The 68,044-nt window shown below is 45.8% G+C and overlaps 2 protein-coding genes across 7 annotated transcripts; one reads left to right on the top strand and one right to left on the bottom strand.

Annotated features, from left to right (window-relative positions):
- Positions 1–17,784: 17,784 nt before the first annotated feature.
- Positions 17,785–29,305, bottom strand: THAP12 (THAP domain containing 12). Of its 2 annotated transcripts, XM_039362229.1 has the most exons (5): positions 29,094–29,305; positions 25,614–25,734; positions 23,610–23,717; positions 21,508–21,544; positions 17,785–19,823 (listed from the first exon to the last, which is right to left on the bottom strand). In XM_039362229.1, the coding sequence occupies exons 1-5, from the start codon at positions 29,180–29,182 to the stop codon at positions 17,881–17,883; spliced, it is 2,298 nt and encodes a 765-aa protein (XP_039218163.1). In that variant the 5' UTR covers positions 29,183–29,305; the 3' UTR covers positions 17,785–17,880. The 2 variants fall into 2 exon arrangements, with proteins under 2 accessions (XP_039218163.1, XP_039218164.1); XM_039362230.1 differs by lacking the exons at positions 23,610–23,717; positions 25,614–25,734; positions 29,094–29,305 and adding an exon at positions 20,693–20,781 and having other exon boundaries at positions 21,508–21,539.
- A 13,819-nt stretch (positions 29,306–43,124) lies between these two features.
- On the top strand, positions 43,125–66,505 carry LOC120316527 (BRCA2-interacting transcriptional repressor EMSY-like). 5 transcript variants are annotated; one of them, XM_039362232.1, is made up of 9 exons: positions 43,198–43,236; positions 49,016–49,101; positions 54,967–55,075; positions 56,734–56,833; positions 58,649–58,723; positions 59,674–59,855; positions 61,686–61,838; positions 63,263–63,525; positions 66,064–66,505. In XM_039362232.1, exons 3-9 carry the CDS (start codon positions 55,006–55,008, stop codon positions 66,403–66,405), a joined length of 1,185 nt encoding a protein of 394 aa, XP_039218166.1. In that variant the 5' UTR covers positions 43,198–43,236; positions 49,016–49,101; positions 54,967–55,005; the 3' UTR covers positions 66,406–66,505. The 5 variants fall into 5 exon arrangements, with proteins under 5 accessions (XP_039218169.1, XP_039218167.1, XP_039218165.1 ...); XM_039362235.1 differs by lacking the exon at positions 49,016–49,101 and having other exon boundaries at positions 43,125–43,236; positions 59,674–59,849; positions 61,689–61,838; XM_039362233.1 differs by lacking the exon at positions 49,016–49,101 and having other exon boundaries at positions 43,125–43,236; positions 61,689–61,838.
- Positions 66,506–68,044: the final 1,539 nt, after the last annotated feature.

Raw genomic sequence — 68,044 nt, 5'->3', positions numbered from 1 at the left:
ACTGGCAGATGTGATATCGGAGCCACTGAACTATATTTTTCAACGATCCTGGAACACAGGGGAACTACCAGAGGACTGGAAAAGAGCTGATGTAGTTCCCATCCTCAAAAAAGGAAAAAAAATGGATCCAGGAAATTACAGACCTATCAGCCTGACCTCAATACCTGGGAATATCCTGGAAAAGATAATCAAACAACGAATCAACGAACACCTAGAGGCAAACAAAGTCATTACTAAAAGCCAACATGGGTTTGTCAAAAATAGATCATGCCAGACAAATCTTATTGCATTCTTTGACCAAGTGACAAAATGAGTGGATCAGAGGAATGCTGTGGACATAATTTACTTGGACTTCAGTAAGGCATTTGATAAAGTAGATCACAACCTACTACTTTACAAGATAGAAAAATGTGGGGTAGACAGAACCACCACCAGATGGATCCGTAGCTGGCTGACCGGCCGTACTCAGCGAGTGGTCCTCAATGGAACTGCATCTATATGGAGGGAAGTGTGTAGTGGGGTGCCCCAGGGCTCTGTTCTGGGCCCAGTATTCTTCAACATCTTCATCAACGATTTGGGTGAAGGGATAGATGGGGAACTCATCAAATTTGCAGATGACACCAAGCTGGCAGGAATAGCCAACACTCCAGAAGACAGGCTTCAGATACAGAAGGATCTGGACAGACTTGAACACTGGGCACTAACTACCAAAATGAAATTCAATGGTGAAAAAAGCAAGGTTCTACATTTAGGCAAGAAAAACCAAATGCACAAGTACAGCATAGGTGGCACCATGCTCAATAGTAGTAACTGTGAGAGGGACCTCGGAGTCCTAGTAGACAATCACTTAAATATGAGCCAGCAGTGTGCTGCAGCTGCCAAAAAAGGCCAACACAGTGCTAGGCTGCATTAACAGAGGGATAGAATCAAGATCACGTGAAGTATTAATACCACTCTTTAATGCCTTGGTAAGGCCACACTTGGAATACTGCATCAAGTTTTGGTCACCACGATGTAAAAAAGATGTTGAGACTCTAGAAAGAGTACAGAGAAGAGCAACAAAGATGATTAGGGGACTGGAGGCTAAACATATAAGGAACGGTTGCTAGAATTGGGTATGTCTAGTTTAACGAAGAGAAGGACAAGGGGGGACATGATAGCAGTATTCCAATATCTCAGGGGCTGCCATAAAGAGGAGGGAATTAAGCTATTTTCCAAAGCACCTGAAGGCAGGACAAGAAGCAACGGGTGGAAACTAATCAAGGAGAGAAGCAACCTAGAACTAAGGAGAAACTTCCTGACAGTGAGAACATTAATCAGTTCGACGCTTGCCTCCAGAAGCCAGTAAATGGCTCCAACACTGGAAGTTTTTAAATAAAGACTGGACAGTCACTTTCCTCAAATGGTGTAAGGGTTTCCTGCCCGAGCAAGGGGGTTGGACTAGAGGACCTCCAAGGTCCCTTCCAACTTACTAATATTATATTATCTATCTATCTATCTATCTCTATCTCTCTATCTATCTATCTATCTTTCTTTCTTTCTTTCTTTCTTTCTATCTATCTTTCTATCTATCATCTGAAACAAGTAGCAAATTATCTGTGAACAGTAGCAATTAAAACATCAATAGAAGGAATTTTCATTCACGGAGTCTTGAATGAAATGGAAATGGAACATAAGCACAAACCGGCCAGTAGCCCGTCTAAGAACAAAGTTTGTTAGGAACTACATTAATTGATAGGTAAACTAAAGGACAAAGTTTATGTCACAAGGAGTTGCAAACGAGAACAGTAACAATATTCTCATTTTAAAAAAAATCCATAAAAGAGTACCCCCCTACTAATGTAGAGAGTAAATTTGCAATTGGCTCAGTGCCTCCAGCTACGGAGACGCCTAATGTCTTCCTGAAATCGGCCCCAGATAGCCTTCTGCCTTGTTCGCTGGCAAAGCATCAAAGGGAAGCCAAAAGTTAAGACCCACTGGGGGGGGGGGGGCTTCAAAGGAAATGACCTTGAGCAGGAGGTACAGTCATGTTCCTCCCCTGCCCTTTGAAAGTAGGCAGGTAATAAGCCCTGAGGTGGAGCAAGTGGCTTTTGATCCTTAGCATTATTTCGGGACCAAGAGGATGAAGCTAGCTGTGGAAGGAAAGTGGAGAAAGAGGAAGGAAAGGAAAGGAAAAGTACATAGAGGAAGGGAAAAGGGAAAATAGAAAGGGAGGAAGGGAGGGAGGGAGGGAGGGAGGAAGGAAGGAGATAGGAAAGAAGGGAGGGAGGGGGAAGGAGGGAGGGGGAGGAAGGAAGGGAGGGACGGAGGGAGGGTGGGTGGGTGGGTGGAAGGAAGGGAAACAAAGAAGGAAGGAAGGAAGAAGATAGGAAAGAAGGTAGGGAGGGTGGAAGGAAGGAAGGGAAACGAAGAAAGGAAGGAAGGAAGGAAGGAAGGAAGGAAGGAAGGAAGGAAGGAAGAAGATAGGAAAGAAAGAGAGGGAGGGAGCGAGGGGAAGGGGAGAAGGAAGGAAAGAAGGGAGGGAGGGTGCAAGGAAGGGAAACAAAGAAGGAAGGAAGAATATAGGAAAGAAGGGAGGAAGGGGGCGGGGGAGGAGGAAGGAAGGAAAGAAGGGAGGGAGGGTGGAAGGAAGGGAAACAAAGAAGGAAGGAAGGAAGAAGATAGGAAAGAAGATAGGGAGGGTGGAAGGAAGGAAGGGAAACGAAGAAAGGAAGGAAGGAAGGAAGAAGATAGGAAAGAAAGAGAGGGAGGGAGCGAGGGGAAGGGGAGAAGGAAGGAAAGAAGGGAGGGAGGGTGCAAGGAAGGGAAACAAAGAAGGAAGGAAGAATATAGGAAAGAAGGGAGGAAGGGGGCGGGGGAGGAGGAAGGAAGGAAAGAAGGGAGGGAGGGTAGAAGGAAGGAAGGGAAACAAGGAAGGAAGGAAGGAAGAAGATAGGAAATAAGGGAGGGGGAGGGAGGGGAGGAGGGAAGGAGAGGGGAGGGAAGGAAAGGAAAGGAAAGGAAGAATGACTGAAAGAAGGGAGAGAAGGAAAGGAAAGGAAGAATGACTGAAAGAAGGGAGAGAAGGAAAGGAAAGGAAAGGAAGAATGACTGAAAGAAGGGAGAGAAGGAAAGGAAAGGAAAGGAAAGGAAAGGAAAGGAAAGGAAAAGCAGTACGGATGTGACTGGTTTTTCCCCTCTTTCTTCATCCTCTAGAGGCAAACAGCAAAGGGCATTTTTCCGTTCTATTTGAGACTGGCATTTGAGGACCTCAAGAGAAGGATTAGCAGCAATCATACCAGCCCCAATCCTATCTAAAGATAAAACATTCTCTCCATTTCTAATTTTAAACTGCCTTTACTCAACCCTCAGAATAACTTTCAGAATGATTAGGATTATATTTGAGGTGTGTGTGTGTGGGGGGGGGAGGCGAGGGGCAGGCGGACAGCGGAGACCATTGTTCACATGTGCAGATGCCCAGACGACCCATCCCTTCTCCAGGGCTGCTCTCTGGATCCCTCCCCACCCTCCCTCGTGGACCCAGGCCGCCCTGGGACTTTTCCCTTTTCTCTCTTTCTCCTTTCCAAACCTTCCTCAAAATCTGTCACGTCCGCACAGGAAGCCTCTGAAGGGCCAGGGGCCTTGGGGGACAGCTTGCCAGTATTTTAATCCAAGCTTCTTTGGAGCATCAGTCTGAGACACGGTGGGTGATCTCCAACAGTAGGTGCGGACAGCTGGTTGTGTAAACAGAGGCATAGGATCAAAATCACCTGAGCTATTAGTAGCTGAGGGGTCCTTGGTGCTCTTGGAGCTTGTTGGTTTTCTGGCAGACGTTTCATCACCCAGCTAGGTAACATCATCAGTGCTAGAAGGAAGTGGGGTTGGAGGAGGAGGAGGACGACGACGACGACAATGATTGTGGGGTCCCTGGTGCTCTCGGAGCTTGCTTGTTTCCTTGCAGACGTTTCATTACCCAGCTAGATAACATCATCAGTGCTAGAAGGAAGTGGGGTTGGAGGAGGAGGAGGAGGAGGAGGAGGAGGAGGAGGAGGAGGAGGACAACGACTGTGGGGCCCCTGGTGCTCTCTGAGCTTGCTTGTTTCCTTGCAGACGTTTCATTACCCAGCTAGGTAACATCATCAGTGCTAGAAAGAAGTGGGATTGGAGGAGGAGGAGGAGGAGGAGGAGGAGGAGGAGGAGGAGGAGGAGGAGGAGGAGGACGACGACGACGACTGTGGGGTCCCTGGTGCTCTCTGAGCTTGCTTGTTTCCTTGCAGACGTTTCATTACCCAGCTAGGTAACATCATCAGTGCTAGAAGGGAATTAATTTTGCTCTTGTGGTTTTTTTTTTAAAATGAGATGTGTTGCAAGTCTTAGTTCTTAATGGCACCATGGCCCACTCGTACTGGCCCCCCAAGGATTTTATTTATTTAATCCATCGGCCTAGCTGCCCAGCCCACACACTTACAACTCTGAGCTTTTGATGTGGGATTAAAACCAACAAACATAAATTGGTCAGATTTAAAAACACCAAGAAAAACAGAGCATCCTTGAGGCCAGGCTCGACGTCCATCACTTCCCAACTGTTCCCAGAATTCATGATCCACCTCCAGTTTTTTTTTTGTTTTTTTTTTATATAAAAAAAGAAAAAACAGCTGGTCATAACCTGTGGCTTCTCCTGGTTTTAAAGATGAGCTGGATCATTTCTTGGAGTGAATGCTTCATTGAGTAAAGCACAGTTGCCTCACACACAGCCCTTTTTGTTTTGGAAGAAGTATGGCTAAGTTGGAGCGAATTTTACAATTCCATCGGCGTCGCAAAGGCCCCAAAACGTTGGCGCAAAGAAGAGATTGGAGCCTCATCAAAATGGACACTGAGAGTTTTGGGGCCTAATTCCCAGTTCAAAGGATCACAACATGAGATCCTCAAATTGGAAAGAAACTTGTGAATTTATCTCAGACAATAGGAAACGACCACTCCAATCAATGAATCTGCTGCTGGATGTAAGCTCCACTAATTCAGCATTTCTCGTGGCCATTTTAAACTGTGTGGACTTCAATTCCCAGAATTCCCCAGCCAGCAATGCTGAGGCATTCTTGGAGTCAAAGTCGACACATATGAAAGTTGCGCGTTTGAGGAACCTGAGGATTCTGGGAGTTGAAGTCCACACATTTTAAAGTTGCCAGGTTTGAGAAAGCCTGGAATTCTGGGAGTTGAAGTCCACACATTTTAAAGTTGCCAGGTTTGAGAAAGCCAGGAATTCTGGGAATTGAAGTCCACATATCTCTTCCAAAACACCTCCAGTGTTGGAGCATTCACAGCTTCTGGAGGCAGGTGGTTCCACTGGTTAATTGTTCTAACTGTCAGGAAGTTTCTCCTTAATTCTAGGTTGCTTCTCTCTTTAGTTAGTTTCCACCTGTTGCTTCTTGTCCTGCCTTCAGGCGCTTTGGAGAAGAGCTTGACTCCCTCTTCTTTGGGGCAGCCCCTGAGAGATTGGAAGGCTGCTATCATGTCCCCCCTCATCCTTCTCTTCATTAAACTAGACCTACCCAATTCCAGCAACTGTTCCTTGTATGTTTTAGCCTCCAGTCCCCTGATCATCTTTGTTGCTCTTCTCTGCAGCAGGGTTAGAGGTATCTTATCAACTGGGTTTTTAAAATTCAAATTCCACTAAGAATCTGGAAGAAATGTACGGGGAGATATATATAAGTTCAGCAGGACCACATAGTAGCATCTTGCCAGCTCACGAAAGGTCAGGATTAGGGAAAACTAACAGGCCCTTTTCACCTTCAAAATTACTGTCCTATTTTGAGAACACTCTGGGAGTTTTCATACCCACTTAGGAACCTCTTCGCCTGATAGATTTTCTGCCATCTTGGAGATAAACCCACATTTGCAATGACGTTTGGACAGTAGGTGACAGAAAAAGGAGGTCAAAGTTACTCTCCGCTCTTCCAACAGATAACAACAAGGCTGTGGCTGAGAAGGAAATCAAAATGTTGTGAAGTCCTTCGGATGTGTTGCTTCAAAGAGCCAGCAGATGGCAGCAAAATGTTAGCATTTGGCATGTCTACGGTGCCCCCTAATGGTCTTGTGGAATTCTGCAGTGCAGCTATTTTAGTTGGGGTTTTTTTCGGGATTCTTGTCCTCTGCCTGGTTTGGAAAAATGTCGCATTGGTTGTCAAGTCGATGGTGGGTCATGTCTATAGAGAAACAAGCAAGATCAATTTTAATTTAAAATTAATTTAAGATTGATTGAGTGCAATCTCCTAAGTGAGGAGGTCTGCTTCCCGTACGATGGGAAAGCTGTCGGCTTTTCCACACTTCTCTGGAAGCGAATTTAAAACAAATGTTTCGTAGCAGAAGTTCCTCTCCCAGGACTCAAATTACCAGCAAGTCCAATTCAGCAAATGTTTTCTGCAACATTAATTGTATTTTTTTTCCCCTGCAATGGTTCTGCTCCGTTTCCTTCTTTCAGATGAGTGCAGATGAGATTCCTTGTCCGATTAAAGACGCGTTGAATCGTCTCTTCGGTTACTCTAAATGTCCGATTTTGTTCCGTCCGCTGGTGGATGCAGCTTTTGACTATTAATATGCTCTCATTCCCTCACTCCTTTCTTCTTTTATTAGCTGGAATAATGTAACGGAGAGCCAGTTTGGTGCGGTGGCTATGGCACTAGGCTAGAAAGTGGGTGACTGTGAGTTCAAATCTTACCTTAAGCCATGAAAGCCAGCTGGATGTCTTTGAGCCAATCACCAGGAGACGGTGAGTTCCAGTTCCATCTCAGCCAGGAAAGCCAGCTGGGTGACTTTGGGCCAATCACCAAGAGACTGTGAGTTCTAGTCCCACCTTAGGCATGAAAGCCAGCTGGGTGACTTTGGGCCAATCACCAGGAGACAGTGAGTTCTAGTCCTGCCTTAGGCATGAAAGCCAGCTGGGTGAACTTCTGTCAATCACCAGGAGATGGTGAATTCTAGTCCCACCTTAGACGTGAAAGCTGGCTGACTATGAGTCAGTCCCTCCCTCTCAACTCAATCCACCTCACAGGGTTGTTGTGGGGAAAATAGAGGAAGAAGCATGATTAGGTATTACTCACCTCCTTGTGTAATTTGTAACACTAAGGCAGGAGATGATAGATAGATAGATAGATAGATAGATAGATAGATAGATAGATAGATAGATAGATAGATAGATAGATGTAGGTAGGTAGGTAGGTAGATGTACGTAGGTAGATAGATAGATAGATAGATAGATAGATGTAGGTAGGTAGATGTACGTAGATAGATAGATAGATAGATAGATAGATAGATAGATAGATAGATAGATAGATAGATAGATGTAGGTAGGTAGGTAGGTAGGTAGATGTACGTAGATAGATAGATAGATAGATAGATAGATAGATAGATAGATAGATAGATGTAGGTAGGTAGATAGATAGGTAGATAGATAGGTAGGTAGGTAGATAGATAGATAGATAGATAGATGGATAGATAGATAGATAGATAGATAGATAGATAGATAGATAGATAGATAGAGCTTCTTGAAGATGGACATTTACAGGTAGTCCTTGATTTACGACCACAGTTCAGTCCAACATTTCCATTGTTAAGGGAGACATTTGTTCCGTGAGTTTCGCCCCATTTTACGACCTTTCTTGCCACAGTTGTTAAGCGAATCACTGCAGTTTTTAAGTTAGTAACCTGGTTGTTAAGCGAATCGGGTTTCCCCCTTTCTTGGCTTGTCAGAAGGTCGCAAAAGAGGATCACGTGATCCCAGGATACTGCGACCGTCATAAATATGAGTCAGCGGTCCAGTGTCTGAATTTGGATCGTGCGACCGTGGGGATGCTGCAACGGTCGTCAGCGTGAACAATGGTCATAGGTCACCTTTTCCAGCGCTGTTGTCACTTCAAACGGTCACTAAATGAACGGTCATAAGTTCGAGGACGACTGGCACACAGAACCAGCCAGAAGACGTCCCTGAGTTGATCCTTTCCGTTTTTGCCAAATAATCCGACAGATGTTGACAGGCTCCAGTGTGGGAAGTCAACCCCCCCAACAAAGAAATATTTTTGAGAATATTAAAAGGCAGAATATTATATGTCCCCAAAGGAAAATATACTAACACACACAAACACACACACACACACACACATGTCTCTCCGCCCCAAACAGAAACCCGGTCTTCAGAAATGCAGATGTGATAATCTTGTCAGAAAGATTGGAGCCAGGAAGCTGATGGGATTAGAAAGACAAAGATCCCTAGAATCAACAATGCCCTCACACCAAAAAAATCCAACAGTCATCAGCCCCAGCCCCAGGGAAGCAGGATATGATCCTTGGGACATAATAGGATTAACCCACCACCATCAGAATACCAGAAAGGCACATTCAGACTCAGGTCAAAGTTCACGCCACAGGAACAACTCCAAACAAAAACCCAAGAAGGTATAAAAACCCACTCCCTACTCCCAGAGCCATCTTTCTGTCTGGCTCTCCTCTTCAATAAACTACATTCTAAAGCAGGGCTTTTCAACCAGTGGTACGGGTACCACCGGTGGTACATTGGCACCTAGCAGGTGGTACGTGACCATCCTAGAAAAGTGGTAGCGGGAGAGGGGAATGAGCTGAACCGGTGGCAGCAGCACACAAGCCTGAGCGAGAGACGGCTGGAGCTGCAGGGCTGGCAGGGCTCAGCGGGAGCGCCAGGATCAGTGCCGCTTTCCAGCTGATCAGCGCTTCTTCGGGGCTGTCAGGGCTCAGTGGAAGCACCAGGATCAGCTCCAGGCTCCAGCTGGGGCTCTGGGCTGATCCTGGCGCTTCTGCTGAGCCCAGAAGAAGCGCCGATCAGCTGGAATGTTGCAGCATCTCCAGGGTCTTGTGATGCTTGGCAACTGATTCATATTTATGACTGTCACAGTGTCCCAGGGTCATGTGAAGTGACCAAAAGCTGCTGCAACCACCCAGCAGACGGGGGGAATAAAAACCAAACACCCACCCACCCACTCCCACTGCCAATCCTCAACAGAAATGCTCACAACAATGAAAACCTCGGACAGGAGGAAGAGCGCCGCCGGGTGGGCAGGCAGGTGTCTTGCTCGGCTGTGGCTTGGGGGGCACTTTTTTCAGTGCCATTGTAACTTCGAACAGTCACTAAGCGAACTGTTGTAAGTCGAGGACTACCTGTACTTCATCACTTTTTTCCTTTTTTGGGGGGGTCATCAAGTTTTCGACACCTTGCTAGGCAACTGGTGATACTCAGATATTGCCATATCCTAAAAATGGTACAATGGGTGAAAAGGTTGAAAAGCCCTGTTCTAAAGCAGTCTCCATTTTGTTTATTCCCGGCTTGGACTGGACCCCGATGAAGATTTGTCTTTCAACACCAGGAGACCTGGGAATCCCAGAAGGGGTTCCTTTCAATTACCCCCACCTCTCCACCAGTCATGGGTCAGATCAGAACCGGCCAAAACCCCAGGGGGACCCCCCAACTCCCTCTCTGCAGGCACCAACTACAAACCCTTTCCTGTTTTGTTTGGACACCGGTTTTCCGGCCTGGGTAAAGCGCAAGAATGAAGCAGAAAGTCTGTGATCCTCATCAAGGTGGGCTTGTGATTATGGGCCCACTTTTTTTTTTCTCCTCTGGCCAAACAGTACGTGCGAAGGGAAAGGGGGAAACGACCCCTCTCCCGAGAAATGTGTGTGTGGGGGGGTGGGGGAAGGAAGTGAAAGGAACGTAGGACTGAGTTTTAATTTACCAAGGCTGGAAATATGCCGACTTCCTTGCAGGCAGACCTTGCCAAAAGTTGGCAAGGGTCCTCAAATGTGACAAGACATGGACCTGAGAATGGGTTTGGGGGAGGGGGAGTTGCCAGGTTGGAGAAACTCAGAAAATCTGGGAGTTGAAGTCCACACATCTTAAAGTTGCCACGTTTGAGAAACCCAGGAATTCTGAGAGTTGAAGTCTACATGTCTTAAAATGGCTAAATTTCCAAAACTCTGGCATTCTGGGAGCTGAAATCCACACATCTTTAAATCGGCAACTTTGAGAAACCCCGCACTAGAACATCCCTGCCCATGATCCCCAGCCTCCATTTAAAGACATCGTTCGCTGGACTCACCCCTTTGGGGCAGCTGATTCCATTGGCTCGTAGTTCATAGAGTCAAGATATTCGTCCTGTCATCTAGATCAGTGGTTCTCAACCTTCCTAATGCCGCAACCCCACAACCGGTTGTTAGTCGAGGACTACCTGTATTTCCCTGCCTGGGAGCACCACGCATGCGTGGTGCCACCCCCTGCGCCGGCCGAGGCGTAGCTGGCAAGTGGCAGAGACGGCGCAGGCCGACCACCGGCTGGGCCATCAGCTGGCCCAGCCCAAGGGAGGTAAGGCACCCGCCAGGCCCCACGCGTGCCAGCAACCCTCCCTGCGTCCGCTGGCCTCCCACCTCCCACCCCTGGCCCTCTTTTACTTACATTTTTAGTAGTTGCTCAGCAGGGAGGGGTGGAAACTTCCAGACAGCTCGCCTTCGCTGCAGACAACTTGCAGCACCGTTTGCAGAATGGGACTTTTGGCAGGCTCAGCAGGGCAGAGATAGCCTGGACAATTCCTATTTTTATTTATGAGACTTATATACCGCTTTCTATTTGGCTTTTGAAAGCCAATAGAATTAGACTTTATTCAAGAATTATCCAGCTTCCCTCCCTCTTTGCTTGTGGGAGTGGCCTGAGAAAGCTGTAAATGGAGATCACGTGAACCCTGAACCCTACAACGGTGGTTCCTACATGCTGGTTGCAAGCTTATCCAGGAGAGAAGCAACCTAGAACGAAGGGGAAATTTCCTGACAGTGAGAACAATTGATCAGTGGAACTACCTGCCTCCAGAAGTGGTGGGTGCTCCATCCCTGGAAGTTCTTAAGAAGAGATTTGTCCGGAATGGAACAGGTGACTTACAATGATTTGTTTAATGACCATGCAAAGTTACAACGGCCCTGAAAAATATAACATCTGGCCATTTTTCACACTTACAACTGTTGTAGCATCCCCAGGGTCACATGATCAAAATTCAGATGCTTGACAACTGGTTTCATATTTATGACGTTGCCGGGTCCCAGGGTCAGGTGATCCCCTTTTGTGACCTTCTGACAAGCAAGGTCAAAGGGGAAAGCCAAATTCATTTCACAGTTGTGGTACTAACAACTGCAGTGATTCCCTTAACAATTGTGGCAGGAAAGGTCGTAAAATGGGGCAAAACTCACTGAACAGGTGCCTTGCTTAGCCACAGAAACTTTGAGCTCTTGTAGTTGTAAGTTGAAGACTATCTGTATAGGGACTCCAGCTTGAGTAGGGGGTTGGACTAGAAGACCTCTAAGGTACCTTCTAACTCTCAGAATTGAGCTGGAAGAGATCATGGAGGTCTTCTAGTCCATCCTCCCTGCTCATGCAGGAGACCCTATGGAAGATCTCCAAGATCCCTTCCAACTCTGTTGTTTTGTCCAGGTAGTCCTAGACTTACAAGAGTTTATTTAGTGACCGTTCAAAGTTACAACGGTACTGAAAAAAGTGACTTACAACCATTTTTTCACACTTAGGACCGTTGCAGCATGCTGGCTGGGGAATTCTGGGAGTTGAAGTCCACACTTCTTAAACTTCTGGGAGTCAGTCCTCACATCTTCTGGGAGTTGAAGTCCACACAACTGGGTGGTCAAAGCCACACACATCCTAAGTCCACACATTTTTTTCAACCTGAAAAGGTTGAAAAACTCTGTGACTTTAAACACCAATGTCTAACATAAAGATGAATTTGATGGGGAAACCATTCGCCAAGGGAGGGAATGAGCCTTCCTTATTGGAGGTGCTCAAGCGGAGGCTAAACAGCCGTCTATCTGGGCTGGATTGGACTGGGATGTCTGCTCTGAGATGGGTTGGACTGGATGACCTCAAGGGTCGCTTCCTGTGTTTCTCGGCTCCTAGGGTTCTTTCTGAAAATCAAGCTTGGCGACCACAAAGGTACCTCTTTGGGCAGCCAAGAAGAGCCTTGACTGGATGGCTGAGGATCTTTTGACCTGCTGCTCGTTTGGAGAAAAAAGAAAGGGAGGTGGGTTGTCTCCCTTCACACAAGCACACATACACAACCATTTAGAGCCCAGCATTTGGAGATAACTCCCTCCATACGCAGATGGGTTTCACTGAGCACGCAACCCAGAAGTTTAACATTACCGACAACATTTATTAAACTGTCTGCCTGCAACATCCCAGCCCAGGGATGATTCGATCCATAAATTTTATCTCTGCCAATCTCAATTTCAGGCACTTTCTCTCTCTCTCTCTCTCTCTCTCTCTCTCTTCATCTTAAAAATAAAAATAAAAATACAGTCCAAACCCCTTCAAACTCCTCCACATCTGGGAGAAATCTAGGGCTGGGTTCACAGCTGCTTCAGAATGTGATCCAAAATGCTGATGAGAAAAGTGTGGCGTTGGGTGTGTGTGTGTGTGTGTGTGTGTGTGTGTGTGTGTATGTGGTGGTTGTGGAAGCCATACAACCCCGAGGACAAGAATTGGAGGGTCTTTAGAGGTCATCCAACCCAGACTCAGGACAGGATCCACTGAAGTATCTCTAACAGAGGAGCACTGCAGAGGTCAAAGAAATTGAGAGTAGCAATACAATTGAAGTTCTGCCTGTTTTTTCTTTTTAATGTGTGTTGCACATTATGCCACCTTAGTCATTAAAGCTGACTAGATGACCTTGGTCCAGTCGCTAGGAGACTGTGAGTTCTAGTCCCGCCTTAGGCATGAAAGTCAGCTGGATGACTTTGGGCCAATCACCAGGAGCCTGGGAGTTCTAGTCCCGCCTTAGGCATGAAAGCCAGCTGGGTGACTTTGGGCCAATCACCAGGAGCCTGGGAGTTCTAGTCCCGCCTTAGGCATGAAAGCCGGCTGGGTGACTTTGGGCCAATCACTAGAAGTCTGGGAGTTCTAGTCCCGTCTTAGGCGTGCAAGCTGGCTGGGTGACTTTGGGCCAATCACCAGGAGACGGTGAGTTCTAGTCCCGCCTTAGACGTGAAAGCCGGCTGGGTGACTTTGGACCAATCACCAGGAGACTGGGAATTCTAGTCCCGCCTTAGACATGGAAGCCAGCTGGAGGACTTTAGGCCAGTCACTCTCTCTCAGCCAAACCCACCTCACAGGTTTGTTGTTGTGGGGAAAGCAGGAGGAGGAAGGAGTATTAGGTCTATTCGCCACCTTGAATAAAATAGATAGATAAAAATAAAAATATCTTTTTGGTATTCTCTGCTGTGGGAAACATGTATTCATTTTCTCTTCCAAAGATTTATTCCTTCTTTGGATCACTGGAAGGGGTGCATCCTCAGAGCTGAATAACAGAATAACAGAGTTGGAAGAGATCTGGGAGGTCATCTAGTCCAACCCCCTGCTCAGGCAGGAGAACCTATCCCATTCCAGACAAATTGCTGTCCAGTCTCTTCTTAAAAGCTTCCAGTGTTGGAGCATTCACCACTTCTGGAGGCAGGTTGTTCCATTGGTTAATTGTTCTAACTGTCAGGAAATTCCTCCTTAGTTCTTGGTTGCTTCTAACCTTGATTAGTTTCCATCCGTTGCTTCTTGTCCTGCCTTCAGGCGCTTTGGAGAACAGCTTGACTCCCTCTTCTTTGGGGCAGCCCCTGAGATACTGGAAGACTGCTATCATGTCCCCCCTCAACCTTCTCTTCATTAAACTAGACATACCCAATCCCAGCAACCGTTCCTTGTATGTTTTAGCCTCCAGTCCCCTGATCATCTTTGTTGCTCTTCTCTGTCCTCTTTCCAAAGTCTCAACACTTTTTTTACATCGTGGGGACCAAAACTGGATGCAGTTTTGGTCCCCATGCTCATCACTAACCATTCCTAGCATCATTGACTTTTCCAATGAATTTGCAAGCGTGACATGGCCAAAGTCAATCAGACGTAGCCTTATGATGTACCGAGCAGATTAATCTTTTACAGCACACATTTTCAATATCCTTTTTTTTCCATCTAAGGCCTCCAGACCTTAAATATTCCAATTTTCCCATAGTCGCCCTCGGTCACCCTTGATATGTGTGTGATATTTGCCCCCCTGGATTGAAAGTCTCGCTTCCTCGCTCTCTGCTATTTGCAGATGTGGGGGGGGGGGCTGAATTTTTCCGGATTTTGAGGCTGGGGTTTCTATTGTGCAAAAGGCGGCTGAAAACGAATCCCCAGACTCCGTCCGCAATTGGCAGAGGCATTCTTTTATTATTATTACAGCAGGGCTACAATACAATGATTTGGCCAGCAGGACAGGCTCTGAAATGCCCTTTCAGTCCCCCTCCATCATCCGTGAACTTCCATGGATGTACTCCATAGAACATCATCCATCCATGGTTTCGTAACGCTTCACTCTTCTGGTTACGTCAATATCGGTCGGCAATATCATCCGCTCCCATCTGGATGGCCTCTGATAGTTCAGCATCCAAGGGCCCCAGTAGCTACAGACAAAAGTTGCTATCCACGAAGGAGAAATTTCCTGACAGAGAGGACAATTGACCGGTGGAACTCCTTGCCTCCAGATGTTGTGGGTACTCCAACACCGGAGGTTTTGAAGAAGAGACGGGACAGCCACTTGTCAGATATGGTCTAAGCCAGGGGTAGGCAACCTTGGCTCTTTTGTGACTCGTGGACTTCAACTCCCAGAATTCCTGAGCCAGCATGGGGGAACTATGGCCTCTTCATGACTTGTGGACTTCAACTCCCAGAATTCCTGAGCCAGCACGGCTCAGCTTGGAAACTCTCTTACCCCTCAGCATGGCTGGCTCAGGAATTCTGGGAGTTGAAGTCCACAACTCATGAAGGGGCCATAGTTCCCCCATACTGGCTCAGGAATTCTGGGAATTGAAGTCTGCAAGTCATGAAGGGGCCATAGTTCCCCCATACTGGCTCAGGAATTCTGGGAATTGAAGTCTGCAAGTCATGAAGGGGCCATAGTTCCCCCATGCTGGCTCAGGAATTCTGGGAGTTGACGTCCACGAGTCATGAAGGGGCCATAGTTCCCCCATGCTGGCTGAGGAATTCTGGGAATTGAAGTCCACAACTCATGAAGGGGCCATAGTTCCCCCATGCTGGCTGAGGAATTCTGGGAGTTGAAGTCCACAAGTCATGAAGGGGCCATAGTTCCCCCATGCTGGCTGAGGAATTCTGGGAGTTGAAGCCCGCAAGTTATGAAGAGGCCATCGTTCCCCCATGCTGGCTCAGGAATTCTGGGAGTTGAAGTCCACGAGTCATAAAAGAGCCACGGTTGCCTACCCCTGGACTAGATGACCTTTGTGCTTCCCTTCCAACTCCACCAATCTTTGATTCAATCCTAACACAAGAGCAAAGGGGAAGAAGCTGCGACAACTAATATAAGAGAGAAGGATTCTGGGCACGATTCATTCCTGGGGATAACAGAAGGCTGAGCATAAACTCCCTTGAAAGTTTTACACCACCGTGGAATTCTCAGAGAAAGTAGATCCATTTTAATTTCATTTGTTTGGGATTCCCTCCCCTTATTATGCAATGTCCCCAAATACGGGGGAACGTAGTGAGCAGAAACCTAGAGGAGGGGGAGGAGGTAGTATTTTAATTAAAAAAGGGACAAAAAAGGAACCAGATAAGGATTCACAAATTCCTGTTTGTGAATTGAGAAATAGGACTTTGGCACCATCTAGTGGTTCATTTGATAAAAATCAGAATAAAGGAGTTGGGAGGGATCCTGGAGGTTATCTAGTCCAACCCCCTGCTCCAGCAGAAGACCCTATAGTACCGTTTCAGACAAATGGCTGTCCAGTCTCTTCTTAAAAGCCTCCAATGATGGAGCATCCACAACTTCTGGAGGCCAGCTGTTCCACTGGTTAATTGTCCTCACTGTCAGGAAGTTTCTCCTTAGTTCTAGGTTGCCTCTGTTTTTCCACCTGTTACTTCTTGTCTTGCCTTCAAGTGCTTTGGAGAACAGGTTGATCCCCTCTCTGTGACAGCCCCTCGAATATTGGAAGCATGGCTGGCTGGGGAATTCTGGGAATTTACGTCCCCACCTCTTGAAATAGCTTAAGATTGAAAATGCAGGATACCCAGATTGAAGAAAAAGGTTTAATGATTATTACAAACAAATTCCTCTTGGGAGTTGAACGCAACTTCTAAGTGATTTTAGGACCACATCTTTTGTTATTTTCTGGGCAACGATACAGAGAGTCCTCAACTTACGACAGCTTGCTTAGCAACCGTTCAAACTTAAGACGTACCCAAAAAGAGATATTTACCATTTGAAGTCACAATGTTGAGCATCCCCCAGTCGAGTGACTACATTTTGGTCACCCGCCCATCGACCTGCATGACTTAGGATTGTCGTAATTCGAGGATTATCTGTAGTGAAAGTGATTTCACCGGTTAGGAAAGTTTACTTCGAGATAAACCATGGTCTCCCATCCTGGTGTGAAACAAGCCCACACCCTGGTTTAGCTTCCCAGCCCAATTAGAAAGACATTGATTCCTTTACTGCTACAAGCAACTGCTCAGGCCAAATAGCAAATTCACATTTTATTTTTGCATGGAAATAAACTATATCAAAAAAAATTCATTTCCCCCCCCTTTCTTTTAGTTTTGCCCAAAAAATACTTGCAGAAAAGTGTTGTCTACAATAAAAAATAATAATAATAATAATAACAACATCCCCGAACTTCACAGTCAAGTTCATTTGCCAAGTTATCGTGGAAGTCACTGGTAATTCATCAGAACATAAACAGTAAACCTAGCTGGCCAGCGATTTTAGCTGTTAGCAAAGTCCTGTTTTGATAAGATAATTAATTCATTTGTGGAAAAGGGGGGGAACCCTACACTGTCTTCTGTACGGGCTCGAATCGGATGGATAAGGGACTGAGAAGAATAACCAAACGCCAGTTAATAAAGTGGGCTGCACTTCTGAAAAGACAGTCCTGGATTCACGAAACCACTTTTTCTGAAATAACTTTAGAAGCCTTGTACAAATGATAACTTAGTTCAGCTAACTGGGTCAGTTTAAAAGGTTTGAAACCCTTGGTGTACAGCGATCACTTTTAAGACTTGTGGACTTCAATTCCCAGAATTCCTCAGCCACGGCTGGCTGGGGAATTCTGGGAGTTGAAGTCCGCAAAAAAGGGGCCAAGATTGGACACTTCTGGTCTAGATCTTTAGAAGATCAGACCTTTTTTTTTTTTCCCCTTAGCAAAGGGTTCAAAAGATGGAAAATACAGCACCACAGCATGACTAAGACCAGGGGTCTTCAAACTTGGCCCTTTTAGGACTTGTGGACTTCAACTCCCAGAATTCCTCAGCCAGGCATGCTGGCTGAGGAATTCTGGGAGTTGGTCCACACCTCTTAAAATGGCTGAGGTTGAGAAACACCAGTTTAGCTCTTTCTGAGTTAGCATTATTTCCCCCTCACATTATGTCAGGGTCTTCAAACTTGGCCCTTTTAGGACTTGTGGACTTCAACTCCCACAATTCCTCAGCCAGGCATGAAGCCCACAAGTCCTAAAAGGGCCAAGTGTGAAGACCCCTGGCTTAGACCAAATGTATATCCTTCTTTTTCAGACTTGGGATTTAGGGACAGAGGGAAAAAATTAACTATCAGTACACGCTCTCTTCTTTGTGAACTGGCTTTTCTCGGCAATAAACCAAGATAGAACATGAGTGCTTTATGCTCAGAGAAAAACTGAGTAAATGATCTGCAGCTCCTTTCAAGACAGGCCTACAACCCAAGGGGGTCTACTCTGATGTTCTAATAGGGTGCTGAACGGGACCCTGGTTTTTTTTTTTTTAAGAAGGCCAAATGATGAATCTCAGCCACTCTGGTTGTCCACTCTTTCCTCGTTTGGTTAAGCCTCTTGAACTTGTTCGGAATTGTGGGGTGGAAGAAACTCCTCTTGAAATTCAGCTTTCTCCGGATAGAGCTTCATGTAGGTGTCAACCATTAAGTCCAAGTCGTGTTTAATGTCAAAGTTTATGTTCAAGAGGGCCAAGTTGTTGGAGCGCTGCTTGATGACCGTGTTCTTGAGGTAGGCCTTCAAGCGCCGTCTGCCGATTTCAAACTTCTCGTTCTCCACTTTCATGATGGGCAGGATGCAGAGGACCTTCAGCAGCGAGTAGACGTTGGGGAAAAACTTGATGTCCGGCAGGTGGAGGGTTTCGTAGATGGTGGTGGGAAGTTCAATGTCTTTTCCTCGGTGCTTCCACTTGATTCTCCAGCAGTGAAGCTCCGCGGAGAGCGTATCCGGGTTGGTGAGGTCGTTCTTGTACATATCGGCGTGATGTTCCTCGGAGGTATTGAATTTCAGCTGCCCCATGACCGAAGGCACTAGAGACAAGCACTTGAGGGCCTTCAAGTGCTGTTCGGAGAAGATATCCTTCAACTCCTGGATGATGTGTTCCACCGTTGGGATGCTGAGGGCTTCTTTGTAGTAATTCTCCGGAGTGATCTCAGAATCCATATTTCCCTGTTGGGTTCGGCAGAACTTCCCGGGCAACTTAATGGGAAGGTCCAGTTTGGCGGCCAAGTTGGTGGCTTCCTCAAACCAGAACTCATGATACACCTCGATGTTCTCCATCACCTCGTTGAGGGAATGCAGGACGGCCGTCAAGCTGCTGGCCGCAAAGAAAACGTCGGATGTTTGGCCCTGGAGATTCTTCCCAAAAGCTCTGGTGAAGGAGAGAATGTTCTTGATGATCACCACCGTGACCACAAAGTCAAAATTCGCCAGGGCCATGGAGAGGATGTTGGCTTGTCCCACCAGGGAGCTGTTCCACGGCATGGAGGCTTCATTGACACTGTCCAAGCAGAGCACCAGAGCCTGGACGAGATCAACCACAATCTCAAAACTGTCGTGGCGTCCCGTCCAGGGAGAACGGGCAATCTCCTTCAGCAAATTTCCTTTCTCCTCGCTGTTGTGAAACAGGATGGAGATGATATTGTCCAAGCCAGCCAACATCTGAGGGGATTGCAGGAAGAAGCAGCACACCTCCTCCATGGTTCCCAGCGCCACCGAAACGCCAAGAACGGGAACCGACTTGGCCAGCCAGAGGTTTAAGGCACACGAGGAAGACAACGTGTAAATGGCCTGAGGGTACTTTTCCAAGATCCTCGTGGCCACCGTCTTCATTTTAGAAGCAAACCCGCTGGAGACCACGTAGGCCTGACCTCGACAATACTCCATGTTTAAGCCCCACTTTTCGGTAATGGTGGTGTGGAACTTCACCGCTAAAATTTCCGGGTCGGCTTCGTAAGGGAGGAAGCCGATGAATTCTTCCCGCAAGTTGTGAGCGTCGTCCACAAATCTCACCAGGATCGGCAAGTGCTCCTCGCCCGCCAAGTCCACTACTTCGTCGGTGACGAGGGAGAAGAACTGAGAATCCCTCACCTCCCTCAACATTTCCTCTCGCACGCAATTCTCGCAAATCTCCAGCATCTGCTTCTGCTGGGTTTGCGAGCAATAGGCCAGGTTCACGGCGGTGGTCTCGAACTGTTTCCTCAGAACTTCGTCTCCGGAATTGATCCGGAATTCCAAGAGGGCTTGGAAATTGTCTGGGGTAAAAATGTCCTCAGGGAGCTCATCGCCATTGTGGCCGTCCAGAGGGATGTTTTGTTTGCCCATGAGGATTAAAATCTCAAATAAAGATTTGAGGTAATCCTTGTTTTCCCGCTCTTCTTGGGTTAGCGGCGCGTCGTCGTTGACCGGCTCTTCTTGGCCTTCTTCCGAGGCCGGATTCTGGACGTCGTTCTTGGATTCCGCGTTGGTCTTTTCTTGTTCAAACGTTTCGTCAACTAGGGAAACGGGGAAAAGTTTATTTAATTCCGGCCCGCTGGTAATAGCAAAGCATTCTCTTCGAAATGACTGATGACGTTAAACACTTTAGTGGTGTTGTTTATTTGATTGTATTACTTTAGAACAGAGGCCTTCAAACTTGGCCCCTTCATGACTTGTGGACTTCAAGTCCCAGAATTCCTCAGCCAGCGTGCCTGGCCGAAGAATTCTGGGACGTGAAGTCCACAAGTCATGAAGGGGCCATAGTTCCCCCCATGCTGGCTCAGGAATTCTGGGAGTTGAAGTCCGCAAGTCATGAAGGGGCCATAGTTCCCCCATGCTGGCTCAGGAATTCTGGGAGTTGAAGTCCACAAGTCATGAAGGGGCCATAGTTCCCCCATGCTGGCTCAGGAATTCTGGGAGTTGAATTTCATACCTAAGTCGGGACTAGAACTCATATCTCCTGGTGACTGCCCCAAAGTCAACTAGGGAGGGAGGTGGGGGGAAAAGGGAGGGAGGTGGGAAGGAAGTGAAAGAGAAAAGAAGGGAAGGAAGGGAGAGAAGGAGGGAGGGAGAGGGAGGAAGGAAAAAAGGAAAGAAGGGAAGAAAGAAGGGAGGAAGGAAGAAAGGAAAGAAGGGAGGGAGGAAGGAAAGAAAGAGAGAGGGAGGGAGGAAGGGAAAGAGGGAGGGAAGGAGAGTGGGAGATAAAGAGAAATTAAGGAATGGACAACTATATTTTTTCTCACTTTCTAAGAATTCTGAGGAGCAAAGACACCAGTGGGAAAGATAAGGGGAAACCGGAAGCCCTCACCTAATCCTACTTTATATCTGCTCCTGTGGAGAATAAGGAAGATGGGACATGTTGAGGGACATATTCAAGCACTGTTACCCATGAAAAGAGAAGGGAGGAGGGGTGAAACGTTCTTCTTTGAGTCCTGGCAAGCAAGATGAACATTCGAAAGACACCTCGCTGATTCCCTGGAGTATAAGAAGGAGGGGTAAGGAGATATCCAGCACAATCCAACTTGCAAGATTCCGTTATTCGGGCCCGTTTAAAAATAAAATAGTAGTTTTCGCCTTCTCGAGAAGCTGAATTGCTGATCTGGCCTACCTCGTGGGACTGAGGTAAAATCAACTCCACAGGAAGGCCAAAACTAGTTTTAAAGATCACCTGGAGGTGGGCAATACTTTGAACGTAATCTACTGGATCCCCTGCATGGATTGCCCCTAAGACTTAGGTAGGACAGACAGGGTGGGAAGCGAACCACCAGGCTGGAAGAATACAAGTGAGCGGTCAGGCGAGGAGACGAGGTAGCCTCCCACCGCAATGAACCAGGACATACATTCCATTTCGCAGCTACAGTACTCAGATTGTTGGCTGAGCAGGGACAAAAACAGCCATGGAAATAATTGAAGCCCGGGAAACAGGAGCGCTGATCAGCTTATCAGATGTTCAGGAGCCGAGGACTCGACAGCACAAGGAAACAACAGCCAGTGACTTAACAGACGGCCATCAACACCCCAACCAACAACGAAAAAGCCACACACACAACCAGGCACCACATACGTAAATATGACGCACAGAATAGCCCAAAGCACACTGGGGAGAGGGAGACGTTCCCTCAGGATGGGCTCCGGGTTGAGTCTGAAAGCACATTGTTACGGATGTACTATCCAGTTCTACAAATCAGTGGTTCAACTTACTCTTTTGCTGTTTTAACGTCCGTATTTCTTCTTCGCTCTGGGAAACGAAAAGGGAGAGGTTTTTAAAGGGAGGCATTTGAGAAACCTTTCGCGAGAAATGGCACGGTTCAGAGGAATTCTGCCTGCATTTTGTGAACAGCCGACTGTTTGAATCCTGACAGGGTTAAATTTCAAAACAATAAACCCGGTTCTCTAGAAAAAAAAAAGCCGATATTATTTTAGAGCACCAGACAAACTTTCTGTACAGGCCAGTTTTAATTTAATGAACCCCACAAAATGGTGGCATAACTCAGCCTCCCATCCTTCCGAGGTCGGCAAAATGAGGACCCAGATTGTTGGGGTAGTAGGCTGACTCTGTAAACCGCTTAGAGAAGCGGTATATAAGTGCTATTGCTTTCTTTCTTTCTTTCTTTCTTTCTTTCTTTCTTTCTTTCTTTCTTTCTTTCTTTCTTTCTTTCTTTCTTTCTCTTTCTTTCTCCTTCCTTCCTTCCTTCCTTCCTTCCTTCCTTCCTTCCTTCCTTCCTTCCTTCCTTTCTTCCAAGATGGTTAAAATGAGGATCCAGATTGTTGGGGGGGGGGCAAGATGCTGACTCTATAAACCACTTATAGAGGGCTGTAAAAGCACTATAAAGTGGTACATAAGTGCTATTGCTATTTCTTTCTTTCTTTTTCTTTCTCTCTCTCTCTCTCTCTCTCCCTCCCTCCCTTCCTTCCTTCCAAGGTGGTTAAAATGAGAACCCAGATTGTTGGGGGCTGAATGCTGACTGTAAACCGCTTAGAGAGGGCTGTAAAAGCACTGCGAAGTGGTATATAAGTCTAAACGCTGTTGCTATTATTCAAATTGGCATATTCCAAATGATATTTCTATGGAAAATTGGATAATAGGTTCCAACTTAATGGAAATAGGCAATGAAACATTTTAAACATAGATTTTTTTTTAATATGTATATTAATGATATATTACCAGAAAAGGAGAAAAACAATATTCTTGTAATTTAAATTTTAGGTTGACAAAGTCATAGAGTAGTTATGGAAAGCAGCCTTTTAAAAAGGTTACACTGACAAAAAAAATGTATATATATATATATGTGTGTATGTGTGTGTGTGTGTGTGTATACACATACACACACACACACATACATATACTTTTTTCCTCTGACAGAATCTTCCCTCTGCTTGAGGAAAATTATAGCAAGAACCGAAACAAAAACACATTTTTATTTCACAAATCTTGTCCTTCCCACAGTTCAGCATAACCCAAAACCATCTGCTAAACCAAGTAAGGACTGGGTTAACCGATCAAGCGATATTAGAACAAGGCTAGGGAGAATATACAATAAAATGGGTCAAAACAAACAAGAGTATTAAGCTTGTGAAATAGCCAATAGGGGCAACTTATGGCTCCATGGGACAGAAGGAAGGAAGGAAGGAAGGAAGGAAGGAAGGAAGGAAGGAAGGAAGGAAGGAAGGGAAGGAAGGAAGGAAGGAAGGAAGGAAGGGAAGGAAGGGAAGGAAGGAAGGAAGGGAAGGAAGGGAAGGAAGGAAGGAAGAAAAGAAGGAAGGAAGGAAGGAAAGAAAGGAAGAAATATGGCAGGGAGGGAAAAGGAAGAAAGGAAGGAGAAGGTAGGAAGGAGAGAAGGAAGGAAGGAGAGAAGGAAAGAAGGAAGGAAGATGATAGTGAGGGGGAAAGAAGAAGGGAAGGAGAAGGTAGAAGGATAGAAGGAAGATGACAGGGAGGGGAAAAGAAGAAAGGAAAAAGGTAGGAAGGAGAGAAGGAAGGGAAGGAAAGAAAAGGAAGGAAGGAAGAAAGGAAGGAAGGAAGAAAGAAAGAAAGGAAGGAAGGAAGGAAGGAAGGAAGAAATATGGCAGGGAGGGAAAAGGAAGAAAGGAAGGAGAAGGTAGGAAGGAGAGAAGGAAGGAAGGAAGGAAGGAAGGAAGGAAGGAAGGACGGACTTATTCGTTGAGACCTTTTCATTTTAACCCTGGGAATTGAAATCCACTCATCTTAAATTTGCCACATTGGTAAAAAAAAAAAACGGATTTAGAAGATCGATGTCAGTCTGCATTTACCATCAGAGATTTATAGCCTGAGCCAAACCTACCAGCTCTTTAATCCTTTTGCGATGCCTGCTGTGTGGGTTGTTCAAATGGCTGGTCAAGTCAAAGATGGTGGGCACCGCGTTGTCACGTAAAACTGTCCTGTAGGGGCTCTGGAACAGAGAAAAAGGAAGAAAAGGGGAGGGGAGGAGAAGTAAGGAGAAGAAAAGGATAATGAAGGGAAGGAAATGGGAGGAAGAGAAGGAGGAAAGAAGGGAAAAAAGAAAGGGAAGAGGGAAGGGAAGCGAGAAGGGAAGGAAGAAGAGAAGGAAGGGGGAAAGGAGGAAAAAGGAAAAAGGGAAGGGGACAGGGAGGAAGGAAGGAAGGGAGGGAAGGAAGGAGAGGGCAATGGAAAGGAGGGAGGGAGGGAGGAAGGAAGGAAGGAGAGGGCAATGGAAAGGAGGAAGGAAGAAAGAAAGAAAGAAAGAAAGAAAGAAAGAAAGGAAGGAAGGAAGGAAAGAAGGAAAGAAGGAGAGGGCAATGGAAAGGAGGAAGGAAGGAAGGAAGGAAGGGAGAGGGCAATGGAAAGGAGGAAGGAAGGGAGGGAGGGAGGGAGAAAAGGAGGAAGGGGAAAAGGAAGAAGAGGTGAGACTTTGATTACTTGCTATTTTTATTTTTTTTTAAAAAAATAAAAATTTCATTTTTATTCTTTTTTTAAAAAAAAAAATCAGGCTTTTTTAGAAAAGAAAATCACCAGGAAAAAAAATGATTCTGCATTCCAAGATACATTCTTTGCACATCGGTGCACAAGGCACCCTCAGGAACACATCCTGCTTATTTGCTCTCCCAATTTCCCTTCTCATTCATGCCTCATGTTTGGTGATGGTTACAATCTATAAACATTTTAAGCCAGGTTCTTCTGGGCTGAAGGACCAGGAATTCGTGAGAAGCAATAAACCCTGGGTGAAAAACCAGGGAACCATTTGACTAGCATTCAAAGTAAACCCCAAATACAAGCATATGAATCACACACAAAAAAATCCAGTTCAAAATACAGGCAGCCCTTTGACATTAAAACAATTCAGTTAGTGACTGTGCGAAGTTTACATCGCCACTGAAAAAAAGGGACTTATGACCATTTTTCACACTTACGACCATTGCAGCATCCCCATGGTCATGTGATCAAAATTCAGAGGCTTGACAACTGGCATGTATTTATGACTGTTGCCGTGTCCCGGGATCACAGATCAACACCAACATTGCCAACTTTGGGAAACACTGGAATTCTGGGAGTTGAAGTCCACACATCAACACTGCCAGGCCTAAGAAACACTAGGATTCTGGGAGTTGAAGTCCAAACATCAACATTGCCAAGACTGAAAAACAATGGAATTCTGGGAGTTGAAGTCCACACATCAACACTGCCAGGCCTAAGAAACACTGGGATTCTGGGAGTTGAAGTCCACACATCAACACTGCCAAGACTGAAAAACAATGGAATTCTGGGAGTTGAAGTCCACACATCAACATTGCCAAGACTGAAAAACACTGGAATTCTGGGAGTTGAAGTCCACACATCAACATTGCCAAGACTGAAAAACAATGGAATTCTGGGAGTTGAAGTCCACACATCAACACTGCCAGGCCTAAGAAACACTGGGATTCTAGGAGTTGAAGTCCACACATCAACACTGCCAAGACTGAAAAACAATGGAATTCTGGGAGTTGAAGTCCACACATCAACACTGCCAGGCTTAAGAAACAGTGGAATTCTGGTAGTTGAAATCCACACATCAACACTGCCAGGCCTAAGAAAAACTGGGATTCTGGAAGTTGTAGTCTACACATCAACATTGCCAAGCCTAAAAAACAGTGGAATTCTGGGAGTTGGGCCATATATCAACATTGCCAAGCCTAGGAAACATTGGAATTCTGGGAGTTGAAGTCCACACATCAACATTGCCAAGTCTGAGAAACACTGGAATTCTGGGAGTCGAACTCCACCTCTCTTAAAGGGCCCATTTTGAGAAACACCAGGTTAATATTGCCAACAGCTTTCTTCCACTTACGCTTCGACATATCATGGAGGTTTCAAAATGCTCTGCGCACAGCCTGTAGTGCTTGTTCAGCTGATCAGGCGTCTTATCTTCCAGGTCCACCCTTCGGCAATTCTCAACCCATCGCTGGCAGCTGCAAAAAAGACGAAGATACACACATGAATACAAGGGCAATTCGGAAACAAACCTCTGTTTGAGCATGTGCGACAAACAGGCAAGGATAGCGATGCCCGTCTTATGGCGCCATGCGCAGTAACTTAGTAGGCAACGAGGCGTGTAAGGAGAAGGTTCTGTTGCAGAGTTGACTCATCCACTAAATCAATTGAGAGTGGACCCTGTCATAAAATGTACCCCCAAATGTGAAGACGCCAAAGGAGTTTGGCGAGAGAAGTCTAATGAAGAGAAGGACGAGGGGTGACAGGATAGCAGTGTTCCAATATCTCAGGGGCTGCCCCAAAGAAGAGGGAGTCAAGCTCTTCTTCAAAGCAACTGAAGGCAGAACAAGAAGCAACAGATGGAAACTAACCAGAGAGAGAAGCAACCTGGAAATAAGGAGAAATTTCCTGCAGTGAGAACAATTAACCAGTGGAACTACCTGCCTCCAGAAGCGGTGAATGCTCCAACACTGGAAGTTCTTAAGAAGAGACTGGACAGCCATTTGTCTGAAATGGTATAGGGTTTCCTGCCTGAGCAGGGGGTTGGACTAGATGACCTCCAAGGTCCCTTCCAACTTTATTATTATTGTTGTTGTTGTTGTTGTTAAGTTCACAGAGCATGGTTCGACCATCAATTCAGATGTCTACAGTGAAATATTATTATAGTCAGACCAGCCATCCATAACAAGCATCAGGCTGTGCTGACTTCCAGTGTGGTGTTGGTGCACAACAATGCTTGCCCGCACACCGCTAGACACACCCAAGAACTTTTCAAGCAGTTCCATTGCGTTGTTTTTGATCTCTCTCACACACACACACACAAACACACAGAGCCCAGATTTGGCGCTGAAAGACGCCAACTAAGGAATTTCAAACACAGTAAGACGTCATGACAAGCACCTCAATTTGAATGGCGATTCTGTTGAAAAGTCACGTAATGTTGTCGTTTTCTAATATGTGTGATAAAAGTTCTGGAGCTGCAGAGTGTCGGTCACTGATAACGAAGAGGAGGTTTATTTCCAAATTGCCCTCATAAATCTTATTTTAACTTCTTGGAAGTTTTGCAGACCAGCAGTTTCTAAGCTGGATGCCAAAACCGAAGGGGTTTAATTCAGGGGTCTTCAAACTTGGCCCCTTCATGACTTGTGGACTTCAACTCCCAGAATTCCTCAGCCAGCATGGGGGAACTATGGCCCCTTCATGACTTGTGGACTTCAACTCCCAGAATTCCTCAGCCAGCATGGGGGAACTATGGCCCCTTCATGACTTGTGGACTTCAACTCCCAGAATTCCTCAGCCAACATGGGGGAACTGGCCCCTTCATGACTTGTGGACTTCAACTCCCAGAATTCCTGAGCCAGCATGGGGGAACTATGGCCCCTTCATGACTTGTGGACTTCAACTCCCAGAATTCCTCAGCCAACATGGGGGAACTATGGCCCCTTCATGACTTGTGGACTTCAACTCCCAGAATTCCTCAGCCAGCATGGGGAAATTATGGCCCCCTTCATGACTTGTGGACGTCAACTCCCAGAGTTCCTCAGCCAGCGTGTCTGGCTGAGGAATTCTGGGAGTTGACATCCACAAGTCATAAAAGGGCCAAGTTTGAAGACCCCTGGTTTTATTATATACAGATAGACCTCAACTTACAATGATTTGTTTAGTGATCATCCCAAGTACAACGGCACTGGGAAAAAAATTACTTATGACTATTTTTCACACTTATGACCGTTGCAGCATTCCCCATGGGTCATGTGATCAAAATTTGGAGACTTAGCAACTGACATGTATCGCCAATCTACTCTCCTTGGCTTATAAAATCACTTGATGACTGTGTCACAAAAGGACGTAAAATGGGGCAAAACTCACTTAATAACTAGCCTGCATAACCAGACCTTGCGCAACTTCCAAAACATTAAGAGGGATGGACTTAACCTGAGCACCAATGAGAGGTAGTTCTCAATTTACAACCATCCTTTTAGTGTCCATTCGAGGTTACAGCTAGACGGGAGCTCACCCCATCGCGCAGCACACGGGACTCAAACTTGGCCTGTCAGCTTTCCAGCTGCAACGTCTTTAACCACTTAGCCATCATGCCCCCCCCTTTGGTTTCCAGGTATGTATGCAATAAAAACAATAATTAAAAAATAATAAATGCCTAAATTTAAAAAGGAAACAAAAAGTCGAAGGACACTTATGTACCGCTTGATTTTTCTCCACCCCCAATGTCAGGTTTGTATGTTGGACTACAATACCTTTTCCAAGTTCTCTAGCCTGGCAATTTATACCCGTCCAGGATGTTTATTGCACACTAATCCTCCCTATTAAAAAAAGGTGGTAGGGGGGCTTTCACCGCATAGCTGTGCCTCCCCCCATTTCCAGGGATTGCCCCCTTGCAGCTGCCCCAGATTTGACTCCAATGCCCATTCTCCTGTTCCCTATCCTAGTGATTGCTGGATCATAGACTACAATGCCCATTCTGGGACCGAGACCCATGCCATCTGGGTGAGAAACAGATCTGGGGATCTGTCAGGAAATGGGCACTGTAGTCTTGACAGTTCTGGAAAACAGCAGGCGAAGGAACAGGGGGAAATGGGTGATGTAGTCCAACCGTTCTGGGGAATGCAAACTGAGCACCCTAATCCAGCGTATCTGGAAATCTTCAAGGTGGGAAACGGGCATTGTAGTCTGATAGGTGTCGTAATCAGGGTAGGCAACAGGCTGTGGACTCTGAAAGTTCTGGAAATCAGCAGGGTGGGGGACAGGAGGAATGGACTATGTAGTCCAGCAGCTCTGGGAAATGGAAATGGGCACTGTAGTCCAACAGATCTGCAAATGGCATGGGAAATGGCATTGTTGCTTAATATATCTGGAAATCACCAGGATGAGACATGGGCATTGTAGTCGGCAGGTTCTGGAAATCCTCAGGTTGAAGAACAGGAAGAACGGACTTCGGGGTGCAAGAGCTTTGGGAACGGACATGGGCACTGTAGTCCCACAGCCCTGGAAGCCATCCGGGTGGCGAACAAGGAGCATGAGCCTGGGAGTCAAAGCCGGGGCACGTGAAAAACCCTTGCACAATTACTCTCGGCGCTCTGACAGCCCGACGGGCTTTGTAGTCCAGCCCCTTTTACCCCCCACCCCACCCTGCGGGGAACGAGCCCCTGCTGGAAAAGAGCCTTCCCGTCTCACGCTCGGGCTCCCCCGAGGCAGCCTCCCCGCGAGGCACGCGCGCCGCAGAGCGCGACCCGGGTCTGCAAGCGCGTCACGTGGGAACGCGACCCTGCTGGCTTCCTCCTCTCCACACCCCCTCCCCCGCCCCACGCGTGGCACTCACCGGGCGGGGTCCCGCGGGAAGCGGAAGAAAGCCAGGTCGCTCTGGGTGCTTTTGCGGGTGCAGTTCGGGGCGGCGCAGAAGTTCGGCATCCTCGGACGCGGCGGCGGCGGCGGCCCCTTTAAGAGCCCGCGCGCAGCCCAGGAAGCGGCGGAGGCAGCGGCAGCAGGAAGGAGGACTCGCCGCCACCGCCTCCTTCCCACCAGGCACCGCTCCCCGGCCGCTCCGCCAACCACCATCGAGGCGGCGGCGCGCATGCGCTGACTCCGCGCCCCGGCAACAGGGCGCCCGCGGGCGCCGATCTCCTCTCCTTGGCTTATAGAATACAGAATACGGTATATGGAGTATGGAATATACAATATGGAATGTACAATATAGAATAGAATATACAATATAGAATACAGAATATAGAACAGAATACAGAATATAAAATATAGAATATACAATATGGAATATAGAATAGAATATACAATATAGCATATAGAATACAGATTATAGAATATACAATATGGAATATAGAATATAGAATAGAATGTAGAATACATAATATAGAATAGAATATAGAATATACAGTATAGAATATTCAATATGGAATAGAATATGTAATACAAAATATACAATATAGAATAGTAGAATATAGAATAGTATACAGAATATAGATTATAGTATATACATTATTCTATATAGAGTAGAATATGGAATATAGAATAGACTATACAATATACGGTATTTGAGGGGCTGTCACAAAGAAGAGGGCATTAATCTATTCTCCAAGGCACCAGAAAGCAGGACAAGAAGCAACGGATGGAAACTGACCAAAGAGGGAAGCAACTTGGAATTAAGGAGAGACTTCCTGACGGTGAGGACAATTAACCAGTGGAACAGAAATTGCTCCAGAAATCATGGGCGCTCCATCACTGGAGATTTTTGAGAAGAGGATGAACAGTCACTTGGCTGTCCCCCCCACTCAAGCAGGTTCTCCTGCTTGAGCGGGGGGCTGGACTAGAAGACCTCCAAGGTCCCTTCCAGCTCTATTCTATTCTATTCTATTCTATTCTATTCTATTCTATTCTATTCTATTCTATTCTATTCTATTGAATAGAATATAGAATAATTTATAGAATATAGATTATAGAATAGTAATAGTAATAGTAGTAAAGTTGGAAGGGACCTTGGAGGTCATCTAGTCCAACCCCCTGCTCGGGCAGGAAACCCTACACCATTTCGGACAAATGGCTGTCCAGTCTCTTCTTAAAAACTTCCAGTGTTGGAGCATTTACTGCTTCTGGAGGCAAGCTGTTCCACTGATTAATTGTTCTCACTGTCAGGAAGTTTCTCCTTAGTTCTAGGTTGCTTCTCTCCTTGATTAGTTTCCACCCGTTGCTTCTTGTCCTGCCTTCAGGTGCTTTGGAAAATAGCTTAATTCCCTCTTCTTTATGGCAGCCCCTGAGATATTGGAATACTGCTATCATGTCCCCCCTTGTCCTTCTCTTCGTTAAACTAGACATACCCAATTCTAGCAACCGTTCCTTATATGTTTTAGCCTCCAGTCCCCTAATCATCTTTGTTGCTCTTCTCTGTACTCTTTCTAGAGTCTCAACATCTTTTTTACATCGTGGTGACCAAAACTGGATGCAGTATTCCAAGTGTGGCCTTACCAAGGCATTGAAGAGTGGTATTAATACTTCACGTGATCTTGATTCTATCCCTCTGTTAATGCAGCCTAGCACTGTGTTGGCCTTTTTGGCAGCTGCAGCACACTGCTGGCTCATATTTAAGTGATTGTCTACTAGGACTCCGAGGTCCCTCTCACAGTTACTACTATTGAGCATGGTGCCACCTATGCTGTACTTGTGCATTTGGTTTTTCTTGCCTAAATGTAGAACCTTGCTTTTTTCACCATTGAATTTCATTTTGTTAGTTAGTGCCCAGTGTTCAAGTCTGTCCAGATCCTTCTGTATCTGAAGCCTGTCTTCTGGAGTGTTGGCTATTCCTGCCAGCTTGGTGTCATCTGCAAATTTGATGAGTTCCCCATCTATCCCTTCATCCAAATCGTTGATGAAGATGTTGAAGAGCACTGGGCCCAGAACAGAGCCCTGGGGCACCCCACTACACACTTCCCTCCATATAGATGCAGTTCCATTGAGGACCACTCGCTGAGTACGGCCGGTCAGCCAGCTACGGATCCATCTGGTGGTGGTTCTGTCTACCCCACATTTTTCTATCTTGTCAAGTAGTAGGTTGTGATCTACTTTATCAAATGCCTTACTGAAGTCCAAGTAAATTATGTCCACAGCATTCCTCTGATCCACTAATTTTGTCACTTGGTCAAAGAATGCAATAAGATTTGTCTGGCATGATCTATTTTTGACAAACCCATGTTGGCTTTTAGTAATGACTTTGTTTGCCTCTAGGTGTTCGTTGATTCGTTGTTTGATTATCTTTTCCAGGATCTTCCCAGGTATTGAGGTCAGGCTGATAGGTCTGTAATTTCCTGGATCCATTTTTTTTCCTTTTTTGAGGATGGGAACTACATCAGCTCTTTTCCAGTCCTCTGGTAGTTCCCCTGTGTTCCAGGATCTTTGAAAAATATAGTTCAGTGGCTCCGATATCACATCTGCCAGTTCCTTGAGAACTCTGGGGTGTAATCCGTCTGGTCCTGGCGATTTGAACTCATCTAGGCTGGACAGGTGCTCACTAACGATTTTCTTGCCTATCTTAACTTGTGTTTCTGTTTTGTTTTTTGTGGCACTATTTTTGATAGGTTGGTCTGTTTTTTCCCTTTGTGTAAAGACAGATGCAAAAAATGAGTTAAATAGTTCTGCTTTCTCCCTGTTGCTTGTCACCTTCTTGCCACTTCCACCCACTAATGGACCAATCATTTCCTTCACTTTTTTCTTGTTTTTTACATGTTGAAAGAAGCTTTTTTTGTTATTTTTGACTTTGGTCGCAAGCCTCAGTTCATTTTGAGCCTTGGCTTTCTTCACTTCATCTTTGCAGGCTCGGGCTATTTGCTGATATTCTGACTTAGTTATGTTCCCCTCTTTCCACTTTCTATACTTGTCCTTTTTATCTTTCAATTTGTCAGAGAGTTCTTTATGCAGCCATGCTGGTTTCTTTTGAGAGCTGTTATTTTTCCTCTTTGTTGGTATTGTGCTAGACTGTGCTTTTATTATCTCATTTTTCAAAATTTCCCAAGCTTCTTGAGTTGTTTTCCCCTTGAGGATTCTCATCCATGGAATCCTTCCCAAGCCCTCTCTAAGTTTATTGAAATTAGCTCTCTTGAAGTCCAAGACTCTAGTTTGACTGTGTTCTATTGGTTGTGCTTCTATAATGTTGAATTCTAATATTGCATGATCACTTCCTCCCAGGGTTCCTATGGCTCCAACACCGTCTATCATTTCATCTCTGTTAGTGAGAATTAGATCCAAAATGGCTAATCCCCTAGTTCCATTCTCTACTTTTTGGGAGACAAAGTTGTCTGCTAGGTTTGCCAGGAACCTGTTTGATCTTCCACTTGGTGCGGAGTTTGTCTCCCAGTTGATGTCAGGGTAGTTAAAGTCCCCCATTACTATTGTGATGTGCTTCCTACATACCTTAGTTAGCTGACTAGCAAAAAGTTCATCTATTTCCTCTGTTTGGTTGGGTGGTCTGTAGTATACACCTATGGCAATGTCATTTCCCCCCCCTTTTATATTGACCCAAATGCATTCAAGACAGTTTTTATCATTGTTGTACTCTATTTCTGTGAAGATGTAGTTATTTCTTATATAGAGAGCAACTCCACCTCCTCTTTTATTTGGTCTGTTTCTTTTAAATAATTTAAATCCCTCTAGCTGTGTGTTCCATGTGTGAGTTTCATCCCACCATGTTTCCGTAATGGCAACAATATCGTATCTGCCCTCATTAACCTGAATTTCTAGTTCACCCTGTTTGCTGTTCATACTTTGTGCATTGGTGTATAAACATTTGAGTCCTTTGTGGGTGGCCCTGTGTTTCCTTTCTACATAACCTGTGTGGTGCCTGAGTTCCCCTATTGTCTTACCACCTATTTGGTTAGTGCACTTTATATGGCACTCGCTATTAGAGGCTTCATTTTGATTGGTAGCAAGGTTGGTATTCTTGTCCACACACACATCTGTGCTACATGCACTGATAGCCCTATAGTTTTTAAATTGCCGGGGACAGGGTTGTTCCGTATCAATTAACTCCCTGTCCCCGCTGTTTAGTTTAAATTTCCCTCCAGAAAATCTGTGAATTTATAGCCGAGTAACTCAGTCCCTTTTTTTGATGGATGCAAACCATCTCTTTTGTACATCTTTTGATTGGACCAGCTACTGACATCGTGACTAATATATCCAAAGCCTTCCCCTTTACACCATTCCTTTAGCCACATATTGAATTGTGCTATGCGCTGGCCTTTTCCGTTTTGCTCCTTATACACTGGTAAAACCTCTGAGAAAGTAAGCCTACAGCCTATTCTGCTAAGTTCCTTCCCCAAGCTCTGGAAATCATTCTGCACAGAGAGTACATCTTTTTGGGACAGATCATTAGTGCCAAGGTGTACAATAGCCTCCACATCACAGTCCTTGCTGCCATTCTTGATTATTTTAGAAATACGCTTCTTGTCCCTACTGGCAGTAGCACCTGGAAGACACCTGACCTCTTTCAAAGCCTCTGTGTCCTTTCCTAAATTTACATCCCTTATAATTGAATCACCTACCAGAAGGTAGCTTCTCTTTTTGGGAGCCTTTCTATTCTTGCATGACTGATGTGCAATACCTGATTCACACTTCTCCCTATCAAAATCTAGTTCTTCATCTCGGACCACAATCCCCTGCTTATTTGAGTTATCTTCACAAATACCTTTACCAGTCTCCTTAATGTCCCTATTAAGGTCAGCAAGAGCACTGTAGCTGTTGTGCAGGGACACAGCGAAAGCTTTGTGTTTATGGTTCACAGCTCTCACCCTGCCAGATCCCACGGTTGTCCACACTGCCCTTTTCCTGCAGGATCTTTGTGGTAAAGGGGGCTGATAGCAGGGAATAGTTTATAGAATATAGAAAACAGTTGGAACAGTTGTAGGTCATCTAGTCTAACCCCCCCCCCCCCGCCAAGCAGGGGACCCTACACCATTTCTGACAATTTCGGAATAAGGAGCGGGCTTCGCGTGGAGGTGCATGGGAAGCAGGGCAGCGTAACCTGGTTGCACGGAAACCCCAAAAGGTAATCTCTGCATTTGCGTACCGGCTGGGATTGCACGGTGCATTAATGCATCTGCTGGCCAAAGGACTTGGGGTTAACGCGTATGAAAACAGGCAACCAAGTTTAGTGCGTTTGGTGCATGGGCTACATCACTGGGTCATCGTGTCGTCTGAATTCAGCCTTCCAATCCTGCGTTTAGCAAAACTAGCCCCATTTTAACTAAGTTCTGCATCCCTGTAATTCCCCTAAAAACATAAAAGAAGGGAAACGTCCCACGTGCATTCCTCGTCTTTCTCCCCCTACTTAACGAACCGAGGAGCAGAAGTTTGCAAATGCAATTCTTCGGCCCTCCTTGAGCGAGAAAAAAAAAAACTCTGGTGGAATTACACGCGGGGGAAAGCTGTCAAAGCTGCGCAGGCGCACTCCCCCTTGAAGGGTGATGCGAAAGAATGAAGGCGGGGCTTCTCTTTTTCTTCTCGCTGGGCGGGGCGGGGGGGGGAGAGATTCTGGTGCGCCTGCGCCTTCGAGCTCGCCGAGGCGGGAATGTGAGCTGCGCTTGCGCAGTTAGACGAGCCGCGTGATTTTGCACGGGAAAAGTGTCACGGGGATGTGGACGATATCAAAGTTAACCTTCGGTTACTTTGAGGGCGACGGCGTTCCACTAGTGAAATCAAAGTAGTTAGTTAAGATATGTCAGCGGTCTTCAAACTTGGCCCTATGGTGACTTGTGGACTTCAACTCCCAGAATTCCTCAGTCAGGCACGCTGGCTGAGGGATTCTGGGAGTTGAAGTCCACAAGTCATCAAAGGGCCAAGCTTGAAGACCTCTGAGATGTGTGGACTTCAGCTCCCATTCAAAGCAGTTATAAGATATGCGGACTTCAACTCCCAGAATTCCCACAGCCAGCAAGGCTGGCTGGGAATTCTGGGAGTTGAAGTCCACCCATCTTATAAGCAGTCCAGAGTTGTTCTTTTACACGGACAGTAAATAAATGTAATAGTAAATAAATAAAAATTAGAAATTGCCGAGATTGAGAAGCACTGTTTTACAGTGAACATAAATTGGCAGCAAAAATCTAGGCTGTTGAGCATGCAAACAGCTGCGGTCAGGAGTGATTCCGCAAAGAATAAAAATAACACCCCCTTAAGTCAAACTTGATCCGGAATAACTTGATGGACAAGCCCAGAATGATTTTTTTTCCACCTCTCGGTCTCCCTGGGATTACTTGGTGGTCTCCTATCCAAGTCTCCCTGTTCAGCTTTGTGAAATCAGTTCTGTCATTCAGGCGGGCTAGGAAAAGATGTCATTAAAAATATGAAATTAATGTAGTAAACTATGGCCTAGTGCTTAAACCCCTCTAGTCTGTCCCACGTGTGAAAAAACAGAAGTTTGTAATTTATACTACAGTAGTAACATCTTCCTTAGTCTTCTGGGTGAATTGTTTATACTGCATCATTCTCAACAAATTGGATCAAAATGAGAAGAGTTGGTCCTGATTAGTGACCATTCAAAGTTACAATGACACTGAAAAAAGTGATTTCTAAAAATCTCATATTACTGTACTTTCATGGTTTATTTCCTTGTTAATTTCATTGTTTCACTATTTTGCTAGGTTTACATTTTTCTTCATTTCGTTTTTACTATTGTAAGCTGTCTAGAGAAGAGCCCCCAAATAAATCTCGTAGCAGATAACTAAATAAATTTAATAAATAATTTAGTATTAAATACAATTTAGTAATAAATAATATTTAATACAAATCAATTTAACAAATAAATAAATACATCTCGTATCGTTTCTAACAATGCATGTTATTAAAATGTACAAGCTTTCGGGAGCAATTCCTCAGCTAACGCAGCTTCCTTCCTTCTTTGATCTATAACTTGGCAAAAGATGTGACATTTAAACAATTTAAAAGCTAGTTTTAAACGTCACTTCTTATTTTTTGCAATAAGCACCTTACATCCAGCTTTGTTTGAATAAGTTTTCAAAGGCAGGGAGCAGATTGTGTTGAACCCTTGCACGCCTGGCTCAGTTCGTTAGTAAATGTGACAAGCTGAATTTTGAAGTTCAGTTCTTTAAAATTGTCTGGATTTTCTTGTTGAAAGTAAGACAAATTCCACCTTCAGGCTTGTTACTCTTCACTGTACTTTTTTTCCATCAGTCTTGTTATATACGGCGTTTAGCAAGCAAATGTATTTCATCTCTTCGTCTGTCTGTTATTTTAGCAGCTTCTGTGCCAAAATACATCCTGGAAAGGATTTGTTTATAATGGAATATCCAGAGGCAAACCGTTCAGATTTTTATACCAGGTAATGAATTTTTAAGTACGTAACCCTATAGGCTTCGTATTAACTGAGATAAACTGTTTTTGCAAACTGTGTCGCAGTCAACACTGGAAACCATCAAAAATCGAAAATTTTGCTCAACATTTTTCTAATGGCCTTTCCAGATGTTAGCGCACACACACACACACACACACAAACACACTTATATTGAGTCTGTAAGGTCCATGGGATTAAGCCCAGATGTTCTACTACGGTACAGTACAAAGAATGTCCTTAGTTTGTAGTTTATTCCAACAAACCAGGATTAAAATAAGCCATAGTGCTCCACGAGGCCCAAATCTAGACATTGATGCTGATGATAAAACAGAGTTAAACTATGGTTTCAGGATGGTGTCAAATGAGGCTCAAATGGAGAGTGACTCACCTATACATACATAAGTCAGCATGAAACAGACTACTTAGTGCCAAGTAGGTATAATACAGTGGTTCTCAACCTGTGGGTTGGGACCCCATTTGGGGTCGAACGACCATTTCACGGGGGTCGCCAAACAACGCAGTCCGCCATTTCCCCCCCCCCTTTTCCTTATCTGTGCTACTCCCTTTTATTCTATTGGCTTTTGAAAGCCAATAGAATAGACTCTCTTGAATAGAGTCTAATTCTGTTGGCTTTCAAAAGCCAATAGGAATTGTCCAGGCAGTCTCTGCCCTGCTGAGCCCTCCAAAAGCCCCAGTCTGCAAATGGTGCTGCACCAGTTGAGTAGTCCTCGACTTACGACCGGTTGAGTAGTCCTCAACTTATGACCGGTTGGGGGTCGCGGCATTAAAAATGTTGAGAACCACTGGTATAATACCTGCCTGGTTGGCTGGATCTAGCAGAGTTGATGCGCTCCACGGTCCATCAATTAAACCAATGTTTCTCAACTTCATAAGATGTGCGCACTTCAATTCCCAGCTGGGGAATTCTGGGAGTTGAAGTCCACATGTCTTAAGGTTGCCAAGGTTGAGAAACACTGGATTAAATTGAATGCCATTTGTCAGGACCCCAGAAGCGCGCCCTCTTAAATGAGGCTCTCCCGAAAATTCAAACAGCCTATCAACTTAATTTATATTTATCTAATTTATATAACTGCCCATCTCATAAGAAGTGAACCGTCTCGTTTCAGCGACAGAAATTTGGGGTTCAATTGTGGTCGTAGGTGGAGGACAATCTGTATTATATTTCATTGCAGATGTTCAGACTGGATTTGGCATTTTTACCCACTGCAATGGTCATTAAATAGGAGTCAGTTCCCAAGCGTCTGAATTTTGATCACAGGAACGTGGGCACGCTGCAACGGTCGTAAGTGTGAAAAACGGTCATAAGTCATCTTCAGTGCCGTTGTAACTTTCAACGGTCACTAAATGAACTGTTGTAAGTCGAGGACAACTTACAGTTATGGACGGTGAGTTTGTCAGTGCCAATAATGGTGTTATTATATTATGCATAGTCAGCCAGATGTTTAGACTGGATCTGGCATTTTTACTCGCCTCTTGTGTCCTTCCCAAGGACCTGGGATAGGTAGATGATGTTTGATGGCAATATAATGTTGCTTTATACCAGCGTTTTCATTGTAGAATCCGGATAAGATAAGATAAGATAACCTTTATTGTTATTTTTTTTTTACTGTGGGCACAACGGCACACATCAGAAATGAAATTTAGTTGCCCGCTCTCAAAGTGAAACACAGTCATGACACACACCTAAACATACTATGTACAACATATGTATAGACCCACACCCCTACATATACGTAGCAAATAAATATTAAATACTGTCCATCTTGAATATATAACGGAAGGAGGAAGCTTGAGAGTTCGCAAGGTTAACGCTGTATGGAATGAAACTCTGGCTGAATCTGGATGTTCTGCTTTGGATACCACGAAGCCCCCCCCCCTCCCAGAAGGTAACAAGGAAAACAGGTTGTGAAGAGGGTGTGTTGTGTCCCAGATAATCTTACGGACCCTGCTCAAGCAGCGCTTCTGTGCTATGTCCTGAATGGAAGGCAGGGATCTGCCAATAGCTTTTTCTGCGTCCTCACCATTCTCTGCACCGCCTTCCTATCTGAAGCAGGGATGCTTCCAAACCAGGCTGTGATGCTGTGTGACAAGATGCTCTCGATCGTCCCCCTGTAGAACGTGGTCAGGACAGGGGAATGAAGATGTGCTTTTCTCATGCAACGCAGAAAATGCAGGCGCTACTGTGCCTGCTCCACCAGTGTCTCATTGTTGAGTGACCAAGCCATCCTACTTGTTAGCTGCACACCCAGGAATTTGATGCTGGTAACCATCTCCACAGGTGAATCATTAATGCACAGACAAGTGTGGCTGAGCCTTCCTTTTCTAAAATCGACAATGATCTCTTTGTTTTTTCCGGTATTTAAAACTAGGCTGTTTTCCTTACACCAGTTCACCAACCCCTCAACCTCCTTGCGGTAAGCTTACACCTTGTCAGTTTTGTTTCTGGAGATGCTAGTGCAAATAAACTCTGTTTCCCAGTGGAATTTACTTCTTCGTAAATAACACAGAGTTGCACTATTGGAGACACTGGAAGCTTGATTAAACACACAATGGCATGCAAGCATCTAGACTTGCTGTTTTCTCTTTTTAATTAATTGCCAGGGGGGATAAAATCACGATCCGCAATCGAGTGGGTGGGGTGTTTCTCTCCACCTCGCTAGGATTTGCCTGCAAGGTAAGTTTTAATTAATTTCCAGGATGAATAACTGCTTAAGAAGCTTGGGCATTTTAATTAGACCATGACATTTAAAAAAAGTAAAAATTAACTCTTCTTAATCCTCCTCTAATCGTAATTGGGAGGCCTCAAGATGATTTGATAAGGAAGTATAAAACAAAACTTGGCCTTAAGTACTAAACTTGGCACTGTAAGTAAAAATTCCACTCGACTGGATTCGCATTATCCTATAAACCCAGCTTCCAAATACATAATTGTAACGGTCACAGTGTCCAAACAAACCATAATACAGCTTGTCCTCCACTTACAACAGTTCATTTAGTGACCATTTGAAGTTTCAATGGCTCCGAAAAAATGACTTATGACCGTTTTTCACACTTACGACCGTTGCAGCATCCCCAAGGTCATGTGATGAAAATTCAGGCATTTGGCAACTGACTTGTATTTATATGACTCATAACAAACATATCACTTCTCCAAGAAGCTTCTTCAGGTGTATATTATTTCCTTTTTTTTTCTTCTCTCTTTTTTTGTTTTTGTTTTGAGATATGAGAAATGTAAAATTGTTGGGATGACTGGTATGAGAAAAAAACTTAAATATTTAGCTGTAACTAACTCTAAGAAAATCTTGACAGGCGATTGAGCATTTGGGGGAAAACAAATTTAAATGAGAACTTTTAAAAACAGGATCTGTGACAAAGTGATTAAGATGATTAATTAGAAAAGCAGCTTCATATTGATGTCGTTGTTACTTGTAGAAATGCCAGAAAAATGTCTAATTCAGTTGTTATCTACTAAAATACTAAGAAATGTACTAATTTAAGGTTGATAAAGAGAATATTATTGGAAGAAGAGAAAATCAAGGAAAGCTACTATGTGAAGCATGTAATTATAGAAATTAATTGTTCTTGATTGTAAATATAAATCCAGACAACACGCTGTTTACCAAATATTAATGGTGATTAAAAGAGAATATTTGTAAGGACCTACCCCACTTTGCATCTTAAGAAGACAGAACTCTTGGAATAATTCTTCCAACAGGAATCCTTTATTAAGAGAAAATGGTTGCAGGCATGCTAGACAGGACTTGGGGTCCAAGCTCTCCCATTCGAGGTTTTAAGGGGTTCCCCAGTAGTCCCACCCAATCACCCCCCTCTTCCAGTGACAGTTTCAGGCATCACAATCCCACCCCCTTTTCCTTTCTGCCGGCTGGATGGAGACTTCAGAGAAAACTACATGAAAGGTAAATAGCCTCCTTTGTTATGATAAGGCCTTTTGGTGCTATCCACATTCAATCCCTTTGAAGTTGTACCGAAGGAAGTGAGGGCCATAAAGCCCCTTTGTTCACCCCCTTCCCTTTCTTGTATGACAGACTCCAGAGAGGGCTTCTGATTGTGATAGTAAAGAGACTATATTGATGTTAAACTTAATCACAGCCGCCAGGTTGTTAGTAGGGCAATGTTGGAAGAAGGAATCTTTGCCTACTTTGCAAGAGTGCTTTCTTAAAGTTTCTTATTTGGCGGAAATGGCAAAGATTTCGGCTTTCTTGAAAGATGAATCGCAGGAGAAGTACCTCCTGGTATGGAAAAAATGGATAGATTTTATACAATATAAGTTGGATATAAAAATATTATTTAGTTTTTGAATAATTTATATTTAAAATTTAAGATATTTCATAGATATTATTTTTTTTAATCTTTTTTTATTGGATTTTTTTTCTGTTTCTTTCTTTCTTTCTTCTTGTATTTCTTTTTATATATATTGTTGTTAACTATTTTACAATTTGTTTAATGAATGTATTTAGATTTGTTTATGGTTTATATGTATCTTAAGATTTTTTTAATTTTTTTTTTAATTAAGCCTGTATTCAGCTCTGGGAAGGTTGTGGGAGGGGAGGGGAGGGTTGGGAGGGTTTGGGGAAGGGAATTTTCTTCTTTTTGTAAAATTTAAAAATTTTCAATAAAAAAAAAAGAATCCAGAGAGGGTAGAAATGGGGTTTTCTATAATTGATAACTGGAGATGAAGTATAATTGGATTCTGACAATATTATTGGAATAAGAGAAAAGAGGAAAGGTACTATGTGGAGCATGTCATTATAAAAACTAATTGTTATTGTTTGTAAATATAAACCCAGACAGCACTCTGTTTACCAAATATTAATGGTGATGACGTTAAAAAAAATTAATAAAATATCTTTTAAAAAAGCAGCTTTTTCAGTTCTGGCTGAATGGTAGAGAAGAAGCTTCTTCGATGAGAAGCGAAACGTCTTCAAGGAATAACCGACTAAGTGCAGTTGCCTCTTGAAAAAACACCTTTGAGACACTCATGTTAAATTTCCAAGTTTGAAAAAAAAAAAACCTGTTTTTAAGCATGTGATTTATTTAGAGCTGTTGGACTGTGCTGCAATACGCCGCACGGCCACTAGATGGCAGGGGAAGACTTGCATTTTTGCCTTGCAAGACCTTGTAGTTCAGAATCTAATTTGGCTTCTTCACTCTTCAGATTGAAACAAAAAAAGAAAAAAGAAAGGAAAAAAAAGAAATCCTTGTAGTTTTCTTATTAATCAAATATTCTGTTTTCTGCCGGGATCTTCCAGCCTGATTTCTTCCTTCTTTCCTTTCCTCCTCCTCCTCCTTTTTTCATTAAAACAGCGGCTGGAGAAGTAAGAAAAAATATTAATCATCCCATTCTTTGCAACGATCCCTCCTGGCAATTGCCATTCATTTGCACGAAAGCTTTCAGGAAGAGAGAGGAAAAAAAACGATTTTTTTCCCTTTAAAAGCAAATCACCTGCTTTGCAGAGAACAAAGAGCTGAGTTCACACCACACGCGTTTCACCCGTTTTGGTTTTGATGAGAACCTTTATTGTCTTTTTTTTTTTTTTTTTTTTTACTGCGGGCACAACGGCACCCATTAAAAATGAAATTGAGTTGCTTTGCTCTCAAAATGTCCCCATGCATAACACACATACTATATACAACATATGTATATTTTGGGTATTTTTTTTTTTAAAAAAATGGGTTTTTGCAAAAAAAAAAAAAAAGCAAAAAAAATGTTCCTAGGAAACTAGTTTAACTCAAGGAGGTTTATTGCAGAAAAGCAAATGGATCTCCCCCGGGATCGAAACTCCATCCAATTGCCTCGTTGCTTCTTTGTCTTCTAAGGCGCCTTTTTAATACGCGGACCCAGGATTCCAAAACGCGAAGTGAAGCCCCATGTCCCGCGTCGCTAGCCGTATCTCGCGTTTTCTCTTGATCTGACCCCAAGAGAGAAAGTCTCGCAGGTTCTCGCCCTTGATTTCCGGTTAAGGAGTTTTCTACCTTGCAAGCAGGTGCTGGGAGGGAAAATAAGGAGGCCGAGCCGGTTGGCTTACCGTGGATTGAGGGTCCAACTGTGGTGGTGCATAGTGGATCATCACATCCTAGGGCCAGAGGAAGCTCAAAGCTAAATAACCGTACGGGGTGGGTGGTTTTGCAGAACCCCCTTGCCTTTATTTTCAACTCTTTTTTTGCTGCTCAGCGGCTAAAACCACTCGCCCTGGATGAGGATTTCAGCCAGCTTGAAATGCAGGTTTCCTGGCTGTAAATTCCATGGAGTGCCCCCATTCTTCGCCTGCCCCGCAAGCAAGAGCTGCGATAGGGAGCCGGAAGTGGAGGCGCTTTCATTCGATCAGGTTCTCTACGGACCCCGCCTCCCCCGCCCCGCTTTGGGGGACGAGGAGGCGGGGCCTCTCCGCAAGGCCCACGGGCAGGAGGACTACATCCCCCAGCATGCCCCGGGCGGCGCCGCGCAGGCGTACTGGGTGCGCTCCCCTGCCATCTTGGCTGCTTCCGCGGGAGCCGCCAAACAAACGCGAAGGTGCCCGGAGCGCGTCGGTCGCCGCGGGGCGGAGGGGTCGATGGTGGCGCCGGGGCGGGCTGGCAGGTGGGTCCGCGGGGGGCCGGCGGGGGCCTGGCGGGCGAGCGGGAGGGGGAGGCTGCAAGGAGGACTGCAAAGCCCATCGTCCCCAAACCGGAGGGGATGCCTCTCCCTCAGTCTGCCGCCACTCTCGTTCCCATCATCCCCGGGAGCCCCCTTCGCCCCCCCCCCGCCATCTCCTCAGGGGACATGGACACACACACACACACACACACACACACACAAACCACAATACACACGCACTCCAGAGCCCATCATTCCCAAACCGGAGGGGATGCCTTTCAGCCTGCCGCCACTCTCGTTCCCATCATCCCCAGCAGTCCCCTCCCCACATCTCCTCAGAGGACCTAGACACACACATGCACACAAACTACAACACACAGGCACTCCACAGCCCATCAGCCCCAGCCGCAGGGGATGCCTCTCCCTCAGCCTGCCGCCACTCTCGTTCCCATCATCCCCAGCAGCCTCCTCTCCCCCCCCCCATCATCTCCTCAGCTTGAGGGGGAGAAGGACACAGACAAAACACACAACACAAACACACCCACGCACACACGCTATTCACATCCCCGACGGGTCGGGTCACCAACCCCATCATCCCCGGCCGCCGCGTCTCCCTCGCCAACCCGCTCCCCATCATCCCCTGCCTGGCTGGACCCGCCCAAGGGGAGGAAGAAAGGGGGGGAAACTCCATGGAAAGTGTGTGTGTCTGTGTGTGTCTGTGTGTGGAGGGGGCGACTACAACTCTCATCCTCCACAGCCACGGGGGGGGTCTTGCGTAGAAGGGGAAGCTGTCTGGATGGGGGGGTCAAAGATGAAGGACTGAGGTTGGGGGGTTCCTCCTTTGGATGGGATTTGGGATGTTTTAATGGGAAAATAGAGGTGGATGCCTTTCTCCCCCCAGACCCCCCCCCAATTCTGCCCCCACCCCTTTGGGGAGGGGGGGCTTCTTCACTTCCCCCCTTGATTTCTGCAGGACCCTGGTTGGCTTCCCCCCCCTTTTGGGGGGGGTTTCTTGGGGATGACAATATCTGGTGCTTCCATCCTCCCCCTGTCCTTAGATGCCCCCCCACTCCTATCCAGGAGTGGGAAGAAAATACTGCCCCCCCCAGGTCAGGAAGAATTGTTTATGGGGGGGTTGCATCTCTTCCTCCACTTTTCCCTTCCCTCTTTTTTCCTTCTAGTCTCCCCTTCCCTCCTTTTTTTTGCATCCCTTCCTCTAATTTCCCCTTCCCCCTTTTATCCCACTAGTTTCCTCTTGCCCCTTTTTTGCATCCTTTCATTTCCTCTTCCCCCTTTTTCCTTCTAGTTTTCTCTTCCCCTACCCCCTTTTTTTGGCATCTCTTCCTCTAGTTTTCCTTCCCCTTTTTTTCTTCCAGTTCCCCCTCCCCCTCCCCTTTTTGCATGGCTTTCTCCTGTTTTCCTTTCCCCCTTTTTTCCTTCCAGTTTTCCTTTCCTCCTTTTTTCCTTCCTGTTTTCCTTTCCCCCTTTTTTCCTTCCAGTTTTCCTTTCCTCCTTTTTTCCTTCCAGTTTTCCTTTCCCCCTTTTTTCCTTCCAGTTTTCCTTTCCCCCTTTTTTCCTTCCAGTTTTCCTTTCCTCCTTTTTTCCTTCCAGTTTCCCCTTCCTTTTTCCTTCCAGTTTTCCTTTCCCCCTTTTTTCCTTCCATTTTCCCCTTCCTCCTTTTTTCCTTCCAGTTTCCCCTTCTCCCTTTTTTCCTTCCAGTTTCCCTCCCTTTTCCTTCCAGTTTCTCCCTTTTACTCCTCTAGCTTCCCTTTCCTCCCTTTTTTCCTTCCCGTTTCCCCTTCCTCCCTTTTATCCCTCTAGCTTCCCCTTCCCCTTTTTTGCTTTCTTCTCTTCTACTTCCCCCTTCCCCTTATTTTTGGCCTCTCTTTCCCTCGCCATCCCCTTTTGTGTGTGTTTGAGTGTGTGTGTGTGTGTGTGTGTGTGTGTTTTGGGGGGGAGGAAGGCAGTTGTGACCGATGAGAAAAGCACCATGGATCCATCCTGGGTGTGTGTGTGTGTGTGTGTGTGTCATTTTTTGACTCTTGCTTTTTCCCCAGATGAGTCTTCCTTCCCCTGCCCTTAGCTGCTTCCCCCCCCTCCCCATTTTAATTCCCTTTGACGGGCAGGAAAGAGACATGGCTTCTTGTTTTCCAATTTCCTCCTGGCTATTTTTTTCCCCTGGGGGGGGCGGCTCTCTTGGCAGCCCACATCCCCCTGTCAAAGGCAAGTGGAAGCCATTTCTCCCCTTTCCTTCCTCCTGGAGATTCATTCCTCCCCCCCTTCTCCCCCACCGCCTTTTCCGGCCTTTTGGGGGGGGGTCTTTGCTTGTGTTTTGTGATGTATGCCCCTCCCTTCTGGAGCATCCTTTGGCCTTGCTTTACTTCCGCCCAATGGTGAGCTTCCAGAGCGCTTTTGTGATTGTGGGAATCAAAATGCGGGCAGGATGGAAAGTCTTCCCTAATGGTTTTTTTAACCGCCGATTAAGCGGGGCCTTTTTTAAAACCTCGTCCGATGCGCCTAGTCCTCAACGTATAGCCCAGATTTTCTGTTGCTAAGCGAGACAGGCGTTCAGTGAATTTTGCCCCCTTTTGCTCGCCACCGTTGTTCAGTGAATCACAGCGGCTGTTAAGATAGGACACACGGTTGTTAAGTGGATCTGGCTTCTCTTCCCCCCCCCCCCCGACTTTGCTGGTCAGAAGGTCGCAAAAAGAGATTGCGTGACCCCCGGGGACGCTGCGACCGTCATAAGTACAAACCACTTGCCAAACCTCTGAAATTTGATTACGTGACCGTGGGGAAGCTGCGACGGTCGTAACTGTGAAAAATGGTCCTCAGTCGCTTTATTCAGGGCCGCTGCAACTTTGAACGGTCACTAAATGAACTGTTATAAGACGAGGACTACCTGTACAGTCTCCTTCCCGAGCCTTGAGTTTGCTTCCTTGGAAGAAAGTCTTGTAGCAGATTAGATTTTAAATTAGATTAGAGAACCTTTATTGTCGTTTTTCCCTGTGGGCACAATGGCACAATGAAATTGAGTTGCTTGCTCTCAAAAGTGTACACATACACCACGCACATTTAAAACATATTATATACAACATATGTTTAGACCTTCACCCTTACATCTAAGTCACATGATGTGATGCATGAGTAGGATAGAAACAGGAGCTTCTCCTACAGAGAAATCCATGCTCCGTTATCTCACCCATGCTCCGTTCATTGCACAGGGAATTCTCAATCTCCCTGCGGCTTGCAGAGACTGATCCAGCCACGGGATCCAGTGTGAGCAGGTTCTGCACAGCAGCAATTAAAATTTGTCAGATGATGGTCTGGGCCTCAAACTGAAAGAGGTTGAGACTCTAGAAAAGAGGGCAGAGAAGAGCAACAAAGATGATCAGGGGACTGCAGGTTAAAACATATGAGAAATGGTTGCTGGAATTATGTATGTCTAGTTTAATGAAGAGAAGGACGAGGGGGGACAGGATAGCAGTCTTCCAGTATCTCAGGGGCTGCCCCAAAGAAGAGGGAGTCAAGCTATTCTCCAAAGCATCAAAGGGCAGGACAAGAAGCAACGGATGGAAACTCATCAAGGAGAGAAGCAACCTAGAACTAAGAAGAAACTTCCTGACAGTTAGAACAATTGACCAGTGGAATCACCTGCCCCCAGAAGCTGTGGATGCTCCAACACTGGAAGTTTTTAAGAAGAGACTGGACAGCCATTTGTCCGAAATGGTATAGGGTCTCCTGCTTGAGCAGGGGGTTGGGCTAGATGACCTCCAGGGTCCCTTCCAACTCTGTGCTTCTGTTCTGTTTATCTTTCAGCGTTTTCGTTTGCTAAGAGGGTTTTGAATTGTAATGGATTTAGTTCGCCCTGTATTCTTTGTTTCCCTGGATTTACGTAACGTTTTACCTCTTTGGTAGTTTTTTTTTATTTTTTTAGCTTTTTGTCTATATACGTAAAATACCTTTAACTGTGTGTATTGTTTAGTTTTTAAATTATTGTTGCACCCTTCGGCTTTTCTTATTGCTGGCCTGGGACTGCAAGTAAAGATTTCAGTGGATTTGAGTAGGTTGAAGGTTTGAAGGGCCTAGAGCTTCTCAAATCAAGGTGGTCCTTGGGAGGTATGTATGGGTTTTAATTCCACCTGGATCCTGTTCGTTGCAATTGCCCATTGTCTTGTAATGCCCTGTGTTAGGGTGTATTTGCCCCTAAATCTTGCCACGTCTCGCCTGGGGCACTGTGGTTGATCTGTCCTTGGATGACCCAACTTTATGGATGCGGGCACAATTACTGTGTGTGTGTAATTGCCAGTTGGTTAGGCCTTTGCACTGTAGATCTCTCCATTCTGATTGGCCCTCCCGTCTGTCTGTCTGTCTGTCTATCTGGCATTTGAGGAGAACCTCAACTGCTCCATTTGAAGGTCCCGTTTTTTGACTGATCACAATTTTGGCCAGGTCTGTCTAGCTACCAGTTGGAGCAGGCGGGGGTGTGTGTGTCTGACAGATGTTGAATGTAACCACAGGTGACCTAGCAGATCTGAATGAGGATTTAGGGGATTCCCAAAGGATTCTGAGAATGAAATGGTCAGGTAAACAAGACTTCATCCGTGTTTGTTGACCGATCGTAAGGTTAGCCACGTCTGTGTCAATTCTCCATGGAAGCAAAACTAGGTGTGACGGATATTGAAGGTGGCCACAGGTGACCTAGCAGATCTTGATGAAAATTTTGGGGGTTTCCAAAGGATTTCTGGGAATGCAGCTGCCAGATTAATCAGAATTTGTCGATTGACGGCTCAGAATTTGGGCCAAGTCTGTCGGATTGCCCATTGGAGCAGGACTGTCGTGTGTGTTGGATAATGAATGTAACCTCAGGCGACAAATAGTCCTCGACGTACGACCACAACTGAGCCCCTTTCTGTTGCTAAGCGAGACATTCGTTAAGTGCATTTTGCCCCCTTTGATTTTGCTTGTTAGAAGGACGCAGAAGGGGATCGCGTGACCTCAAAACACGGCCAACTGTCGCCAATACAAGTCAGCTGCTAAAGCATCCACAGGGATGCTACAAAGGTGGTAAGTGTGAAAAAATGGTCACAAGTTGCTTTTTTTCAGTGCTGCTGTAACTTTGAATGGTCCCTAAAGGAACCGTTGTAAGCTGGAGGACTATCTGGAGTTGATCATTTTAGGGCATTCCCAAAAGAATTTTGGAATGAAATGCAAAGGGGCGCAGGGAGGATACAGAATAAAGAGATTCTCAGGTTTTGTGAAACAGCATCTGCCGGCCTTTTGTGACACTCACACACACAGAGACAGACACACACAAGGTGCTCGCCTTGCACGCCTTCAACTGGGTGTGTGCACAAAGTAGCCCTTGGGCATAGTTTCTGAGAAATGTAGGAACATCCTTGTTCCAGGGTGGTCCAGCAATTTAAGTGGATTTTCCAGAACAGGAAGCGAATTGTGGTTGTCAGGGTAATGATTTAAAAGCGAACCAGCTGGTGTAACGTATGATGTAACGATGGGAATGACGCAGCAGGGTCTGTGTCTCTTTAAGAGCCTTTGTATAAAAAGGTAAGGCTACGCAGATGTGTGCTCTCTCTTCCGTTTTCCTGCTGTAACTGTGGTTTGTTGGAGCCTGCAATACTAGCACATGTATGTATATTGCTCCTGGTGCATGATATTGTAGATAGGGTTAAGATAAACCACCATTTAATATAGGCCACCATTTACTGTGTTGACTCCTGGGTTACCTGCGCGCTCTGACAGTGGTTTATTGCTGAATTGACAGTCACACCATCCCCCAGAAGTGGTGGATTGACATTCCTTCTCTGGAGCATGCTTGCACTTGCTGAAACTCGACACTCGACCTCTAAAGTAAGGCATTTATTTATTTATTTATTTCTATCCCGCCTTTAATATTTTTACAGATAACTCAAGGCAGCAAACATATCCTTTCTCTTCCTGGTTTCCCCCACAACGACAACAACCCTGTGAAGTGGGTTGGACTGAGAGAGACAGACTGGTCCAAAGTCACCCAGCCTATTTTCTAGGGCTAAGGCGGGACTAGAACTCACCGTCTCCTGGGGATTGGCCCAAAGTCACGCTGCTGGCTTTCATGACTAAGGCAGGAGTAGAATTCACCGTCTTCTGGGGATTGGCCCAAAGTCACCCAACTGGCTTTCATGGCTAAGGTTAAACTAGACCTCACCGTCTCCTGGGGATTGACCCAAAGTCACCTAACTGGCTTTCATGGCTAAGGTTAAACTAGAACTCACTGTCTCCTGGTGATGGCCCAAAATCACCTAACTGGCTTTCATGGCTAAGGTGAAACTAGCACTCACCATCTCCTGGCGATTGGCCCACAGTCACCCAACTGGCTTTCATGGCTAAGGCAGGACTAGAGCTCACCGTCTCCTAGTGATTAGCCCAAAGTCATCCAGATGGCTTTCATGGCTAAGGTGAAACTAGAACTCACCGTCTCCTGGGGATTGGCCCACAGCTAGCTTTCATGGCTAAGGTTAAACTAGAACTCACCGTCTCCTGGTGATTGGCCCACAGTCACCTAACTGGCTTTCATGGCTAAGGTTAAACTAGAACTCACTGTCTCCTGGTGATGGCCCAAAATCACCTAACTGGCTTTCATGGCTAAGGTTAAACTAGAACTCACCGTCTCCTGGGGATTGGCCCACAGCTAGCTTTCATGGCTAAGGTTAAACTAGAACTCACTGTCTCCTGGTGATGGCCCAAAATCACCTAACTGGCTTTCATGGCTAAGGTTAAGCTAGAACTCACCGTCTCCTGGGGATTGGCCCACAGTCACCCAACTGGCTTTCATGGCTAAGGCGGGACTAGAGCTCACCGTCTCCTGGTGATTGGCCCAAAGCCATCCAGCTGGCTTTCATGGCTAAGATGGATCTAGAACTCGCCATCTTTTTTGCTTTCTAGCCTAATGCCTTAACCACAAGACCAAGCTGACTGATCAAAGGATAGGATCTACTCTCCTGTCCCAGGGCTGTAGGTATCTCCAAGCCTTTGAGAGACCCATGCAAGCTTCTGTGGTAAGGAGAGGTCCTCAGGCTGGTATGTTCAATGGAGACTGGAGTCCCTTTGGAAGGTTAGCGCTAAAGGTTTTCTGGACCACCACAGTTCCCATGTTCTTAATTTGTCGATTAGCTGGTGGCATCCTTAAGGCACGAGGGGACAACTTGACTATAGACCAGTGTTTCTCAACCTTGACCATTTTAAGGCATGTGGACTTCAACTCCCAGAATTCCACAGCCAGCAATGCTGGCTGTGGAATTCTGGGAGTTGAAGTCCACATGCCTTAAAATGGTCAAGGTTGAGAAACACTGCTATAGACGCTGTTGTGTTGAGCAGGGATCTCCCAACCTGGCCACCTGAAGTCTTGTGGACTTCAGCTCCCAGAATTCCCCAGCCAGTAGGGCTGACTGAGGAATTCTGGGAGTTGCAAGTCGGTAAGTCGAGAACTACGTGCACTCCCCATGTTGCTAATAGCATAAATTGGAGGGGAGAACAGCTGGAAAGGTGACCTTCTGTGCTTGAAAGGATTTTTTGGGCCTCTTCACCCCTTCCTCATGTCGAAAAGAAGGAAGCCTCCAGAAACGGTGTGAGGAATATGTTGACTTGCGATTGCTGATCCGTTGAGAGGAATGCTTGCAACTGCGCGCGGTTATGCAGTTCTTTGATTTCCTGCAATTACCGCTTGGCGGGTGCCAGTTCCACTCCTTATATCCATACCCTGCAGGGCTGTGTGTGCCGCTCTGGAGATTGCATTGCACTGTAGGATTGCATTGTGCTGGGTTGACTCACTCCTTTGGGCACTTTGGAAGGGTGGCTGGGGTGCCATAATGAGTAGAATAGAATAGAACCAGAAGAGAGGAGAAGAGAGGAGGAAAGAGAGAAGAGAAGAGAAAATATGGAATGGAATGGAAAATAGAAAAGAATAGGACAGAACAGAATATATGGAATGGAATTGAATGGAATGGAATAGAATGGAAAAGAAAATATGGAATGGAATATAGAATAGGAATAGAATATAGAATAGAATTAAGGAATAGAATAGAATTAAGGAATAGAATAAGAATTCGAATAGAATAGGAATAGAATAGAATAAGGAATAGAATAAAAGAGAATAGAATAGAATTAAGGAATAGAATAAGAATTAGAATAGGAATAGAATAGGAATAGAATAGAATTAAGGAATAGAATAAGAATTCGAATAGAGTAGGAATAGAATAGAATTAAGGAATAGAATAGAATTGAGGAATAGAATAGAACAGAATATATGGAATGGAATTGAATATAGAATAGGAATAGAATATAGAATAGAATAGAATAATATAGAATAGAATAATATAGAATAGAATTAAGGAATAGAATAGAATAAAAGAATAGAATAGAATAGAATAGAATAGAATAGAATAGAATAGAATAGAATAGAATAGAATAGAACAAAATTAAGGAATAGAATAGAATACAATAGAATATAATACAAAATATGGAATGGAATGGAATAGAATTTGGAAGCTTGCCTGCTTATAGTGAGAAGGGCTGAACAATTTCTCTCTCTCTCTCTCTCTCTCTCTCTCTCTCTCTCTCTCTCTCTCACACACACACACACACACACACACACACACGTCTTTTGCACGAACTCTCAATACAAGCTCATAAGTGATTGCCCAGCCCAGAATGCTTGCTGTGGTATTCTGGGAGTTGGAAGTCCACATATGTTCAAATCTCCAAGCTTGAGGAACACTAGACTGCCTTAACCTACGAGGCCAAACTGCCTCTTCTAAGTACAGATTGTCCTCAACCTATGGCCACGATTGAGCCCAAACGTCATGCTGTGAAGTGGTCAGTTCACTTGGTGAGTTTCGCCCCAATTTAAGGCCTTTCTTGCCCCAGTGCTTAAGATAGTCGCACGGTTGTTAAGTGAATCTGGCGTTCCCCGTGGATGCTTGTCGGAAGGTCGCCAAAGGGGATCACGTGACCCTGGGAGACGGCAAACTGTCCTAAGCACCAGTCAGTTGCTCAGCGTCTGAATTTTGATCGCATGACCCATGGGGATGCTGCAGCGGTCGTCAGGGTGAAAACGGGTCAGGAGTCACTTTTTTTTCAGCTGACTTTGAACGGTCATCAAACAAACTGTTGTAAGTCGAGGACTAACCATAGAGCTTGTCCTGTTCTCTCTTGAACATCTCGTTCTGTCTCCACAGGGGTTGCAGGGATCATTTGTGTATATGGCATGGTGTTCCAAAGATGGTGAGGGGTCCTGGGTGCTGTTTGAGCTGGCTGGTTTCCTTCCAGACGTTTCATTATCCTAACTAGAGAACATCATCAGTGCTACAAGAGAGTGGGGTTTGTGGTGTAGAGGAGGAGGAGGAGGAGGAGAAGGAGGAGGAGGAGGAGGAGAAGGAGAACAAGAACAAGAACAAGAAGAACAACAACAACTGTGGGGACCTTGGTGCTCTTGGAGCTTGCTGGTTTCCTTCCAGATGTTTCATTATCCAACTAGGTAACATCATCAGTGCTACAAGAGAGTGGGGTTTGTGGTGTAGAGGAGGAGGAGGAGGAGGAAGAGGAGGAGGAAGAGAGCTGTGGGGACCTTGGTGCTCTCTGAGCTTGCTTGTTTTCTTGCAGACGTTTCATTACCCAGCTAGGTAACATCATCAGTGCTACAAGAGAGTGGGGTTTGTGGTGTGGAGGAGGAGGAGGAGGACGAGGAGGAGGAGAAGGAGGAGGAGAACTGTGGGGACCTTGGTGCTCTCTGAGCTTGCTTGTTTTCTTGCAGACGTTTCATGACCCTAACCAGGTAACATCATCAGTGCTACTGTAGTAAGGAGTGCTGTTTGCTGTGCGTTTATATTCTGCCGTCTTGCCTACCTGGGTGGGTGGGATCATGGACTCTTTGGTTGGGCTTCCTTACTAATGGCTCTTTGGCCGTTTCTTGATCGGCGGGGTCTTGCTTACTCGATGGTTGGGCCTAAAGTTGACCTTGGAGCTAATCTATGTGGATCTGAGTGCGGATTCCTGGTGCTGGAGTCTTTTTCCCTTTGGGGGCTGGTGGATCGTCTCTTTTGCACGGTCTGTAGATGCCGTTAATGTCTGTGTGCCGATCGGTGGCTCATTGGTCAGAGTGCCAGGCTTCTGGAAATTCCCCGGCATTTTTGGCCCGGTCTAGGATGGTCACATGTTCCCAATTGAAGCGCTGGTTGAATCTGTATGTTGTGGAAGTCAAGAATTGTCGTCAAAAGATTGCGATGGAGGACTTTTCTCCCCTAATGCTCTTTGTGTCTCTTCCCAGGGAGGCTCAGCTCCGCAGGAGCCGACTGACCGGGCAACAAATATAAAGATATTTTAGATACGGATGGGAAATTAAAATCTAAACAAGAATTGGAAAATCAGGGAATTAATCTGTCTTGGTGGGCGCATTTACAGATACAAAGCAGATATGAAAAAGATGTAAAAATGTATGGATTTTATAAGGACCAGTCTGTGTTTGATAAGATTTTGTTATCCTCAGATGAGAAATTAATTAAGAAATTGTATAACTTTTTGTTAATTTTAGATATGGAAAGTGAGCAAGTGAAAGAAACGATGACAAGATGGGAAAATTTTTTTGGTTATAATATAGAATTAGAAAAAATGGCAAATGTTATGGGAGAGAAACTATAAATTAACAATGTCAACTTCACACAAAGAAAATTTGTATAAAATGTTTTATAGATGGCACCTTCCACCAGCAAGATTAGCAAAAATGTTTAAAAATATGTCAGATAGATGTTGGAAATGTAAACATAACATAGGCACGTATTATCATATTTGGTGGACGTGGGAAGGCAAAGGCTTATTGGAAAAATATACATTTGTGGTTAGAAAAAATATTGGGCGAACAAGTGGATTTTAAACTTGAACTTTTTCTACTAGGCCAATGGTTTTCAACCTTTTTAATGCCGCGACCCCCCAACCGGTCATAAGTTGAGGACTACTCAACCGGTCGTAAGTCGAGGACTACTCAACTGGTGCAGCACCGTTTGCAGAATGGGACTTTTGGCGGGCTCAGCAGGGCCGAGACAGCCTGGACAATTCCTATTGGCTTTTGAAAGCCAATAGAATTAGACTCTATTCAAGAGAGTCTATTCTATTGGCTTTCGAAAGCCAATAGAATAAAAGGGAGGAGCACAGCTAAGGAAAAGGGGGAAAAAATGGCAGACTGCGTTGTTTGGCAACCCCCGTGAAATGGTCGTTCGACCCCAAATGGGGTCCTGACCCACAGGTTGAGAACCACTGTACTAGGCATTATGCCTGAAAAGACTAATAAGCAGAAATTATATTTAATTTTACACATCACCACAGCAGCGAGAATAATTTTTGCACAATACTGGAAGAATGAAGGCTTGCCATCAGAAGAAGAAATAATCAGGAAAATACTGGCATGTGCAGAGATGGACAGATTAACTATGAGGTTGAAAGACAAAGAAGATACAGACTACTATCAAATTTGGAATTTATTTTATTCTTGGTTAGAGAAGAGAATGAAGGATTAGGAATTGAACATGTATTAGCTTAGCAAACTCCAGACAACTTTGTTGATTGGAAAATTAACATATGTTGATGAAAAAATAATAATAATAAAAATATATATATAAAAAAGAATTGTCGTCAAAAGATTGCGACGGAGGACTTTTCTCCCCTAACGCTCTTTGTGTGTCTTCCCAGGGAGGCTGAGCTCTGCAGGAGCCGACTGACCGGGCAACGATGCCTGTGGTGTGGCCAACACTTCTGGACCTCAGCCGGGATGAATGCAAGAGGGTCCTCCGGAAACTGGGTAAGTCCAGCCTGGATGGGGGACCTTTCCAGAGAAGGACAAGCTCCTAGCCCTCAAGATGGAGTGTAGGTAGACGATTCAATACGGTGGGCAATAGATAACTCTGAGGAAATAGAACCAGATTAGATTCAAATAGATAAAAGGTGTATTTCGGATATTATAGTTGGTTATGAGATGAGAGAATGGAAATTCAGATTACCCAAAATCTGAAAATGATACATATTAAAGGTTAAATTGGAATATTGATCAGAAATTTAAAAAATGAGTAAAAAAAATCAATAACAGGACATGGATCGTTTATGAAAATTAGAATGTAATTAGGATTAAAACTTTATTGATAAATGTAATAAAGATGTTCTTATTGAGCTGATCTATTAGAAATGTGCTCATCTGAATACGAGACAGTCAATGTTAAGGGAAAAAGAATGATTTGATGTTGTAACCTGAGATTTGCACTAAGACTTCGTAATAATAGTAATGATGATGATGATGATGATGTTGTTGGAAGGGATCTTGGAGGTCATCTAGTCCAACCCCCTGCTCCAGCAGGAAACCCTACACCATTTCAGACAAATGGCTGTCCAGTCTCTTCTTAAAAACTTCAGTGTTGGAGCATTTACTGCTTCTGGAGGCAGGTTGTTCCACTGGTTAATTGTCCTCGCTGTCAGGAAGTTTCTCCTTAGTTTCTCCAAGTCATGAAGGGGCCATAGTTCCCCCATGCTGGCTTAGGAATTCTGGGAGTTGAAGTCCCCAAGTCATGAAGGGGCCATAATTCCCCTATGTTGGCTGAGGAATTCTGGGAGTTGAAGTCCCCAAGTCATGAAGGGGCCATAGTTCCCCCATGCTGGCTTAGGAATTCTGGGAGTTGCAAGTCCCCAAGTCATGAAGGGGCCATAGTTCCCCCATGCTGGCTGAGGAATTCTGGGAATTGAAGTCCACAAATAATGAAGGGGCCATAATTCCCCTATGTTGGCTGAGGAATTCTGGGAGTTGAAGTCCACAAGTCATGAAGGGGCCATAGTTCCCCCATGCTAGCTGAGGAATTCTGGGAGTTGAAGTCCCCAAGTCATGAAGGGGCCATAGTTCCCCCATGCTGGCTGAGGAATTCTGGGAATTGAAGTCCACAAGTCATGAAGGGGCCATAATTCCCCCATGTTGGCTGAAGAATTCTGGGAGTTGAAGTCCCCAAGTCATGAAGGGGCCATAGTTCCCCCATGTTGGCTGAGGAATTCTGGGAGTTGAAGTCCCCAAGTCATGAAGGGGCCATAATTCCCCCATGTTGGCTGAGGAATTCTGGGAGTTGAAGTCCCCAAGTCATGAAGGGGCCATAATTCCCCCATGTTGGCTGAGGAATTCTGGGAGTTGAAGTCCACAAGTCATGAAGGGGCCATAATTCCCCCATGTTGGCTGAGGAATTCTGGGAGTTGAAGTCCACAAGTCATGAAGGGGCCATAGTTCCCCCATGCTGGCTGAGGAATTCTGGGAGTTGAAGTCCACAAGTCATGAAAGGGCCATAGTTCCCCCATGTTGGCTGAGGAATTCTGGGAGTTGAAGTCCACCAGTCAGAAAAGGGCCAAGTTTGAAGACCCCCTGCATTCTTGTCTCCTGCGACTTCCTTTGAATCTCAACCTCTCTTTCCTCCTCTTTGCGCTGCGTAGAACTGGAAGCCTACGCTGGAGTGATCAGTGCCTTGCGGGCCCAGGGAGATCTGACGAAGGAGAAGCGGGACCTTCTGGGAGAACTTTCCAGAGTGCTGAGGTAAAAACCTAGGTTAGCCTGGATGGGGTGGCTTTCTTTCTGCTAAGGAAGGCTGGGCCCAGTTGGCAATTCAGGGATAGATGCAATAATAATAATAATAATAATAATAATAATAATAATAATAACAACAACAACAACAACAACAACAACAACAACAACAACAACGCAGGAAGTGGATGGTTTTCTTCCCTCATCAGTAGAAAATTCTACCTTTAGAGCAGGGGTCTGTCTTCAAACTTGGCCCTTTTATGACTTGTGGACTTCAACTCCCAGAATTCCTCAGGCTGAGGAATTCTGGGAGTTGAAGTCCACAAGTCATAAAAGAGCCAAGTTTGAAGACAGACCCTCTGCTTTAGAGGATTACAGGTCATCCTCGACTTACATCCATTCATTTAATGACTGAAGTTACAACAGTACTGGAACGAGTCGCTTACTACACTTAACAATCGTCACAGCATTTCTAGAGTTAATGTGATCGAAATTCGAGTGCTTGGCAACCAGCATGTGTTTACAAGGGTTGTGACATCTGAGGGCTGTGTGATCCCCATTTGCAGCCAAACAAAGTCAAGGGGGGGGAAGCTAAATTCACTTAATAAGTGCAGGATTCATTTGAAAGTCTCCTTGTTCACTGACCATTTGACGTTACAGTGGGAGACATTCTTTTTTTTTTTTAATTTGAAATTTGGTATTCCAAAAGGTGAAATACAAATAAGGAACAACAAAAAATAACAAGCACTACAAACAAGGCAGGAAAAAAATGAACAATACTGGATTTTTTTTAAAAAAAGGGAAGAGGAGAGTATATATATATAACAGATATGCAGTTAACACTCAACAAACATCCACCCTGGCTGAATGTGGATAACTCCTATCTAACAGATTCCTCTTCTTGCTCAAGGGGGTCTACAAATGGTTGTAAATTTTCCCACCTATATTTAACTCAATCAGTACGTTAAACCCTCACGTCTTAACAAATATTTCAGATAGAAAATTCCATTCTCTATCAATCAAATCGACCCCATCTCTCTTCACTGTTAATTGGTAACCCCCCAAATTAAACTAATCTTCGAAACTTATGGTTACAGCCATCACAGCATCCCTGCAATCACATGATTGCAATTTGGGCACTTGACAACTGGCTGGCAATTACAACAGGGTCACATGACCTCCATTTGCAACCTTCGCTGCTGATTTCTAAACCCCCCCCCCACAAAAAAAAACCCGAGAAGAGATTGCCAATATTAGTCATGTGACCATGGGACAAAGCAACCACCTGGGACTCACTTAACAACAGCCACGGGAACCACCGCTCCTGCTGTCGTTAAGTTGTCACGGTGCCGTGACATCATGTTTTATGGGCCCCGTTGTTTAGCGACAGTTGCCGGTCCCGATTCCCATGGTGAAGTGAGGATCACCTATGTCAGTGATCCATCTGTTGCTTCTTTTAGAGACTGAGTGCCCAAACTGCAACCCAAAACCCACTTATGCATCGTCGAGTGCCGGGTGGGTGTGGCCACCAACTTTGCAAGATCTTTTTTTTTCCCACGAGAAGTTGAAATTGACTGATTGATTGAACCTTTCTTTTTTTTTTTTTTTTGCACGTGGTGGCGGCCTAAAGCGAAAACATTTTATAAAACCCAGCTGAAGGCCTAGGACTGGGGCGACAGCGCGCGTGCCCACAGAGAGGGCTCTGAGTGTCACCTCTGGCACCCGTGCCATAGATTCGCCACCACTGACCTATGTAGTCTTGCTTCTCTTCAGTGTCTGTTCCGGTTTGCAAAGCTGAAGTTAAACCTGATCCATGTCTTTCGACAGCATTTCGACGGAAAGACACCGGGCGGAAGTTCGGAGGGCGGTCAACGATGAACGCTTGACAACGATTGCACATAAGTAAGATGGACGCCTTATGAACACTTTAGAACCAAATCTCGCATGGGCAACATTTCCAAGTGTTTCTTTTGCCTTTAAGGGCCCCGTGCCCAGTACATGGTTGACGCTAATAATTTCTTCCTTTATTAAACTTAATAATAATAATAGTAAAGTTGGAAGGGAACTTGGAGGTCATCAAGTCCAACCCCCTGCTCATGCAGAAAACCCTATACCATTTCGGACAAATGGCTGTCCAGTCTTTTCTTAAAGACTTCCAGTGTTGGAGCATTTACTGCTTCTGGAGGCATGTTCCACTGATTAATTGTTTTAATTGTTTTCACTGTCAGGAAGTTTCTCCTTAGTTCCAGGTTGCTTCTCTCCTTGCTTAGTTTCCACCTGTTGCTTCTTGTCCTGCCTTCTGGTGCTTTGGAGAACAGCTTGACTCCCTCTTCTATGGGGCAGTCCCTGAGATACTGGAAGGCTGCTATCATGTCACCCTTGGTCCTTCTTTCCATTAGATTAGACACACCCAATTTCTGCAACCGTTCTTCGTATGTTTTAGCCTCAAACAAAAGTTCCAGTATATGGATTTGATACGCTCAATCAATCAGAATAGACCCTGGAGGTTTTCTAGCCCAACCCGCTAGGCAAGCAGGAGACCCTATACCAGGGGTGTTCAAATTTGACCTTTTTATGACTTGTGGACTTCAACTCCCAGAATTCCTCAGCCAGGCACGCGTGCCTGGCTGAGGAATTCTGGGAGTTGAAGTCCACAAGTCATAAAAGGGCTAAGTTGGAAGGCCCCCTGCCCTAGACCATTTCAGACAAATGGCTGTCCATTCTCTTTTTAAAAACCTCCAGTGTTGGAGCACCCACAACTTCCGCAGGCAAGTTGTGATTAGGGAAAGCTTTTTAAGTAATTCAAGTGGGAAGTGAACGGGCTGTTTCTAAACTTGCGGGTTTCCCTTCAGCATGTCCGGGCCGAACAGCTCTTCCGAGTGGTCCATCGAAGGCCGTCGGCTGGTTCCTCTGATGCCCCGGTTGGTTCCTCAAACAGCCTTCACGGTCACAGCCAACGCGGTGGCCAACGCAGCTCTCCAGCATAACACGTCTCTGCCTTCCCCTGCAGAAACAGGAAGCAAAGAAGGTGAGGGTAGGTGGCCTTTATGCTTCTACAGCATGGCACCTGGGAAGAAAGGAGATACGTCCACGGAGATTCCCCGTCATCCAGATCATGGTCATCCCATAAGTGCTTTTTTTCAGGAGACAACTGGACTTCCTTTGTTTTTCGAAGACATTTCGCTTCTCATCCAAGAAGCTTGTTCAGTTCTCACTCTCCTCCCTCATTTAGTCAGAACTGAAGGAACTTCTTGGGTGAGCCATTATGCTTTTTCACGAGGCAACTGGACTTTCTTGTTTTTATTTTGAAGACTTTTCACTTCTCATCCCAGAAGCTTCTTCAGCTCCGACTGGATGGTGGGGAATGGAAGGATTTATACTCCTTGCAGACAGCTGGTCATTTGCATCCTTTTAGAGCAGATCAACCCCGACTGCTCTTTAGAAGGCCAGATCCTGAAGTTGAAACTCAAATACTTTGGCCACCTAATGAGAAGGAAGGACTCACTGGAGAAGGGCCTAATGCTGGGAAAGATTGAGGGCAATAGAAGAAGGGGACGACGGAGAAGGAGAGGGCTGGATGGAGTCACTGAAGCAGGAGGTGTGAACTTAAATGGACTCCAGAAGATGATAGAGGACAGGAAGACCTGGAGGAACATTGTCCATGGGGTCGCGATGGGTCGGACACGACTTCGCAATTAACAACAACAACAAGAGCAGACATGTCAAACACAAGGCCCGGGGGCCGGATGCGGCCCGCAAAGTGGTTTCGTGTGGCCCGCGAAGCCATCCTGGAAACAGTGAGGGAACGGCCCCCTGCTGCCTTGGCCCTGGCCCAGGCCGGCCGGGAGCCAATGTACAATTTTGTGGTGGCCATCTGTGCTGAAACGCATTCAGTCTTAGCTCCACAAGGCCATCTGGAAACAGCAAGGAACCAGCCCCTGCCATGTTGGCCCTGCCCCCTGGGTGCATGCTGGGGAGGTGTCACCCTTTGTGAGGAATGAAGAAATGCACCATCGCCTGGAAGTGGCCAGCAAATGGCCCGTGCCTACTTCACCATATCCGTCTTGATGGGCTCCGGCGGTTTCAGGAGGCAGTGAGGCTCCTCCAGTGGACCATGCCTTGTCACTTGCCCCGTCCCACCCCCTTCTGCCAGAGACCCTCCAATCTGTCCCACTCCTGCCCAGGCCCCCACAGGCACCCTTGACAGCTGCCATGCCCACCCAGTAGGCCACACCCACTCCGTCCACACCCACCCAGTAGGCCACCCCCACCCTGGCCACCCCCCCAAGGGCAACCACAGTGCTGATGCAGCCCTCAATAAAATTGAGTTTGACACCCCTGTTTTAGAGAGTCGTTGAGGCCACTTGGAGGCTTATCTTTGTCCTCAGGGTCACCTGAGGGATGCAAATGAGTGTGGAGTCTTCTTGGAACGGCTGAAACATTCTGCAGAAAGCACAACTCCACAACACAGTCCTTTCAGTTGTTCCAAAGAGGCTCCACACTCATTTGCACCACTCAGGTGACCCAGAGGACACAGACAAACCTCCAGGTGGCCTCAACGACTCTCTAAAAGGATGCAAATGACCAGTTTTTCTGCAAGGAGTATAAATCCTTCCGTTCCCCACTGTCCAGTCAGAGCCGAAGAAGCTTCTTGGGATGAGAAGTGAAACGTCTTCAAGGAAAAACCAAGAAAAAAAGCGCCTTTGGGATAAGAAGGGAAATAGTTTTCACAAACAAGCCTTAAACAGGGATTTTTGAGGGCAGGGGATGCTCTTGTGTGACTCTACTGGGCCCACACACGATTCGAGAAAGCAGAGCCTATTCTGAAAACCATCTGAAACGGGTGTCTTGACTTCCTCTTCAGTAGTGGTTTGTTACTCCTACACAACTACCACCTCTACGCCGACGTCCACCCCGGTACCAAGCGGTAGCATTGCGACGGTTAAATCCCCCAGACCTGCCAGCCCAGCTTCCAACGTGGTCGTTCTCCCAAGTGGAAGTGCTGTTTACGTTAAAAGTAAGTATAACTGATAAAGTTTTAAAACAGGTTTAGTAGTAGTAGAAATTTAATTTAGAAATGGAATATTTTAAACGTATTATATTATTTGAAGGAAATAGAGAAGAGACAGTGAGTGTATTGAGTTGAATTGTTTATTCATGTTTTTACTTTGGAATATCTGATTACCCAAACACCACGGTGTGTCCTGAGTACTTTTTCTTAAAAATTAAAAAACCAATAAAATATTTTCAAAAAAAAAAAAAAGTGTGTTTTCAGTCAAAATGGAAGCTCTGGACTTGAAAGAGCTTAAGAGATGATCAAAACCTGTTGGTGACGACCTCAAAGCAGGCTGCTTCAATGCCAGTGCAGCATTTGAAGTTTGGAATGGCAAATTCAAGCAGCTCTTTTGGAAGTTAGACTACTTCTAATACTCTTGGAAAAGGTCGTTTTCAAGGTGGCAGGTTAGAACGTTTTGATTGGACAGGTAGATAGACCTCGTTAGGGCGACCACAATTGGGATTGGCAACTTGGTCGCTAAGTGGAACATCACCTGAGCCGGAGCGAGCTTATAATTTTATTTCAGCTCCCCCCCACCCTTTGGAATGTGCATTCCAGTGCTGGGATAATGAGCAAGACGGGAATTGGTGTTTACGTTCCTTGGAGAGAAAGGGATTATAAGATATCATTTTGTCACCGAGATCTGCCTTATATTGGGTTATGCGGTATGCCCTATGTCACAGATTACAACTGGGAAGTTGTGTCCATTTTTTTGAAGCAAGTGTACATACAAATTTTAACTTTGCTCGTTGGAAGCTGGCTAGGATGGTTAGGGATGGTGATCACATGACCCTGGGACCCTGCAACCATTATAAATACCGTATATGCCGGTGTATTAGGCGACCCAGCGTATAAGACGACCCCCGTCTTTATCGCCGAGCCGCATTCCTAGAACGTCGTCTTATACGCCGGAAACTACCAGTATTTCCGGTGTATAAGACGACTCGGTGTATAAGACGACCCCCGTCTTTGGCGCCGAGTTTAGCGCTTCCGGAAGTCGTCTTATAAGCCGGCATATATGGTAAATACATGCTGGTTGCCGAGTGTCCGAATCTTGATCAGGTGATCATGGGGTTGCCGCAACAGTCCTAAGTGTGAAACCGTAAGATTTCCGTTGCTGTCGTAACTTTGAACGGCCACTACATGAACGGTTGTAAGTCAAGGGCTACCGGTACTTAATTCAACCTTTCTGTTTTGCCATTCGTCGTAGGAGGTGTTGGTCGGCGAAACTTCCCAGAAGCTAAAAGGCACATGTCGCGAACAGTTGTAAATCTCTCTCTCTCTCTCTCTCTCTCTCCATCTGTAAAATGCTTTATCAAGTGATTTTCTTTGGATCCTTCCGGATCAACAAAATAAGGACCCAGAGTCTCTGCTCTTCGTTGCAGGCGTGACTTGTTCGGACGAGGACGAGAAACCCCGCAAGAGGCGCCGTACCAACTCCTCAAGCTCTTCCCCTGTGCTCCTGAAAGAGGTCCCCAAGGCCATCCCCCCGGTCACCAAGACCATCACGGTGCCCGTAGGAGGCAGCCCTAAGATGAGCAGCATCATGCAGAGCATTGCCAACTCCTTGCCACCCCACATGTCTCCCGTGAAGATCACCTTCACCAAACCTTCCTCCACGCAGACCACCAACACCACCACCCAGAAGGTCCGAGCTGGGATCAGGGCAGTTTGGGAGAAAGCTTCTCCTACTCTTAATCAAAGGGTTGGGTCAGGACAGTGATGGCGAATCTATGGCACGCATGCCAGAGGCAGCACTCAGAGCCCTCTCTGTGGGCACACTTGCCGCCGCCAGCTCGCTCAGGTCCATTAGGCCACCACTGGTGCCCCACCCAGCACAAAGGCGGCGAAGCAGCTGGCTAGCAAGCCCGAGTAGAGGTGGTAGAGCACGCCCCCATTCGCTCGCTGGCCTCTTGTGTGTGGTGGCCGATGGTGTCAGGCAGCAATGGCACCCACGCCCCACCCCCTGCCTCACCACGCCGGATGAGCCTCCTGCCCTGCGCCCCACCCACCAGAGACCCCCTGGATCTCCCCCAATCCTACCCAGCCCCCACAGGCATCCCCCCACGAGCAACATCAAGGTGGCCATGCCCACCCTGGCCACGCCCACTCAGTCTGCCGTGACCACCGAGCCACCCCCACCCAGTGGGCCATGCCCCCCACCCTGAGGGCACCACAATGCTGATGCGGCCCTGGCACTTTTCGATAAACAAGTGGGTTTTGGGTTGCAGTTTGGGCACTTGGTCTCTAAAAGGTTCGCCATCACTGGGTTAGGGTCTTCTGCAAGGGGGGGTGGCTGAGCCACTCCAACTACAGGTAGTCCTTGATGTCAACGCTGCTAACACGGGATGTTGTTGCTTTGCCAACATGTGGAGATGCAGCCTTATTCTTCCTTATGCTTTACTCTTAGAATTAGATGATGGGGGGGGAGGATTGTGATGAGAGTTAGTTAGACATAACAATTCAGAGACTTTTGAAATAAGAGATGATAAAGAAATGGCAGGCTGGAGAACGGGAGGGAAAGCCTGCATTTCAAAAAGAGAATGTGATTTATGAGTGTAAATTAGGGAAGTGAATTGTGCTTTGATACTATGTGCTTAGGGGAGGGGAATTCAGATTTCGGCTTCGACCATGTATACTAAAGATTAAAGATTCTTTAAGGTAACCATGCCTTGAAGTACTTTAAAAAGTTTCATTTGTCAGAATCATGACACTTGAATTACGACCACAATTGAGCCCAAAATCTATGCTACTAAGAGGGACACTTATTAAGTGAGCTTTGCCCCCTTTTATGACGCTTCTTGCCACAGTTGTTAAGGGAACGACTGCAGTCATTAAGCGAGTTAACAGGGTTGTTCAATGAATCTAGCTTCCCCAGAATGGTCCCGCGACATTGCAACTGTCATAAATACGAGTCGGTTGCCAAGCTTTATAGAGCCCTGATGGCGGAGTGGTTAGAATGCAGTATTGCAGGCTAATTCAGCTCACTGCCATCAGTTCGATCCTGACCGGCTCAAAGTTAACTCAGCCTTCCATCCTTCGGAGGTCGGTAAAATGAGGACCCCGATTGTTGGGGCAAATATGTTGACTATGTAAACCACATAGGGAGGGCTGTAAAGCACTGTGAAGCAGTATATAAGTGTAGGTAGGTAGGTAGGAAGGAAGGAAGGAAGGAAGGAAGGAAGGAAGGAAGGAAGGAAGGAAGGGCTGTGGTGGCACAGTGGTTAGAATGCAGTACTGCAGGCTAATTCAGCTCACTGCCATCAGTTCGATCCTGACCGGCTCAAGGTTGACTCAGCCTTCCATCCTTCGGAGGTCAGTAAAATGAGGACCCAGATTGTTGGGGGCAAATATGCTGACTCTGTAAACTGCTTACGGGAGGACTGTAGAGCACTGTGAAGCGGGACATAAGTCTAAGTCTGGGGTAGGCAACCTTGGTTCTTTTATGACTCGTGGACTTCAACTCCCAGAAATCCCGAGCCAGCCATACTGAGGGGAAAGAGAGAGGTTTCCAAGCTGAGCCATGCTGGCTGAGGAATTCTGGGAGTTGAAGTCTCCAAGTCATGAAGGGGCCATAGTTCCCCCATGCTGGCTGAGGAATTCTGGGAGTAGAAGTCCACAAGTCATGAAGGGGCCATAGTTCCCCATGTTGAGCTGGGAGTTGAAGTTCATGAAGGGGCCATAGTTGAGGAATTCTGGGAGTTGAAGTCCACGAGTCATGAAGGGGCCATAGTTCCTCCATGCTGGCTCAGGAATTCTGGGAGTTGAAGTCTCCAAGTCATGAAGGGGCCATAGTTCCTCCATGCTGGCACGGGAATTCTGGGAGTTGAAGTCTCCAAGTCATGAAGGGGCCATAGTTCCTCCATGCTGGCACGGGAATTCTGGGAGTTGAAGTCCCCGAGTCATAAAAGAGCCAAGGTTGCCTGCCCCTGGTCTAAGTGCTATTGCTGCCTGAATTTTTGTCATGTGAGCATGGGAATGCCCCAACGGTCATAAAGTGTGAAAAATGGTCATAACTCACTTTTTTAGGGCCGTTGTAACTTTGAACGGTCACTAAACGAACTGTCGTTAGTTGAGGACTACCTGTCCTTAGGTCTGTCATTTTTGAGCACTAGCCTGGAAGCACCACAGGAGAAATGAGCACATTTGTCTCCGTTGCCAAACGTTTCTCAATGTTCTCTTCCAGGTAATCATCGTGACCACATCACCCAGCTCCACATTTGTCCCCAACATCCTGTCAAAATCTCACAACTACGCAGCTGTCACCAAACTCGTCCCGACATCGGTGATAGCATCCACCACCCAGAAGCAGCCCATGGTCATAACGGCTTCACAGTCCTCTCTAGTTAACAACAGCACCACCACCGCCACCACCACTAGCTCCTCCACCGGGAGCTGTTCCACGCCGTCTTCCATGCCCAGCACAGTTGCGGTGACCACCGTAGTGTCCTCAACACCCTCTGTGGTTATGTCATCCATTGCACAGGGTAAGATGCCGGCTGATTTGAGTAAGAATGGAAGGTCCTAGAACAGGGGTAGGCAACCTTGGCCCTTTTATGACTCGTGGACTTCAACACCCAGAATTCCTGAGCCAGCATGGCTCAGCTTGGAAACCTCTCCCTTTCCCCTCAGCATGACTGGCTCAAGAATTCTGGGAGTTGAAGTATATGAGTCATGAAGGGGCCATAGTTCCCCCATGCTGGCTGAGGAATTCTGGGAGTTGAAGTCCACAAGTTATGAAGGGGCCATAGTTCCCCCATTCTGGCTGAGGAATTCTGGGAGTTGAAGTCCACAAGTCATGAAGGGGCCATAGTTCCCTCATACTGGCTCAGGAATTCTATTCTATTCTACTCTACTCTACTCTACTCTACTCTACTCTACTCTACTCTACTCTACTCTACTCTACTCTACTCTATTCTTTGAAGACGTTTTGCTTCTCATCCAGGAAGCTTCTTCAGCTCTGAGTGGACGGTGGGGAATGGAAGTCAGAGCTGAAGAAGCTCTACTGATGAGAAGCGAAACGTCTTAAAAGAAAAAATCCAGCCGCCTGGCAAAAAAGCACCTTTGGGATTCCGACTGAAATCTTGAGTTAAGTCTTGAATCTCCTTGGCGATGGCCTTTGGCCACCAAAGCTTATTTAAAGGGGGTCTGTGTTAAAGAAAAGGCTGAGAAACGCTGATCTGGGGTCTCCCACTCCAGCACGGGGTTAGACTAGAACAGGGCTTTTCAGCCGGTGGTATGCGTACCCACTAGTAGTACGTTGGCACCTGGCAGGTGGTACGCACACAATGGGTTGAGCAGCACTGTAAAAAAAATGTTAAAAAAAGTGTAAAAGTGGATGAGGTGAAGCGGCAGCAGCGCCGCATAGGCTTGTGGGAAAGTCAGCTGGAACTGCACGTTGCCTGGGTCCTGGTGAGAGCCTAGGATCAGCGCACGGAGCTCCAGCTGATTGGGGGTGGCAGGCAGCCTCGCGTAGTCTTCAGGCAGAGATTCAACTGGAGCTGTGAGAGGCATTGCCTGGGTCCTGCTGAAGGAGAGAGAAGAGATGATATTAAAGGGGGTGGGGGAATAGGTGATATTAAAGAGGGTGGGGGAAGAGATGATATTAAAGGGGATGAGGGAAGAGATGATATTAAAGGGGGTGAGAGAAGAGATGATATTAAAGGGGGTGAGGGAAGAGATGATATTAAAGGGGGTAGTGGGAGAGATGTTATTAAAGGGGGTGAGAGAAGAGATATTAAAGGGGGTGGGGGAAGAGATGATATTAAAAGGGGTGAGAGAAGAGATGGTATTAAAGGGGTTGAGAGAAGAGATGATATTAAAGGGGGTGAGAGATATTAAAGAGGGTGAGGGAAGAGATGATATTAAAGGGGGTGAGAGAAGAGATGATATTAAAGGGGGTAGTAGAAGAGATGGTATTAAAGGGGGTGAGAGAAGAGATGATATTAAAGGGGGTGGGGGAAGAGATGATATTAAAGGGGGTGAGAGAAGAGATGATATTAAAGGGGGTAGTAGAAGAGATGGTATTAAAGGGTGAGAGAAGAGATGATATTAAAGGGTGAGGGAAGAGATGATATTAAAGGGGGTGAGAGAAGAGATGATATTAAAGGGGGTAGTGGAAGAGATGGTATTAAAGGGGGTGAGAGAAGAGATGATATTAAAGGGGG

The sequence above is a fragment of the Crotalus tigris genome, unplaced genomic scaffold, assembly GCF_016545835.1.
Source record: "Crotalus tigris isolate CLP2741 ecotype Arizona unplaced genomic scaffold, ASM1654583v1 scf7180000019400.194151, whole genome shotgun sequence".
Taxonomy (NCBI): Eukaryota; Metazoa; Chordata; class Lepidosauria; order Squamata; family Viperidae; genus Crotalus; species Crotalus tigris.
This window is presented reverse-complemented; position numbering and strand designations above follow the sequence as displayed.

What these genes read in the sequence shown, in the direction of transcription:
- THAP12 (XM_039362229.1), bottom strand. Translation starts at nt 29,182, where the DNA reads ATGCCGAACTTCTGCGCCGCCCCGAACTGCACCCGCAAAAGCACCCAG. An exon ending in TTCCCGCGGGACCCCGCCCG is followed by an intron (nt 25,735 to 29,093) that starts GTGAGTGCCACG and finishes TCTTTTTTGCAG; the next exon opens with CTGCCAGCGATGGGTTGAGA. An exon ending in CCTCCATGATATGTCGAAGC is followed by an intron (nt 23,718 to 25,613) that starts GTAAGTGGAAGA and finishes TCTCTGTTCCAG; the next exon opens with AGCCCCTACAGGACAGTTTT.
- LOC120316527 (XM_039362232.1), top strand. Translation starts at nt 55,006, where the DNA reads ATGCCTGTGGTGTGGCCAACACTTCTGGACCTCAGCCGGGATGAATGC. An exon ending in GAACTTTCCAGAGTGCTGAG is followed by an intron (nt 56,834 to 58,648) that starts GTAAAAACCTAG and finishes GTCTTTCGACAG; the next exon opens with CATTTCGACGGAAAGACACC. An exon ending in AGGAAGCAAAGAAGGTGAGG is followed by an intron (nt 59,856 to 61,685) that starts GTAGGTGGCCTT and finishes CTTCCTCTTCAG; the next exon opens with TAGTGGTTTGTTACTCCTAC.